This window comes from Ambystoma mexicanum, chromosome 11, assembly GCF_040938575.1.
Source record: "Ambystoma mexicanum isolate Mex_15411 chromosome 11, UKY_AmexF1_1, whole genome shotgun sequence".
NCBI lineage: Eukaryota > Metazoa > Chordata > Amphibia > Caudata > Ambystomatidae > Ambystoma > Ambystoma mexicanum.
The window spans coordinates 24,978,937-25,051,025 of record NC_090934.1 but is presented as its reverse complement, the minus strand read 5'-3'; the positions used below and the strand labels follow the sequence as shown (position 1 = coordinate 25,051,025).

Sequence of the window (72,089 nt, the reverse complement as noted above, 5' to 3'; positions counted from 1 at the left end):
ACGCTCGCAATTATTGAATGTTCTGTGCGTCTTGTAGGCAGTGTTGTTGCATCCTGGAACTGATGATATGTACAAATCTCATACAGGTTTTTCTGTTGGTTCAAACTCTAAACACTTGTTAGAACATGAACTATGGGTTGGCGTATCTCGCTGTCATAAGCGTGGGTGGCGCATGGTTTAGGGGGGGGTACGTGTGCAGATTCAAACACGCACCATTCCACAGAACATTCTCTAGGGCCTCCGCAGACCAGGGGGCTATTATGTTGATTTATGTATGTTTTATGTTCTGCTTTGCCTAAAAGGCCATGAGTTTGTATATTCATCTGGGAGAAATCCCCTGTATATTCCATACTGCCTGCTAATGTTTGTTTCCCCAGTGCAACCTTATGTTTAATACCAAATGTTATGTGTATAAGCAAGGCACACACGGGAGGAGGGTGTTTAGTACATTATCAGATATGGCAGTGTGTTGAAGGAGGTTAGGACTGCAGGTAGGGTCCTATGTGTAGTGTTCAATACATATATGTGCATATTCTTTCCCTATACTTCCCCATACCCATCGAACTATGTTATTACTTCACCGCTTTCCTGTTTCCCTAACTTTCCCCTCTCTAACCACAACCTCTCCCTAATCCCTCTTCCCCCTTGACTGCTAGGCGCCTGTGCCAACCATCAGGTGGGAGGGTCGAATACATTTGGCTTCTGTGGTTGGGGGAAGAGTGTTGATACTCTCTCTGCATCTGGTGTGAAATACACAGTCTACCTGTTGTTGAAAACCAAACAGGCGTATCTTCAACCTGTAGAAAAACCTTCTGCTGGTGCGCGTCTGTGTAGCGGCATATCGCCATACTCGGGTATGATTGATACAGCTTTGTTGATGGCTCTGACAAGTTCCTGTATATTTGGATAATGCCCCTCAGAGAACCCACCAGGCTAGAATTTCGGTGGGTTTGTTCGTTTTATGATAAAAGTGGCTTCCCCTGGTGCTAAACCGTCCCACGATCGGATGTACTGAACTTCAGTACGCACCACCGTCCATTGCCCCTCCAAATGTATGGGTTTGGCCAGCTTCATAGTAAAGTTGGCAGTTTTGTTCTCTGGAAATATCTCGGCTGAAGCATTGTAGGTAAGCATAATGTAAAAAGGTATAGATTCCATGATGTCCCGTTACCCGCCCATGGCCTCTAGGGATCCCAACTGTTGAATTTGTCATGCCACCCCAGCCATTTGACTAGATAGTGCATCTTGGCTCCACAACCTTGACTTTTTTGATTCTAAAACTCGCTGTTGGTCTTTACTCACTTTCTGGATCTCCTTCCTATAGAAAATACTGTGAACAGCCTCCCCCGCATAATCAACTAAACTATATATGAAAAGACCCTCACGCTGAGCCACTCCATCTATAATAAATATCTCGTTGCTGAGTTCTGCTCATTCCCCTTTGTAAAGACGGCCTTGGGTTTGGAGATACGCACACGATCCCCCTTTTTGAGGGGCCAAGTGTCGTCCTTTTTAAAAAGTCTTTAGCTGTACAGTTTTTTCCATACCTCCAGGTAATTCTGTGGCATTACACAAGCTGGGGTGGCTTTAATAGATCTATGATGCGTGTTATACACATTTATAAATGCTGGTAACATCTCCACACATCTACAGTATTTTTAGCAATGAGGAATTGCCAGAGTCGTGTTTTAAAGGGGAGTATAAAATTTTCTACAGTAGAGGCTTTAACTTCAGAGTGTGTTACAAAGTGACACATCTTGTGTTGCTTTAGAAGACCCTGCAACTGTTTATTTAAAAACTCTTTACCAGCAACCATCTCTAGTTTAACGGGGACTCAGCATTTGTTAAATATGCATTTAAAAGCCATTGCTACACGGTGGCCTGTCTTGTTCTTCAAAGCCTTGACATGGGGACATTTTGTAAAACATCAGTGACGGCTAGAATATAGCGAAAACCATTGTTGTCTTCGCAAAAATGGCTCAAATCCATAGTATCTGCCTGCCATTGTTGATCGATGTCAGTTATTACAGTCATTTGCCGTTTAAAATGTTTCAGGGCTGGCTTGTGCAGTGCGTAGGTCTCGTCCCCCAAAAGCCATGCCATGACCACTCTCCGTGACATCTTCTAACCATCGGTTCACAGTTTACGGCACAGGCTGTCAACCACTCCATAACTACCAACACCTCCTTCATCATAATATATTTTCAACAGCTTCAAGCCATTCATGTTTGCCTCATGACTGCTAAACATACATCCACAAACAGATTTCTATTAACATTTAAAACATGCATTTGTATTCAAAATATATTTGCATTAAATAGTTTGGGGTTTGACAGACGCTGCATGTTGATCAGTCCTTGTACAGAATTTGTAATATATGGGATTACTGCAGACACATTGCACATCACTGCCTCAATAAGCAAACATGTCAACATTCCGTTAGCCGTTCAATTAGATATACTTTATCCCCTTTGTGAAAATCGGGATGGTGTTTCACAACAAAGTCCCCAGGATTGGCAATAGTTCTTTTTTGCTTAGGCCCTTTTGTTTTGACAAGACACCACTATGGCTGCGTTATTATTATTTGATGGTCGTAGCTTGCTCCCATCTTTAGATTTAGGGTTGGATAGGTGTTTTTAAAACCCTTTCTGAAGTTCAATAAACCCCCTTGAACTTTGGTCACTTGTGTCTGTCTTACTGTTGATACCATGCCTTCCTTACAGAAAGCAAACCTCAAAAGTGGAACTGTGTATTTAAGACAAGGTGGCTGAAGCCTAAGGAGTGATTGCGCTACCATAAGCTTGAAGCCCACGCCTGAACTGTTGAATTGTACCAGTAAGCCAAAGTGTGCAAGACTGATAGAACTGTGCCATCCACCCATACATTTTAGTAAACTCTCTAGACCCTGTGCTGCTGAACATGAGGAAGGGAGCTGTTATTTAAGCCATTCTGACATTTCTTTTGAGACACTTTTTTCCTTTTGTATTCCCTTAACACATTTGTTATTTTCAGAAGGAGGGCAAGGTTAGTTCTTTTTTAGTGTAGGCTTTTTTAATTTTGACTAGACTGACTTGGACTTGTTTGTTATTTATTTATTTATTTAATGGTCGAGACTAATCCCGTTATAGAGTTAGGGGTAGTTAGGAATTCTACCAACCCAACCAAAATACCAAATTAAGGTTTTCAAAACTTGTATCTATAGTGTCTGTCTATACTATTGATGAAATGCCTTTCTTACACCTCCCATTTGCAAACTGTTTTCTCAACAATGTTTCAAACACCCATCAAACACATGCATCTAAACTGCTTAATTTTCAAAAGAGGGTTACTTGATGATTCTTTAGCCAATAATGTTTTAGGCACGCATTGTTCAGTCCCTACACCAATCCTGATCTCTATCAGCGGCTGCCTCAAGTGCAGCAGATCTACAAGACGTTTAAAGCTCAACATGGAACATATTTTACGTAGTGTATTATCAGTGTAAGTTATCTTCCAACAGTTGTAAGCACCCTGCTGGGTGGTCATCAGTTTCATGTCCATAGCAGCATCTGTAGAAGTGTTGTTTTAAACATGCCCCAGCCATTATGGCTGTAAACCCCTGTCTAGCCCGAATATCAGCGCAAAGGAGAACTGGCATGTCCATATCGGTCTCCATTAGTGAGACGCATTCCTTACACACACTTATCACGATCCCCTGTGTTTTCAATTTGTTTTGAACAGCAAGCACAATAAATATCATTCAGTCCGTTAGCACAGCAAGTAGAGCGCTCGCTTGACATCTGTGCAGGGCCTGCTGAGGCAGGTACAGATCCTGGCAGGGCCAAACTCAGCCTTTCATCCTTCTGAGGTTGATAAATGATCACCCCACACACACCGTGGGTAATAATAAGCAGCACTCAGATGCCTGAGGGTTCGTAGCACTATATAAGTGCTAAATTATTATTGTCTTTAATGCTATTGGTCTCCATTAGCGAAACATAGACCTGACATAGACTATTATCACTAAGCGCCCGGTTTTCAAGTTGATTTGAACAGCAAGCACAGTCAATATTAATAATCTCTGCTACAGCCTGACACTCCTCACTCCTGACACAGGACCCTGTTTTTCATCAAGTCCCCTGGAGAGATGAGCAGTTTTCGACATCATCACTGCATCTGCCTGCAGAGCCATAGATTCAGAGTCCCTAGCTTCGGAGCCCACATTGGCCATAAATAGTTGCTCCAAAACCACATTGTTGTTTTCCCAAAACTCTTCGGGTTCATAATCTGCCATTAAATCCTAGGCATCTTCAAACCAATCATACACCGTAAAACAGTCAGACACAAGGCAGGCGGCAAGAGAGCTCTGCATCAAAGGAATGCTTCCTCTGCCCAGTGGTGTCACAAAAATGACTGACCACAGGCGAGGGTCTGGAACCCGCATCAAGAAGTGACGCATCTCCCTCACCTCAGTACTTGGTGGGAGAGCGAGCCAAGGGAGCCAAGCCCAAGAAGGGGAGAAACAGGGAGCTGGTACCCCCACAGGAAGTAAGATATCTCTGTCGGAACAGTATTTGGCGGGTGAGCCAACAGTGCTGATCCAGGGAGTGAGAGAAGCAGGTGCCTGGACCCAAAGCAGGAAGTGAGGTATCTTCTTCCTGGCCCCACTTGTCAAGAGAGTGAACCAAGTGGCCCATACCAAACAGAAAGAGAAGAAGCCGAGGTGGGGGACCCAAAATCCACAAACAGCATGAGTCATCTTTCTTGTCGCAGTACTTTGTAAAGAGATAGACCAAGTGAGCCCAATCAAAGACGAATGAGTCAAGAACTGTGCATTTCAAACTAAAGTGGAAGAGAGACCATGGGAAGGGAGCAATTCCCCCCACACCCCACGGTGATCTGGAACTGTGCTAACAAGTCAAAAGATACCAGGAGAAGGGAGAAATTATCCTGGTAACCAAAACCAGGGTAAGCAAGTCATTTCCCCTGCTTGTTTTGAACTGCCAAGATACTAGCAGAGGAGAGGCATTCTCGTAGCGAACAAAGTGGTGCGAATCCTAGAGTCAAGATACCAGAAGGGAGTCATTCTACGGGTAACCAAGACCAGGGGAAGGGAGTAATTCCCCCCTGGTTGTGTGGAATGTTGCCTTTTGTGTTGCAACTGGGGAAGAAACCCATTCCTGTTATCTGGCAAGGAGAACTATTTTGAACTTTTCCTTTTCTGCGTGTTTTGCACAGGGGAAGGGAGACATCCCTCTGGCATTGTGAAAACTCTGAGAACAAGATACCAGAGATACCAGGAGAAGAGAGGCATTATCCAGGAATCTAATAGTGAAGCTACTACTATGGGCAATAAGCAATGTTGGTGTTTGAGCTGGAACTTTACTGCTGTTTAGCATTACAACTTGGAACTTTGTTTTGGTGCCTTAAAAAGGGATTGAGACCTGGAGAAGGAGTCATTCCCTCCATTGTTGACCTTTGTTCCTTTGTCCACTGTTGACCAATTATTGTTGCCTGTTTCCTACAGATTCCCTTTTCCCTTCTTCTATTCCTTCCATCTGCTCTTCTCTGTGACATGATCTTCTTCCCTTTGATGCTCCATCTTTTATTGCTGGTGTCTACCAGTCCCCTTCCCTGCTTGCTGTATTCTCTGCACTGATTGCTCCTGTAATCTTCTGTCCTCTGGCTCGAGCATCTTGTTTAGATTCTTGCTGTCCTCCTGGTTCTTTGTTCCATCATGACAGCGCGCACAGAGCTTTGGCTAACTCTGCTTCTTTAGATCACACCTAATAGGTTATATGAAAGAGGCTGCCAGAAAACACAGTAACTTGTTGCTCTTCCTTAACATTAATCTTAATATTTTGGTTTATTTAAATGTTTTATTTTGTTATGGTTAGTGTATTTCAAACTTTTACAAAACTGGCATAATATCCTTACATCCATCACTAAAAAGTCACAATTATGACCAGATAAAGGAGACAAAATCAAAAAGGCACAGAGAGAGGAACCACAAGACTATTCATCCATCACGATTACTTCAGTCTTTGTTTGGGCTTATGACCAACGTTCTTGATATAGTAGACTGTCAAGGTAGTTGCTAACTGCAGACGTTAGCATCTGATTATTACCTGACAGTATACTCAACCACCAATAGTCCATGTTTCCTTTCAGTGGAGCAAATTTCTTCAAAGCCACAGTTCCCATTGAGTTTAATGCTATACATTTGACAACCAAATGTTTCAAGGGTTCCACTTTGTCCTGGCAGAATCTACAGCAGCTATTTCATGGTGTTCTTCTCATGTTTTAACAGCAGCATCCCCTTAGTCGGTAGTTGGTTCAGTCTCAACCAGAGGAACTGATCCCGGTGATATGTTGATGGAAATTTTTGTAGATAACTCGGGTCTTGCTTAACACCACGAGATTCTCCATTAAGATTAAGACTGGATTTCAACTCGGCTCTACGATTAATAGTACTAATCCAGTCGCAGTTCAACAACTTTTTATTTACTGCACACGGCTTGACATGTAGTAGTTCAAGATTTGCCCCAACATACTCTAGGCATCTTAATATTTTACACGACCAATCTTTTATCATCAGACCTCGATAGGGTTTGTCTGGAGTTTCTTTTAAGATCCCATATGGACGGGCTGAATCTATCATCATCATCTTTTGCAACAAGCAGATCGATTTCCACAGGACTATGGAGCTTAGCGATTGTAATCCCGATTCATAATGAATGGCTGTGATGGAAACATTTTTAGACAACCTTAAAACTCTTTGCCAAAACTGGCATTCTAGCTGATTCCACAAAGTGTGATTGATGTTCTATCTAGCTTCACTTGCAAATGTGATTGCGGCCTTTTGACGATAAAATGTAAATACTGGAAGGAGCGTGAATTTACCAAATTTTGCACCTTGAAGTTTCAGATTAGTCATTTTGCGTATTAGCTCTTCAGTCCACTGCCATTCTCTTATTGAGGTGTTAAAAATGATTCTGAGATCTCTTATAGTTTGTGTACACTCCAGTTGTTTTCAGGCTGAATGCCATTTGAAGTTTCTTCCTCTAGTTTATTTCATGCCAAATAACAGTTCCATCAATCACTTGTCAATTGTCAATCTGTTCAATCTTGTTTTTTTCTATTAATCTTCTAGCCCCTCATGCTACTTGTCCAACTTTGAATTGACTGCTCTCTGCTTCCAATTTCTAATTTACTTCTAAAATTGATAATCTATGTTCTGCCCTTTGTTCCACCACTTCTTCCTTTTGGGATACTTTCTCATTCTTCATCTTCTACCCCTCCCTTTCTAAGGCCTTACTTCGACTCCAATTTCCAAGAGCTAATGCTGCTGCTGCTATTGACCACCTGCCTAATTACACTATTCTATTTTTCATGCTGGGCGGGTAATGCAACTGGGATCCTCTCACGGAGTGTCAACGAACAATCGAGAGGTCCGACAAAGCATGACCACCCAAACTCCCAGGCAGCTCTGAACCCGCAAGATGCCCAAGATGCAATGGTGCAATTCCCTATTTTTTTTTTTAAATTGTATTTATTTTGTAAAAAGCAAACTATTTCAAAAGATATCAAATACATACAATTTCAACATAATAAGAAGCTAAACATAAATATTGTGATACGCGTCACATACATTCAAATACATAAATAAAAAGTTGTCTTGATAAAAACATAAGTGACTGATGTTTCATAATTTGAATGACATTTTTGATATTTCTGCAATAGACCAAATTTATAAAAACAACAAAGTATTAATATAAAAGTTGCAAAAACCTCACTTTCCAGAATTGGGTAGATTCATCATAGATACAAGTTTAGAATATGTGTTATAGTCCTAGATGTAAATATTTGAACTATTCATGTCAGTATGACAATTGAAAAAAATTATGAAGTATACATGGACATTTAATGATTAGAAACAACAGCATCAACATTGCATTGCAGGGCAACCAAGAATTTAAGCATGCCTCGATAAACCAGAGCATGCATCAACTTAGCATTATAGTTCATCTTCAGGCATAAAACAAGGGAAGGAATTTTGCATGTTCAATTCACGTTTGATTAATTTCAGCATACAAGTCGGGGCAAGTATTATAACAATTCACGAGAGTTGATACTATCTCGTAAATTAAAGGATCTCAGCATCAACGCTCGACTTGTAGCAAAGTAAGAGCAGTACAAGACTAAATGCTTAAGTGTTTCTGTATACATAGAATTGGAGCAAAAGCGATATGAGTCCACAATATGCACACGCTTATTAGTTTTACAGTTTTTGATTTTTTCTAGAGTATGAAATTGGTTTAATCTAAACCTTAAGTACAGATCTCGTGCAATTTGACAAGTAATAATTAGTAAATATCCCAATCTGGGAAAAGATTATCCTCAAGGATTTAGAGTTCTCTTTGTAACTCTTATAGCTATTGAGTCTATTGTCAGACACCAATCATACTCGTATAATTTGCCCTTAACGTTGGCTGGTTTTAAGCATAGATCTTCACAATTAGTGTCAATCTTAGGCAGGAGCACTCTCATCTGAGTAGAGAACAAGACTATAGATGCTGGATGTTGATCTAATATCATCTTCACAAAATCCTCATACAAGGAGTTGCGTGGTGGCAATAGCATTTTTGAGAAATTTGATAGGAGTCTCCAGGAGCGTTTGTTTGATAAGGAGGTAATCCCTAACTCATGCCTTATGATAGAATTCAGGTTTCGAGTTGGCTGAGGACAGTGTCATTTTCCAGATCTTTCCTTGTAATTTATCGAGTATATCATCTATATTCAAAAGACACATGTCCAGCCCAAATAAGATGATAGCTTCAACCTTCAGTATCTAGTAATAAACTACAGGGAGCATGGAATATTTACATAGATTCCTATATATAACCTTTCTCTGGGCAATAAGAGGGATGATTTTTTTGATTCAAATGTGTTTGCCACATACACTTGGAGGCAGTGTCGACCAGATTATAGCACAGGTATCTTAACATTGTGGTACACTGGACAACAAGTGTACCACAATGTTGATTATCCATTAAAATCTATCTATTTTCCTTTTCTTATTGTTGAAGACCATTATCTTAGATTTGGAAGCATTGGACTGCAGATTAAGATTATATGCATACTGGGCAAAAGTCTGAAGTTTTTTTTGGAGTCTGTATTATGTTTCGTCAAATTAGATAACCTTGTCTGCAAAGGTCATCCATTTGATACTCAATTTACCCAATTTCACAGGAAATCCAATATCATCTTGCCAAATTTCATCGAGATTCGATAGGTAGATATTAAAGAGAGGCAACCAAATTGCAGCCCCGTTTGACCCCTATGAAGGTCTTGATGGGATCAGACAAGGCACCTTGTGATGAAATTCTAATGCAATACGATGCATTTTGGCAATCATATAAATAAGTCACCTGGGAAAGCAAATTTTATACATTTTGTCTCATAGAATCTATTGAATGACACAATAAAAAGGCAGAAGAGAGATCTAATGAGGCCAGATAGACTGCTCCTGTGTTAGCAGATTTATATCTTTTTAGGATATGAGCAAGGATGGTAGCATTCAGTGTAGTTCCCATCCCTTTTCTGAAGCCTATTTGATAGCAGGAAAAGGGGTCATGTTGATCGATGAAGCTGTTCAATTCTCTAAACAGTAACATAGCAAAGATTTTAGCAGACACGTCCATGAGCGCAATTGGATGGTAACTTTCGGGTAGGTTTGGATCGCCCTTTTTTAAAAATAGGAATAATAATAGAGATAAGCCATGATATGTGAATATTGTTGGTTTTGAAGATATCAAACTTCATCTTGAGAATAGGGGCCCAGAGATTAGGATCATGTTTTAGAATGCACGCTGGAATTTCATCTGGGCCATTGGCTTTGGAGTATTTCAAGTTATTTATTGCCCCAAAAATATCCTCAACTGTCCAAGTGCACGGACTACATTCGGAAGAAAAATGATTGACAGCTGCAACATTTTTCATTAAAGCCCAAACTGATCTTTTATTATTAGTACATAAATTATATACCATCATTTAATTTTCACGATTCTATATAGAATGTTTTAACAACCGAATGGATCTTTTGTAGTTCTGCAATATTTGCTTCTTTAGGGAGTAATATCTAGAAGAAGTAGTATTATACGATCTTAGCTGAAAGTTTTTAGACGTTTAATACACACAATTTTAGGGTTGTATGCATGTTAATGTTAAAGGACATTTGTACCGCGCACTATCACCACCGTAGTGGTCCCCTGGCGCTCTGGCGGCTCTGAAAAAGGGGAGGAGAGGGGGTGGGTTAGTGGGAATAAGCTGGAAAAGTGCAAGAGAGCGGTGATGTGCTGTTGGCAGCCTCAGCCCGGTGGGTCCGTTGGCTGGGCTTGGGGTGTTTTACGGTCGGTAGTCGTCGTGGACTGTTGTGCAAATCTATGTGTGGTTTGTTTTGTTGTTGCATTGTTATGAAGTTTGTGCGTATTGCTGCGTTTTATGCTTGTGGTTGTGTTTGGTTAGAGTTTGAGAGGTGTATGCAGAGGGATGAAATTGTTAGTTGGTTGGTTAGTTGGCATTGCTGTCCTTGCAATTATGGGATTCCATCTAGGTGCGGTACATGCTGACATTCACATTTCTATCTAGATGCGATGCAAGCTAAAGTTCAGAATTCTAAGTGTGGCACATGCTAAGAATCACATTTCTATCTAGATGCGACGCAAGCTAAAGTTCAGAATTCTAAGTGTGGCACATGCTAAGAATCACATTTCTATCTAGATGCGACGCAAGCTAAAGTTCAGAATCCTGAGTGTGGCACATGCTAAGAATTACATTTCTATCTAGATGCGGCGCAAGCTAAATCTAAGAATCCCGAGTGTGGCACATGCTAAGAATCACATTTCTATCTAGGTGCGGCGCAAGCTAAATCTAAGAATCCTGAGTGTGGAGAAAACACTTACTGGTTTCAATGTGTCTAGTGGCTAGCATACAGAGAAGATCTTTGATAATCTCACGATTTCTCGCTTCAATAAATTCCAAAACTAAGTTAGCCATTAACTTTGAAGAACCTCCTATAGTGTATTTTGACTAGATCTGTCAGTTCGTTGCACAACTTACGATTCCAGTGAATTGAAATATGGGATTGGTCAAATTCCACCAATTGCAGTTCCTTTGCAACATCTAACTTTGGTGGAATAAGATTTATTGTTGAGTGGATTATTAGATGATCACCAGTGTGCGGGTCAGTGCAAGTCATCAGAGAAACTAATTAAATTATGGTTAATCGAAACCGCAAAGAAATCAATGTAACTTCTTTTTAAACCCCTTCTTCCTCTATTGTAGGTTTCAGAATTGTGGGACGATTTCTTAATTGGAACAGGGCGATAAGTTAAAGTTAACAGCAATTGCTGTCGAAATCTCCACCAATGATAAAGTTATATTCAGGATTTCTGGAGAAAGCATGTATTAAGTTGGAATCTAGTTTCTCCAACATTAACTCAATGGTATTGGCAGCAGGATTCCAATATAGGGAAATCAAGAGGATATTAATAGGGATGTCACATTGAATCACAAGTTCTATGGCAAGAATATCGGGCATACAAGAAGTCAGATTAGATTTTTGAATTGTTATTTATTAGGATTGCAAGACCTCTGTGATGCCTGCCACAAGAGCCAATTTTGGCTGGAGAACAGTAAGTGGCATACCCATTAACTTGGAACTCATATACATACATAGATTCTACACTAAGAATCAAATCAGGGTAGGCAGAGATTGGTTGAGAGTTTAACCAGGTTGCAAGATTTTTAAAACTACACGAGTTCCAAGAGGTAATTTTAAGTGTAATTGAGCTACGGTGGAGTTTTCTCTGCACTGGAAGGAACAAAGATTTTTAAGAGAGGTTCGAGCAAAGACCAATTGTTTATGACTGTAGATAGAGAAGCAAGTTGATTTAATTGAGAAGACGTAATTGCGTTTTCCTGTTTATTTGAAAGGTTAGAATTTCCGCTATTTGTGATTGGAGATTCTTGGTCGTCTACATATTTTGCAGCTTTATCACCAGTTTTAATTAGAGGCGTTTAGAGTCCTACAAATACTAAATCTGCTCTATGTTGCCATATCATTTTAACTATGATATTAGAGTTAAGCTGGCAGGTCATACGATTATTGTTTGTCAAATTGAGGTTGATCCAACCAATGTCTTAGGTTATCAGAGCTCCTAAAGGTGGAATACATTTAAAGGCCTGCAATATGAAGGATCCGTTTAGTCGTTAGGTGAGTTGGTTTCTAATGTCACCACTTCAGGACTCAGAGCAGGAGATTACTTTATTTTATTGGGTAATATCACTACTTCATGATCTGTTGTAGGAGCATCGTTCTTATTCGAGGATGGCTTTTGTTGGTCGGATCCAAGCATCAATGAGGTAGTAGATAAGGAGCCAAGAGCTGAATTAAATTGCCTGGAATATATTCTACGCTTGAAAACCCACTCATCACCTTTTTAATAGCAGTAACAGAGTAAAAAGTAGATGGCTGGGTCTGTTTGTTGAAGCTATGCTCCAACATTGTGGGAGGTGCAGAGATCTTTGTATGTGTTGAAAAACTGGTCTCCGGCTCTATAGCACCAGGGGATACTTTTGCTTGAACCTCTTCAACTTTGGCTTATTGTTCTGAGAATTTTGTAATATCTTGCCAGAAGTATTATTGCATCACATTGTGGTTTTGATTCATCGACTTGGAGAGCAAGTTTGCTCTCTTTGTCGAGTTGTTTGAGACCACAATGACATCATCAATGGACAAATCACAAACATCATTTATATTGCATTGTGACATTTTGAGTTGATGGATTTTGAATTTCTTTAACCATCTTTTTTGGGCTCGCAATTTAAGACTTTTTGCATGCAGCGATAAATGACGAGTAGTTTTTTTAGTGAACCAGTTATGTCATCAACTTCGACTGAGTTTTGCTTGCAGGATGGATGTTCCATTTGTCCTTCTTCGATGATCTTTTTTAGGGCACTGGGGCTATCCAAGTCGTTGCAGACAACATCATTATCGGAGTCAAATGCTTTTGATGTAGCTCTATCAGTGGCTGATTTTTCATTATTAGATAGAAACATCTGTACTTGTTGCTCCATCATATGTATTTTTTCAGTATTACAATTTATTTGATGAGATTATGAGTATGGCTAGGATTAATGGCCACTGTATTGGAACCAGCCACTTGTGCATACGTTACTTTTTTGGATCGTTGCCATGAATCAAATTGTCAGTTTGACTCATGATGGAGACAGTAGTGTAAGTGATGGTTTGTGGGGAACTAGTTCGAAGTGCAGGCTGTTTGAGTTGACTATTTCAATATTGGTCTCTGTTAGCAGAAAGCTTCTATTTTATTCAGCTTGCACAAAATTACATTACTCAAAGACTTCAAATTTCGTAATTCTGAACGAGTCTAGTCATGGCCCTTGTTCAGAAGATTTAGTATGCACAAGATCACTAGGAGGTTTTAATCATCAGAAGTGTTGGGTTGAGGAGTAAACTATCCACCTGGTTAGGTATGATCGTCACATTTTTGGTGATGAGAAGTTAAGTCACTGTTATCAATAGGGAGCTGACCCCTTAGTGTGTTATCACAGTTCTGTGATCAAGACTGATCAACATGTTAGTACTTAAGTGAACTGGCAATGAAGGATGCAGGGATATACGAGGGCTAGATCCCATATTTGATGGGAAAAAATTACTTGCAACATTGAAGTAATATTTACTATGCAAGTGTACCTTCGCCCCACCCAACATGCAGTAACCGGAGTGGATGGACCCAAAGATAATTGTACTCTTGTCCAGTTCCATCATGACTGCAGGAACCCTCATTGAAACATCTGCACGTGGAACAGGGTGATTAGGCACAGGGATAGAAGAAATATTAAAGTTGTCTGCAGTCTCCTTTACATTAACTGAGCCATGGATAAATCAGGATCGTGTAGGTCTTTCAATGCAGATGAACTAGCTGTGAGTGGGTAATAGGTGTATGTATTTGAGCTTGCATATGCGAGAAAGCAACCTCGTGACATAATATTTTGCTGGGGGCAATGCTGGTCAATTTAGTCATGCAGACATTTATGGTTCCTAAAAGCTCTACCTGATCGGGGAAATTATGTAAAATTAGGGGTTTTTCAGCACTTTGTAGTGCTATGTTTTCCCGGTCACTATTAGCAGTAGTTGTTGCTAAATGTGAGCCCAAAACCTCAGACGTGATAATAGAATCTTCCACGTTTTGTTGTGGCATGATTTCAACATCAGTGAAATCAGATGCTGCTTGATCAAAATGAAAATGGCTGCTTCTTAAGCCCCCTGCCATATTGGAAGCCCAAATTAGAGCACGACAGACTGCTTAAAATCCTTCACAGCTGAAAATAAGGCGTCAAATGATTTTGTATAACTAAGCAGTAGTACACAATAATAGACCAGAAGACATACAGAAAAGAGGAATCCACTTATCAGATGCAAATGTTCGGAGTGAGAAAAAGGCAGTGCCACTTTGTAATAAGATTAGCTGTCACATACAAGTATATTGCTACCGGCAAAGTAGCTTTGTGCAATCACAGAAGATGAACTTACTATCATGCAATAAAGCCAAAGCGCGTCCAAAGTTGGCAATAACAAGAATGGAAAAACAAGCACACAATTGAAATAACATCTATGTGGGCCCCTATGCACCCCCAGCCATCCCAAGACAGCCCTTACCAAACAGGGTGCACGCAAAAGCATGTGCACCTTGGGTAATATGGGCTTCTGGGTAGTATGGGAGAGGCTTTGGGCACTTAGAACATTTTTCAGAGATGACACCATTGATGCAGAGTCCCAGCGAGACAACCACAGGCAGCCCTTAACAAACAGGGCACTATCAGTTCTTAGTGTCAGCAATGAAGCAGCCCGGGTCCACGAGGAAGTCCACAAACTACTGAGACAATGGCAGGTCTGGGCCAGATATCAAGATGGCTGCCAATAAAGATTCTGGAAGTAGCACCACCGAGAACAACCCATCCTGGGTTTACAGTTACTAGAGGTCCCCTGCCAGCCACAGATCCCCATGCCTGCGGCAAGGCTCTTCTCCTAGACCCAGCTCTCTGTGTTGCAATGGGTTTATGGAAAACATGCCATGCATTGAGCGCAGACCCGCTCACTGGCCCTCCACAATGGGCACAGCGACGAGGAGTGCAGGTATGAGGCAATAATCCAGGAGAGAGTCCCCACCACAAGCATTACTAGAGGCCCCAAGAATGCTAGGCCTCAAACTTTCTCTACTCCATTGTAAATGCAGCCGAAGTTGCCTCACTCCAGCAGCCCAAGCCACATCCCCATTGAGATGCTGGAAATGCATTGGAGAGACAGGGCCTCCCTGTCCTTGTCCTGTAGTTTTTTTCATGTGTGTTCTGTATGGTTTTCAGCCCAGGAGTCCATGCAGGACTCCTGGCAGTGCTGCTCTTCCTCTTTTTGGTCATGGTGAACAGTCCCTTGGGCTACCCTCATGGCACCCATGGGTGGGTGTACAACCCTTGTACCCCTAGTGTATGTTTTTTGGCATCTGTGTTTAGCCCACAGAACAGGTTATGGGCTGGTGGCTGCTCCATGCTGAATTTGACATGTGCTCAGACTATCCTCCCTTTTTGGATACAGAGGCCTTGCCATTGGAATCAGTTGATTTGTGATAGAATGCAAATGGCCACAAGGGCCATCTTGTCTCCTATTGACCATTACCTTGTTTTTTTCCAAATGTCCTTGGAAGCCCTGACTGTCCCTTCCTCCGACTAACTGTTGGGTAAAACTTCCATATATGATATTGAGGGGAAACCCAGGCCAGACTGGCGACTTCCCAATGACTGTATGTTGTGGGTAAACCCTTGGGGGTGGGATCTGGGTGAATAGAGTGTGTGACCAACATGTTAGGGGCGTCTGGTTTCTGGTATGTAACACAATGAATGAGACAACCCTGCGCAAAACTGGTATGAACGCAGTGTGGAGTGCTGAATAGCTGGGTGCTTGTCCCAATACCCATTCCTTGTTGCGAATGTCTGGAGGGAAGTGAATGCCTGCCTGCCTGCCTGCATGAATGCCCTTCTGAATGCTTGGTTGCCTGAGTGTGACCCAGCAGAGTGAATGAGAGATCAAACCATATATCGTGGGACCTCTCACAGATGGCAATCCTTCAGAAGCTGAAGTTGATGCTTACTCTCGATCCAAGCCTGAAGAAGGTGGTGAACCGGTGTTTCCCTTCAATGCAATCAGAAAGCTGCTGTGCCTTCAAGAAACTGATCCAAGAGAGGACCTGGCTAGGCGACCTCTTCCCAAGCTCCAAGGGATCATCGTCCACCAGCTTACCTTCTCCAAGGTTCCCTGGAAGTCAGTCCTCAAAAGGCTGCCGACCAGAGACATGGACCGCCACAGAATCACAAAGCGAAGTGGCCGGACATTGAAGTCCATCACCGTCGACCACGATCATCCTGCAATGCTCCATTGCCTAAGGACATTTGAAACAAGGACTCCCTTCCTCATCACCGACAACCAGAGAAAGTCAAGTGGAGAATCCACCAGTGGGTTTCTCGCCACCCAAAGACCTCAGAGATGCCAACGAAGATCCAGAAGACAGCTATGGTCACATCCCATTGGCCGACGACCCAACACCCTTGCTGGGCCAAAGTTCTTCATTATCTCTTTGCAGCTACCAACTATTGTCGCCGAGGTGCACTGCACACATCATCACAGGACGTCCACGACCAATCATCACCACCAGGACTGAATCTGCTGCCTCACTGCCTTTGTTCACCCTTTTCTTTGTGGGATCTCGACAATCCATGGCTCCTGCCTTAAAGGGAGTCCACTCAAGAAGGGTCCGTCAGCGACCCGACATCGAACGCTGCTAAACCAGGTACATTGGGATAGTAGAACTTTTGTAGCAGGAGATAAGACTTTAGACAATATATGGACTGGGCTTGTCAATATACTTTATGCCCAGGTTGCGGGGGGATCCTCACATAGAACTGTGTCTAGTTGGTAGGGACCCAGTATATTGCCAATTGTTTAACCACTTGCTTTCCTTCCCAAGTCTACTGTACCTTTTACTAATTGATTTGTATGGCATTTGGAACTGTCAGCAGTTGGTGCATTTTATCAAGGGTCATTGTGGTACCACACATTGAGACTATATATTTACCATTTTAGAATTACCTGAGCACAAAGTGCGTGATTGTGTATATAATTGAAACCTTATTTATATTTTTTTAAAACCGTATCACTAACAGTGTGTGGTCACTCATGGGGACTACACTGTACTTAAGAACCAGCCCACATCACCTCTTGAGAGGTTCAGCCTTGATTGCTCGACCTTCACTACCCTATAGAGAATCTTGGTTGGGTGCTCTGTGCTTCTACTCTGCCATATAAGAGGGCAGGAGTACATATTACCCCTCCAACCCCCGTCTCTCCAGTCTTTAAACACATCACAAGAGGATACCACAGTGAGGCCCCAATTCATCTTGTTCAAACCAGTTCCAAGACTCAAACATTGCCAGATGCTGGCTGAAGAACATACCAAGAGAATGAAATCCAGACCCATCAAAAAATACATTCTAAAGTCATAAGATCTGAACAAGCTAAAGAAAGTAGTTGGACATTTAGTGACATCATGAAGGAGATTGTGCATAGGATGTACAAATTGAACACACTGTTGCCACTTTTGTGCGCTCTGACTGGTTGCAATGGAAGGAGGGTTTCGAGTTTGTTAGTGGGATTGAGAGGGAGAAGAGTAAGAGCTTTGATGTGATGTTGGCAGCTTCAGTTCAGCGGAGAAACGCGTCACTAAGCGTTGGTGCATTTTCAGTTGGTAGCCGTCATGTGGTGTTGAGGTGCGATTGTGCATCATTTGTTTTCATGTCAGGTGTTGTGAGGTGTTTGTGGTGCAGTAGAGGTATGGTTGTGTTTAGTTTAGAGTTTGTGGTGCGTATGCAGAAAGTCAGGTTTTCAGTACAGTTAGTTGTGGCAATACATTTCCTACACCCAACTATCCATCTAAATGAGACATTTGCCACCCGAGCAATCCATACAGGTGAAACATTCCCCATCCCCAACATGCCATCCAGGTGCAGCAGTTTCTGACCCCAAACATCCAAGAGTGCAACACACATTTCACTCCCAGCAGTCCATCCCAGGGCAACAAATCCCACTCCCAAATAACGCATCGCGGCATGATATATTTCCTACCCCCAACAATTTATCAAATAGTAAAGTTAATGTGTTACATTTTTAACACTAACATTTAATCATTTGAAAATTCTTACAACCAATATAAAAGTCACCTGGTGCATAATGGGGAGAAAAAGTAAAACCATGAATGCTCTACAAATACACCCACACCTGGAAATTCAACATCTTCATTTGAGCTTTCGGATGTAATGATAATTATTTTTATCAAACTTATGTTCGCTTCCAAAGTTACTCAACATAAAAGAAAAGCCTCTGCATAAGTTTAGGAGTGAGTTTACCCCTCCCTTCTAGGTCATGAGACCGGTGGAAACCACACCTAGTTACAAGACGAAGGGAGGAGCTGAGATTTTACAATAAATTGCACACAGAACTGAGGGACTAATATGGTACAATATTTCTGGATACAACCAGAAGGAGATTGCTGGCGAGATGGACACAAATCAACCGGGGGCTGGTTTCCTGGCCATTTCAGATAGAGGAGCAGGTCACATCATGGAGACCGATTCTCCAGACAGGCAGCTGAAAAGGATCTTCATAATGCAGCAATTCCAGATTGATGGCCCAAGCTGATTGCCCAGATAAGAAAAGCCAAATTTAAAGTAAGTAGAGCCCTGAGAAACTCATAATTGTCCCTATAGACCAGTGTCCTTCAAACATTTGTATGTTAAGCATGCAAACCCCACAAGCCATAAATTATATTTTCTATTAGATTTTCCACCAGTTGCAGGTCCATACACGGGGGTCATGCAGCAGCCGACCCGATACAGGCAAGTACCCCCCTCCCACCTTGCTTGCTTTTCACATTTGCATGCTTCCTTCTCCCTGCCTTTTCTCCTTCCTCTGCTCCCACCTGCAATGCCTTCTCTGGCCTCTTCTCCCTCCCACCTGCAATGCCTTCTCTGGCCTCTTCTCCCTCCCTGCCACACGCGATTGTCGAATCAAAGCCCTGCTTTGAGCTCGTTTTGTATTCAGGGCGGCATTTCCACCAGCTGCAGGCCTGTGCATGCGGGTCCTGCAGCAGCCATCCCCATCCAGTGGAGTGCCACCCTCCAGCTCGCATGTGTGAATTTGAAGCATTTTTTATAGCGCACACAACAAACTAAATCGTATCCTGGCGCAGATGTAACACTGACTGAATAGAAAATGTCAGCCAGATGAGGTTAGTGCCAGTGAAATTCACTGAGCGGGTCAAATGAGGACGGTACCCATTTAAATAATTAGGTCTTTAAACCGGCTCTAAAGGTCAGTAAAGAATTTGCCCTTCTTAGAGTCAGGGGACGGCTGTTCTACAATCTAGGTCCAGCAACTGAGAAGCTACAATCTCCTCTTGTAACACAATTTGACCTCAGACTAATGAACAGGCGTTGATCCTCTGACCTTAAAGCTTGTGTGGGGTAACAAAGGTTCAGTTTATTCATTAAATAAGTTGGTGCCAATCCATTTAGGTATTTAAACACCAAACACCCACTTTTAAATGTAATGCGGTCTTCCACCGCTAGCCAATGTAGAGAGCAATGGAGACCCGAGGATGGAGTGAAGGTAGAGAGCAACGGAGACCTGAGCATGGAGTGAAGGTAGAGAGCAATGGAGACCTGAGCATGGAGTGAAGGTAGAGAGCAATGGAGACCTGAGCATGGAGTGAAGGTAGAGAGCAATGGAGACCTGAGCATGGAGTGAAGGTAGAGAGCAATGGAGACCCGAGGATGGAGTGAAGGTAGAGAGCAATGGAGACCTGAAGGTAGCGAGCAATGGAGACCCGAGGATGGAGTGAAGGTAGAGAGCAATGGAGACCCGAGGATGGAGTGAAGGTAGAGAGCAATGGAGACCTGAAGGTAGAGAGCAATGGAGACCTGAAGGTAGAGAGCAATGGAGACCCGAGGATGGAGTGAAGGTAGAGAGCAATGGAGACCCGAGGATGGAGTGAAGGTAGAGAGCAATGGAGACCTGAGGATGGAGTGAAGGTAGAGAGCAATGGAGACCTGAGGATGGAGTGAAGGTAGAGAGCAATGGAGACCTGAGGATGGAGTGAAGTAGAGAGCAATGGAGACCTGAGGATGGAGTGAAGGTAGAGAGCAATGGAGACCTGAGGATGGAGTGAAGGTAGAGAGCAATGGAGACCTGAGGATGGAGTGTTTTTAGATGCACCAAACACCAGTCCTACTCAGGCATTTTGCGCTTTGTAGACATTGGATCCGTTTAGCCGGGGCTCTGGCCAAATGTCTATTACAATAGTCTAATTTAGAATTGACCAGAGCTCCCACCACCGAAGCCCGATCAGTGTCAGGTACATATGGTAATGATCGACAGAGAAGGCGTAAGTTATAAAAAAAAAAGAAAGACTGAACTTTGGCTGATACCTGGCCACTACAATCCAAGTCGCTCTGCCAAAGCGATTTTTAACCTTAGTGGCATATTTTAGGCTAGACCCCAAACACCGGTGTGGCAGGGGGACTTTCTATTGAGCTGCTGTTTTGGTCCAAACAGAATAACCTCTTTTTTGGGGGGGGCTAAGTTGCAGCCAATTTTTTTACCAACCAGGATCCTTTTTCCGCCAGGCACTTGGCTACCATAGCCAGGTCGTCCTCTGCATCATCCAACCCGATATACAATTGTGTCACCGGCATACGAATGGAATCTAAGATTTCTCCAAAATGGCCATTAGTGACCGAAGATAAATATTGAATACAAGAGGGGAGACGGCCGATCCCCGTGGTACACCACAACACTGGTGGAGGATTCAGACAAGAAACCTTGCACATGTATGCATGGTTTACGGCCAGTGTGAAATGAGGTAAACCAATCCAAAGCACAGGAATCTGCGTTCAAAGTTCTTTTTATGTGCTTCCTTTTGTTTGCCTATTCCCAGGTCCTTGTGTGGCTACCACCTGCAATCCCTCCCCTAGCCCTGCATGACTGGTGTGGAAGGCACCCTCTTAACAGTGGGAACCCAGGGCAGCCCCTGCCCAGGCAGCGCTCTGCTAAGGGCCAGATGCAAATGGCAGCTCCCTACTGAGCACCTACACTCTGTTTCCCCATGTTCGCCTGACACAGACTACCTACAGCAATGGATAAAGTCAGCACGGTGTGGGTGGGAGTACAGCCATTATTGTACTCCATTGAAACTCCACCACTCTTACTACCTATTATAATATAGCCCATGTAGTTTTAGCCCATTTGTGTTAGCCAGGCATATCTAAGGTAGCCATACCTTGCTTTTAGCCCAAATGTGCAAGGCACATAGACGAAACCCAGGATGTAGAGATTGTTGCTTGTACAGCGTACCCATTTTCCTCCCGCACACTGCACCATCGTAACTTAGTAGAAGGCACAGGCTCACTCCAAACACCCTGCACTCACATATAACAAACACTATTGCACAACACTTCTGCAATAAGAATGAAGCTACCTTTAACAGAAATTCGATAGCAGCTTCCCACATAATTCTGTCTCAAACAAAATCCACCCCTGTTTAATTCATAGTATACCTCTGCTATGCCCATCCACACACCATCCAGACATGGGTGACTAGTAGCAGGGTCTTGGCCACCCTCACAACTTTAATGGCTGAAATGCACACATGCATAATAGCATGGACTTTGCTCCCTCTGAAGGCTTTTAACCAACACCTTGTTGGGCCCATAATTATGGTGAAACGCGCTATACAAATGACTAAATGAATTAAACAGGTCACTGTAACCCAGTTATAAAGTATTGCGCCTCCTCTGGGCATCCTTCCAGTCCTCCACACCCCTCTAATTTGAAGACCACTGCTGTAGAGTATCCATGGTCAAATCTCAGGAATCAAGGAGGTAGATGATAATGTAACAAAGATGCCAGTGCAGTGTTAAACATGGCGATCTAGGTCTCCCCTTTAAAAATTGAGCACCAAGTGAGATGTAATTTCCTTAAAAGCCAATGAATTTTTGTATAGAGGCAAATTCAAATGGACAGTATTTTAAACAAAATTAACGCAGATTAGTTTTGTAGCATTATACCAAATTAAAATGGAGTTCTTGGCTCATGCCAGCATATAATCACTAAATGACTATTAAGTAATGTGATATGCAAGTTTGCACCCAGAGGGGAGCCAAGTCACAAATCAGATGTTCAGACATTAGCATAGAGAATTCTTCCTACTCACAGAAAAACATGCAAAGTGTTCCACTGAACTCCCTTATCTTGAGATTGCATAGGTAGACAGACCTACGAGTAAGGGGTACCTTGTATTGAAGATGGTTATACATCTCCAGCTCAAACTTGTGTAGCTGAAGGTTGATAAATAGGACTAAAATGAAATCCGCACACACAGATACACATGTAACATGCACGAACCCTCTGCGTCACATTTTACGCGGAAAAAGTATTTTGATCTGTAAATGGTGAGCGTCATTGGGGAAAACGAAGACTATTTTGATTCAATGAAATAGTAATATTGTGCAGCATGTTGAAATGATTTTGTGAAGTTAAGGATGCCAAGTAATGGAAGTGTTTGGACCGCCTAGTATCTTTTTACAGTAGGCTATAATTATATAGCATCGATTATGGAAAGGAGTGCTTGTGCAAAGTGATATCTAGATTCTTGTAGGCAGGTAAAACCATGTGTTACTAACAAATGGCTTTTGTGCCTATAACATTGGGGTGATTTTAAGGTTGGAGACCACCTTTGTTCAGATTGACCTGATCTCAATTCTTTTAAAGAAATTTCGTGTTTACAGAAATCACTGTTTTTCTTACCACAATTGTGGGGTGGGGTGGGACTGTATCAGGGACATGAAATTAGTATCCTACACAACACATTTCTACAACTGTTCGCAGAAATCTTTTGTTCTTTTTCTTTCCCTGTTGTAATACCTCAAATCATTTTTTGCAGCGCATGGATGCCGTAAAGGTCACCCGAAAGAGAGAAGCAGAAGTGCTGCTCATTAGTTTTACAATTTAACAATGCATGATAAGTTATTCCAACAATTGTACCTTTGCAAATTTCTCAAACATTTCATTCTGCCATTCTTTTTGCTCAATTAATTTCTTTGAGCTACATCCTACTGCCCGTTTCACTCCCAGCATCTGACTCAAAGGTTTTGCCCCATCTCAGTAGTCCAGATGACCTACCTAGGTTACCACAATCTAAAGAGTTATTCTTTTGTAAGATGGTGTACAACAAAGCAGGGATGGGGAGCTCAGAACCCAGAATCAGCTGGGTTCCTCATTGATGCATAACATGTTAAGCAGAGCCAAAGGCTGCTTGCAAGAATAAATGAAGACTCACGTCCTTCTCAAAAACCAATGACAATGAGGTTGATGGATAACCCGCAGGCTGTTTATTCCTTCAGACTAAACAAGGCATCACAGTGATTGAAAGAAGGCACCTCTGGTAATAAGACAACACACAGCCCCAAATAACCCTTTTAGGATCATTCACCATCATGTAAACACAAACGCTTCATGGTCCCACAAGAGCAGACACACACACACTACAAAGAAAGCACTACATGAAATCCATCAGCTGACCATTGATCTCAGAAATGGTTCAGTATCTACGGTTTGGTTGACAGCGGCAGGAATTGCACACCAGTTAAACGTTGGGATGATACAGGCAGAGAAAACCACTGCCTGGTCGGTGATTCAACTAGACTTAGGCCTGATTCTAAAGCAGGCCGCTCCACCCACCCACCCTCTGCAGAAAAGAGGGGAGCCAGCAGCGTACACATTCCACATCTTTGGTATTTGCAGCGGTCAGGAGAGGTAGACAGGTCTTTAGCATCACAGTTCCAATGATTACGTTTGAGGTGTAGGCAAATTTGGGGGCTCTTGTGAGACAATGCATTTAATGCAAGTCCACTTAGCAAACTGATCCACGTAACGTCAATAGTTTAAGACATCGTGAGAAAATAACTAAAGTGTACTTCATCCCTGAAAGAGGCAATCATTTTACAAAATGGGCAGACGCGTCTAGCTGCAAAAGTCACTCACACCGAAGGCACAGGATTTTCACGGGAACTGCAGCTCACAGCACTACTCAAACACTCAATTTAAAAACAGACACGCATAATCCCCCCAAAGGATGAAAATACAGAGAAAAGCTAGCCAGCCTCCCCAGAGGCCTTCCGCCAGCAGCCAGGAGAGGTTCGGGCCTTGGTATCTCCTGGGAGAACAGCAGTGGTTCCAAGTTGCAGCACTCAGGTTGCTGAAATTACATTTTCAAAAAGAAATAAAAAAAGATGACTTTACATAAAAGCATTAATGGCAAAGCATATAATCAGCAAATGTTGGAAGAACAGGATAGAAGCAAACGTGCACAGCAGCAAAAACGCATGAAGTACAGCTCCAAGCAGGCGTGGCAGAGAGGGGATGGGAAGTCAAATCAACGAGTCCCAACAACGATAAGAAAATACAGAAGAAGATGAATAGCCAAGACCGCAGACTGACATGACAGATCAAACCAGACGGCCATCGAACAAGGTTCAGCATTGCAGGCAGAACAGAACCCTCTCCGTCCATCGGAGCCAGTGCACCAGACACCACAGGGAACAGTGCTGGTCTCTGCCACGCGAACACAGGCACAACTGGCCATCTTGGAATGTGCAATGGATGGACATTACTAGAGGCACTCCTGTTTTACACAATAATAACTTGGACATCATTGCAATCCTCATGGTAACTAATCGACGTTGATCAGTGGAAATTGTAAATTGCTTGGCAGGTTGCAGTCTCATGCAATGTGTCTGGGACAGGCCCTTTTTTCAAAATAAAAGTAAAACTCTGCAAGGGGAGGTGGTTCACACTGCAGAATATGGTACCAACTGAGCAGCAAGGAACACAAAGTAAATTTGGAAATAATTCAGCATTTTATACAAATGACCAAGAAAATGATGCAGCAACCTGGCATATCCCCCACTGATCGATGGGATGCAGCAACCTGGCATATCCCCCACTGATCGATGGGCCTAGATACGATTCCCAATCCTCTCCCGAATTCCAGAAGCTTCTCAATGACCATCACCACTGTGCCATACGGGATGTCAAGGTTCAGTCGAGTTGACCTTACATGCACCATAAGTTTCTAGAGTGCTGTCAGAGGGTACTGCATAATGAGTGGCATGCTAAACAATTACACCCAGCCCAATCCAACCCCCCACCACCCCTCTGCATTAAAACATCTATATATTTACTTACGGCCAATGGCAGGACAATGATCATTTACCAGTCTCAGAATGAGACGATCAGAGCCCCTCCTACTCAATCCAGTTGCAGATTCAACAAGCTCAGCTTACACTCCACAAACACTCACAGTTCCAAAAATCTGCAGGATTACAGATCAGATACTTTCAGAGAACACCCTCCTTGCCCCTCCACCCCCCTAACATACAATCAATCGCAGGGCACTTGTGGAGCACCTCTTTGCAGTTCCCTTAGACACTGTCCAGCAAATGGTTGCATCCCAAGTTCTGTACACCAACTGATTGCATAGATGTTTCAAAGCTCCCACATATACAGTATTCACATGCTGGTGTCACTCCGGTCTGAGCCCTTCTCCTTGTACAGGTATCCCTCCGATGTCGCCTCCACTGCACGTTTCCTTGTACAGCTCACAGGTCCCACATGTTCCTCCCACGAGTAGAGGGCCTGCACTATGACCTTCCAGACCTTTATATTCCATACACCGCTCCTCCTCACAGCGACACCCTGCAAAGCGCAATTCCTCACAGATCCATACACACCCAATGCAAAGTTTCTCTCAATAGGTTTTTAATATAGTCAAAGTGCCGAGTACCCCTTCCTTCACCACCAGTACCACCTCCCTTTGCAGGCTACAGGTTTGATTCCCCCAGTCTCGATCCCTCACCCCAGAAAGGAAAGCGCACGCTAGATAAACAGGACCAGGTCTTTACATTTGACTTTGGAGAAGGCTGCCAGGATGCTGGCAAACACTACATCCGGGGCCTGGGAGGCATCCACAGCAGTGTGGATGCCGTGTCTGCTGTAGTACTCCACCAGCGGCGTGGTCATCGTGTGGTAGGCGTTGAGGCGCGACTTCAAAGTCATCTCGTTATCATCTGAACGGCGAATTAAGGGCTCCCCGGTGACCTGCAGAATGGGAGGTAAAGAGTGCAGCATTAGCAAAAGATCTGCACCCGTAATACTGCACGAGTGTAGAGTTCCAGAAAGACACCGCTCCAACCTAAACAGCTCCTACCTACAGCCTCCACTGTACTACAACCTGTAACAGCTACAACTCAGACGAGATTCTACAACCTCGCCAATGGAGCCTTAGAAAAAAACCTCACCTACAAAACTCAGTCTTGGGCCAAGGACCGATGTAGGCAGATTACGAGCAAGTGCACAGAGCACACAGGGGTGGTAGGAAGAGACTGGTTTAACATACAGGTTTCCATGACTTGACTGCCAGTCTTCAGTCCACTGTTTATTGGGAAGTTTGTTCCTGTAGTAACCTGCATAATTTAGTGAGATGAGCTTTCACTTTCCACAGTGGGAAAGGCAGATGCAAAAGCTATGGTGTTGATGGGTGCAGGCTGAAGTACCTCTAAGTGCCAATCAGCTTTCTATGGGTTTGGCAGAGAAACGCAAAAGTATGTTATTCACAGGGACGAGCCCAAGAGCTGATGGACAACGAGCCTGGGGTCTGGTTAGCCAGTGATGTGAGAGCAAAACAGGGCTCAAAGAGCTTAGTCGTGGAGTGCTAATGGCTAGGCCTGTGTTCTCCGTCTGTTGGGGGAGTTGTGTGTACACTGTAAGGCGAAAGGAAGATCTTCGAGGGGAGACATTCAGGAGAATGCGGAAGTAGGCTTTACAAGGAAAGATCTCACACACAAGTCATCTCCCATGCGCAACAAAACAAGATGTCGCCGACCATGTACTAAGCCACAATTCCCTTCAAACAAACATTTGACTGCAGCTTCTTCTCCCCCCCCACTATCCCAGATTACCATCGTCTCCAAAAAGCAAAGTTCAATACAGTACTGAAAGAGCCCCATATGCAATATATGCACAATGAAGAAGTAGCACTTCAGGCAAGCTCATTCACCAGCACGGAATCATTTGGATATTGGGAGCACAATAGACTGCAGGGCAGTAGAAATACCATAAACCCATCTGACAAGACAGACCAGAGGTTTGCCCAACTGGACCATCACACCAGATACTACATCAGGGCAATAATACGCACATACTGCCAGGTGGCAGCTCTGAAATCCTACACTGCCCAAAACATGGTCAAGGTGGTCTCCGCGAATAATCACAGCCCATGAAAGGCAATCTTGTATAGGTCTGGTAAGGGAACTGGTGCAAGTATTATCTGCCTATACCTTCTGTGGTAGCCGTTCAAGCCCAACAAGATGGCATTGTCCAGTTCTGCCAGGATCAACAGAGTGCAACATTCACTGCCCAGGTGAGAAAGCAGATGCATCAACTGTCTCATGCTAAATCCTATACAGCAGTACACATTTCATCAATTTCATAAAGCCTGGACTTTACTAAAAAAATTCAAAAGTGGTACCCTAGCATATCAAACAGCTATCAATACAGGAACCCCAAAATACCAAACATCACAATACTGGTTCACGAGCATATCAATGGTATTTTTGTATACCAATTCATAAATGGTACCCCAACATAACATCGAGCATAATACTAGAACCCAAACATATCAATGCTATTCTCTGATACCAATTCCCAGATGGTACCCGTGCATAGCAACCACCTATCACAATACTAGCACTAGACCCCCCCCCCCCCCCCCATCACCACCAAATTTGCCAACTTCTTCCTCCTGAACAGCTTAGTATCCTCAAACATAAAATCTGCCTTGTCACACCATTGTTAAAACATTTTTAAACAAATCCCTCGACCCTGCCATGCCCACAAACTACCGTGCCACCACAACAGTACTTTCGTCTCAAAATATTGGACCACAATATATTGGACCACCTAGCCTACTCCCAAGTCCACCAACACCTAGAACAAAACCACCTGCTAGGCAAAAGGCAGGCCGGCTTCCTACCAAAGCATAGTACAGAAACTGCTCTGTGGACAAACTCATGACTGTTTCCGCGACTCGGGAAAGCTAGCCATCCTCCTCCTGCTAGATATCTCTGTAGCATTCAACCTAGTAGACCATTACATGCTGTGCCTCCACCGCAGCCAACATTTCCACTTCACTCCCCAAAGCCACTGCTTGGATTAAATCCTTCCTGAGCGATCTCACCACACAAATATTCCCTTGAGGACTATTCAACCGACCCAGTCCAAGCACCCGAGGGCGTTTCTTAGGGATCCTGCCTTTCCCCCACACTGTACAATACATACACTAAATTACTCTTGGATCTGCTGGATTATAGGGAAATCATGTACACCAATTTTGCAGACAACCAAATTCTCATTCCTATCTCAGCTGACACCACTGACACAACCACTATCAACTCTGTCTACAGCACGATCCAAAAAATTGGATAGCCACCCACAACCTGTGTCCAATGATGCGAAAACTGAGCTCCTCATCATTGGCTTCCCACACCAACTCAAACATCTCCTCCATCTTTATTGATGGCTCCTCCAAACCAGTCCTCAACCAAATAAAAACCTTAAGGGTCCACCTCAAAGCCGACCTAACAATGACCAGGCAGATTAAATCTCTAGCTGCCTACACTGCAAGGCTCATCTCGCCAAGTAGACAATTCCTTTCCCCTTCCAACTACTTCAATCTGGAACGTGTCCTGATCCTTTCCAAGCTTGATTACTTCAATGCCCTCCTCAACCACGAACATGTCCAAACTGCAACTTCTCCAAAACAAAGCCCTCCGTGCAGCCCTTGGACTGAAACACTTGACCACATTACAGCCATTAGACTTGAATCCCACTGGCTCCCCATCAAAGCAAGTGTGGATTTCAAAACATTGTCCATCGCTCACTGATGCATCCACCAAGTATCCCCCCCCCTTATAACAATCGATGCATCTCCATTAAGGTTCCAGTGCGTTTGCTCAGATCTAGCGTGTGCACTCTGCTCACCACCCCATGCTTTAAGAGCAGAACAGTAGGCGCGTCAGCTTCTGCATCACAGCCCCTGTGCTCTGGAACTCTCTCCCTGCACACATCAGAATTGAACACTCCAACAAGTTCAAGAAACAGATCAAGACCTGGTTATCTGACAAGTATGAATAACGTTGGTCTCGTGTCTGCAGTGTATCTCTTCCTGCCCATGTACTAAATGCCATGATACCCTTGGATATGGGTGTTCCAAAAAAATACTGGTACCACAGCATATTAATGGTATACTTGGGGACCAATTCTTAAAATGGTACCTGGCATAGGAGTGTCAATGAGGCCTGCATATCTGAAACAATGCACCCTCCATATGATAAAACGTCAGAGAAAGCATAATCAGTGGCCCATGGGTGCATTCCCCCATCACTGCCCAGAAGAGATGTTCCAGCTTAACAGAGATCAGTTTGGGGGTCATCATTAGAATTACACTACTTCCTCAAACCAACTGGAAACCCATTATAAGAAGGCAGACACAGTGGCTTACAAGCCGTAATGCAATGACATTTATTTTTGGGCGTTTCCATTTTCTAGGGCAACCCTCAATGAAACAGTGGTAAGCACAACCGTCTTAAGGCGTTCTCCCTACTCATGTCACAAGAATGCAACAAATACACCTTTAACTCTGCTCGAAGATTAATGCACAGCTTGAGGAATCTCAGCAAGAGACTGCACAAACTACATGAACAGGTGTCTTTCTGCTGCCTGACTCTCAAAGTCACTCAGCTACTACGTCATGACAACAAAAATAATGCACCTTGTAGCAGAGGTAAAAATCCTAGATTTACTAGGTCTTGAATAAAGTCTGACAACTGTATCAAGAATGGACATCACCTCAGGAACTAATCAGATGGCTCAAAACTGAGCAATCACTTCCAGGACACTCAGAAAGATAAAGGTTCCTTTCATACACTTCTCCCAGAAGCTCAATGTCTCTAGAGCGCTGGTTCTCTCTAGGCTAGACTACTGCAATAGCCTCTTCCTTAATCTGCCCTCTTCCCCGCTACATCTAATCCAGAATAGGGCTGAGAGGGTTATTCTTGGCCTCAAGCCCAGTGACCGCATCGCTCTCCTGCCCTAAAATCTCTCCACTGGCTCCCGGTTGCTGCAAGGATCAAATTGAAATCCCTCTGCATGATCGATATGGCTGTCTGGGGCCAGGACCACGCCATCTACAACTGGCTGTTACTCCTCTCCCTCCAGACCTTTACTTTCCTCTGGCACAAACACTCTGCGTGTCTAGCGTTCGCTAAACAGCGAGCAGGAGACCAATCTTTTTCCTCAGCTGCCCCCTCTTATGGAACATTCTCCCCCCTTCGTCTTGAGCTAGACCTCCTCAAATTTCAGAAGCTCCTCAAGACTTTCCTTTTCACCTCCTCCTCCTTCCCACTCCCTCCTTTGCTAATCCCCACAGTCCGAGATTGGTGACCAGGGACCTTATGCCCACTTGGGCCCTGGCCTCCCATCCCCAATCGCCTTCAGTTTCCGCCAAATTCCAGCATTTGCCTTGGCGTCCACTGGCCTATGCCATCACAAGTCAGCACTTTATTGGCAGCGGACCACTCTTAACAAGTGATCTCTACCAATCACTAAAAGGTGCACGCAACTTACTCCCTAGCACTTCGCTCTGTGGTAATCCTAGCACTTAACTGCTCTCTGCCCCCCATCCCTTCTCGCTGCACTTGCACGTTCTAAATGCTTACAAGGCCTAGTAGGACCGCCTCTCTCTTTCACTGTTATATTTGCCTTTTATTCCCATGATCCCTCCCCCGTTGCCCTGTGGACGCTTTGAAACACAAATTACTTGATGTATAAGTGCCTTACAAATGCACAATAAAATAAAATACAAAGGCTTATATGTGGGGTGACATCAGGGTTAAGGGGCACCTGACCAATCAGAGGGGCTACAAAGCAAATATTACATTTCTTCCTAAATTTATGAAGTGCTTACTTCCAGAAGAATTAAAAAAAAGAGAATAAAAGTACCACCGAGTAGGTACAGAAAACAAACATTACAATCGCGCGTGTATGAGCACGATACAAACAATCATATCATACAAGGGGATTGGCATTTAGCACAACTTTGTGTAACACTTCATCCCTTGACTTGTGTAAATGTACATTGCCCTGGTGAGAGATTTGGGTGATGCCCTGACGCAGAAGTAAGGGATGTATACAATTTGGCCGCAAAGCCAATTTTTGTGCAGCCAAACTTTAAACCCCCACAGCCCCCAATACATGCCCCCCACCCACCTTTTGACAGCCGGTTTTCTTTTGACCCTGCAACGTCAGTTCCGTCCCTCCTATGTGAGTCAGATCCGACACTGCAGGATCTCCATTCCCCACCCGCCCACCTCCAAATGCGGGGGATACCCCCACAACCCCTAAAGGCCATCACTACCAAACATTTGATCATTTTAAATCGATCTGGTACTGGCCAAAATCGGACAGATGTACCATATGATCAATTCAAAACAATCAAATCGTGGAGTACCGAAGTATGCCTTTGTGTGGAAGGTGCTAGTGTCAGCTTCCCTTTTGGGACACTTATTTTTAGGGGCACGGAGGTGAAGCCTGCTACACATTAAGGGCAACAAAAAGAGGGTTTTGGGTGCGGTAAGTCAACTCCACACTCTGCAACAAGGTGAGGGGCAAGCGAGCAGACAACCAACTCTGTGGTGACAGGGAGAAGCCTCTGCAAGGAGCTAGTGATGGGAGCACCATCCCGGGGGGAGGGCTTGAGAGATGACTGGACTCAGAACTGGAGGAGTACAACATGCAGGTGTGGGAGAAACAATTGCTGTGGTTATGAGTTTACGGCATGACTCGGACATGGACATACATCATCCTTCATTGGCTCCCGCGGAGGGTTGAACTCTTCATGGTAAGATCGCCCGCTTGGGCTGTGAATGAGCCTACAGAGAGAAAAGGAACATTAGAATATAGGTAACAGGCCATACAAAGAAAGTGTTGGAGTGAGGACAAAGCCTAGCTGCAGGAAAAGAAGGGTGGTGGGACACAAAGCAAAGCATGCTTAGTAAGCAGTGAACTGCTTCAGGCTGCAAGATGCTAGGGAGGTTCCATTTTTGGAGGGTGCCATACCTACCTCTGGTGGACTGAAGCTATATTTCTAAAAGTGAGCATAAAAACGGCAGGACTCCAAGAAGATGTGCCCTGCATAAGTGGTCAACCCGGATCCATGGTGGGGGTGGGAGCCATGCAGCTACCTTGCTCAAAGTACACTCTTACCGTCCACAGATACGCCGGACAAGAAGAGAGTCTTCCACTTTGAACTCAATCACAGAATCCAGCTTCTCTTTCCTCTTCTCCAAGAGTTCGTCCAACTGCAGGATGTATAGGAGAAAGAAAGAGAATGAAAATGCACAAGAGAAAAAGCAGAAATAATGAGACTGCAAATCTTCAAGTGGTGAAGTAGAGATATGGGCACCTCACTATGAAACTGCACCTCAAAGACCATTCCTCTTATAGTGCTAAAAGCCATGCAATGTGCTTCAGATCCAAATTCAAAATCTATTCCATAAGCCCTTCACAGAAGGGCCACAGATTACATCACCAGGAATCCCCAAGTGAAGCACACCACAGAATACATTTCAAAGGCCTTAAAGCCTTACTTGGTGTTCCCAAGTGAGGCACACCAGCTCCCTCACCCCAATACGCATGCTAGCAAACAGATGCCTAGCGATGCAAAGATTTTAACCATACTCTGCAGACTGAAACCCACCTGCATCCAAGCCTGGGTCCAGTGACTGGTGCGCAAATCCTACTGCATCTAAGATTTGGGTTGAGAGAGACACAAACGCCACCTCTCCTCCTCCACCACCACCACTAGGTCAATCAGTTTATCTTGGTTGCGATCATCTGTTGACTGGCAATTTTAATGTTATGAATTGCTAATGACGGATTAGCTTGAGAAATTATTTGCGCTTAGCCTGTGCCACACAAACCAAACCAGGTGTCATACTCAAAAAACACTGCTCCCCAAGGCAAAAGGACAACTCACCTACATCTGGGCGATCCTACTCCCAAAACATCTTCCAGAAGGCAGACAGCTGAACTGCAAGATAGCAGTGGCTTCCATTGAAACCTTCAGTAAAGCATTTAACCCTTGCAGATCTGAGCTTAATGCAATGCCACCCAATTGCTGCAAATCCTTCTTCCAATACCATAACTTTATGAAACCAACTCTTCATTGAGGCCTACGTTTATCCCCATCCTTGGATCACCTACTATCATAAGGACCGGACAAGCATATTCTCCAGTACTTCTACAGCACAGAGATGGATTAGGGCATTTTCTACATAATACAAAGAGCCCAAGGCCAGAAACTAGATAATTAGACAAAAAACCAAAGGGCAGAGGGAGCTCTACCTCAGAACGGAGATCCTTGCAATCTGTTTTAGATAGATATCGTGACACAAATGAACACAAGATTAGAAAGTGGACCCTACAACCACTCAACAGTGGAGGCCAAATGCCTCTCCCTCAGAAACTCAACACCTTGTGAATAGGACATGATTAAGCAGGCAAAAAGACAGGGCGCACGCACCATCTCAGCCTGCTTGACTGTGCGCGGGAAGCCATCCAGCAAAAAGCCTTTGCTACAAGGAGGCGTGTCCAGATTATTCTCAATCAGCTCCACCACCATCGCGTCGCTCACCTGACAAGGGAAAAAAAATCTGTTAAATGAAATTGTCTGCCATGAGGGAAGCATCTACCCGCCACTGCAGACATGCATGAACATCCCAAACAGAACCCATTTTTCTACTGTTAAGCCAATATATACAGGTTAGGAGAGTCAAGCTCAGCCCACCAAAAGTAGTCCTGGTTTAAATGCAGGCAGTAGACTTACTACATGGATTATAAATTAGACGCTTGCTTGAAGAATCCCATTGTGCTACCATTGCAAGAGCCATTATTGACTCCAAATTGGAGTATTGCAAAGCTCCAGGACCCTCCCCCCTCAGTACCCCTCCCCCCACACCCAAAGTACGCAATCAAAATGCTGAAGGTTTTGCAAAACACTGCAATAGGAATAGTTACCAATACCCCTCGCCACCATTATATTGGCCAAGTGCGCAAAGAGGCTCCATTGGTTACCGGTAGAGGCCAGGATTCCATTTAAGCTTCCAACCATAACTCAAAGCATTCTATGACAGATGCCCTTGTTACATTAGAAATCGTAACCAAGTATAAACCTGCTCGTACCCCAAGATAAAGTACCACTCATCGTCCATGTGCCATCACCTCTCCAAGTGTGCCCAGTTTCCACCCTTCACCTCCCACAATAAGAGCCTGCCTCCACATGCCATGCATAGGTTTCCACCCTGCACCCAACACAATAAAAGCATGCCTCAGATGCCATGCCTGGGTGCGACCCTTCACACCCCCAATAAAAGCCCCGCCCCACCCAGATGTCATGCCAAGGGTCCCCTGCCCTTCACCTCACACAGTAAAAGCCCTCCCTCTGATGCCAAACTAGGGTTCACATGCTTCTGCCCCCTCCCACCCCCCCAATGGGTGTCCACCTCTAGATGACATGCCCAGGTACCCACCCTGCAACTCCTGCCCCACATTAAGAGCCTGTCTCCAAAAGCCATGCCCAGGTACCCACCCTGCAACTCAAATAAGAGCCTGCCTCCAGATGCCATGTTTGGGTCTTCACCCTTCTTGCCCACACAATGGATGCCCACTTCCAGATGCCATGCCCAGGCTCCTGCCGTTCCTAGAGAACAGTTTCACCTAACAGATTATGCCCCAAGAGGCTGAAACACACCTGGAGTAACTGGTGTTCGCGTAAAAGGGATATGGCCTCGCCTGAATTGCATATGGTCCTTACTCTTAAGGGCTCGGCATGCTGAAAAGACAATGGTCTTGAGGGTTGCTTAGACCTATGCCAGCAGTTCAAATCTATTAAAAGCCTCCCAGCAATCACCCTTTAGTGTTCTATAAGCAAAGGTTCCCACCGGCCTTGCACAATAATTGAGAGGGGGTTGGGACACGGGTACATGTTCCTGCCCAGTGCCTGCAAAGCGTCAGAAGCCACATGCTTCCACCCAACCTCCCATCTCACCAGGTTCCCAGCATCCATGGTGGCCTTTAATCTCTGCCCGAGCTCAGAGCCAGTGGCCACCATGGCCCTGAGCATATCTCCAGTGGCTAGATGGCAAACACAGTACTTCTCTGCAAGCTTCGGAGCCTGTGGGAAAGGAAGAAAGGTTACATCGGCCAGAAGATCATAAACAGAAGATTACAAAATGCATGCACTGGGTGATTAACACTGGGGTAGAGTCTGCATTACTGGCAAACAAACCTCATTAAAAGTGGGGTTTAAGAAGCGTCATCTGCTTTCATTGTAGGATGAAAGGTGGTGCCTTACATTTAGCAATTTGAACAAGACTCGCAGGCCACACACATCCACTCCTCCTCAAATGGCCAACTTTGTTTTAGTTTTGTTAAGCTAAGAGATACATTTATTTTGACTCTTGTTAATTAAGCGCACCAAACCCAGAGGCATCTGGGCGCTGGTTACATAAGAGTGATGGTTGCAGTGGTTCCATATTACCTTAGTTTGTCATTGCATATTACATTAGGTTACATCAAATGACAGGTTATGTTATAGATTACAGGATATGTGGTGGATTACATGAAGCCACAGGGTGTGGATCACAAAGACAGAGGATACGGTTGCATCATATGATATATGGCATTTATAACATGCCTATACACAAGTGTTTCAAGGCGCAACGAGTCAAGGGAGGGGAAAAACAGTGGAAGACAGACAACGATCCTACTAGGCCAGGTGTCATTCAGATCGCGCAAGTGCGAGGGTAGGGGGAAAGGGAAGAGTGCAAGGGGAAGGGAAGTGCAGTACATGGGAAAGAAGAATAAATACGATAAATAAAAAAGCCTGATGGTGGCAAGTGCAAGGTAAGAGCATACATAAGTGCTGGTAAGGGGACTGAAGGGATTTCAGAACCAGTCCCCAAGTGCAGGGGGGTTGCTAGAGAGGCAGGGCAGGTGAGCAAAAGGCAGGACCTGGCCCCAGGATAAGAAAGGGTGGCCAGGTAACCAGTGCAGAATCGGCAGGGAATTTCAGCAGGGGAAGAAAGGCAGAGAAAGCGGAAGCAAAGAGGAAAGTTTTGAGGTGTTTCTGGAACTGGAGATGGTTCTCCTCGAGTTTCAGGGAGGCAGGAAGGCTGTTCCAGAGGGAGGCCCCAGCCGAGGAAAGAGATCAACCACCAACTTGTTGCTTGGAGAAGCGGCTAACCCGGAGGGAGTTGGAGCTAGAAGAGCGAAGAGCCCGGGAAGGAAGGTATTTAGGAAAAGAGAGTTGAAGGTAATGAGGTACCAGGCCCCAGATGGCATTGTGGATAATGCAGATGGTTTTGAACTTAATCCTTGCAGCCACTGGGAGCCAGGGCAGAGATTTCAGTCCTGAGAGATACGATCCCTGGGCTTGAGGCCAAGGACAAGTCTCGCAGTCCTTTTTTGGATAAGTTGCAAAGGGCGGAGAGTAGAGGCAGGCAGATTTAGATAGAGGCTGTTGCAATAGTCCAACTTGGAGAGAACCAGGGTTCTGGAGACGGTGAACTTCTGGGGGAAGGAGAGGAGGGGAAGAATACCTCTGAGGAGGTTCAGCTGGTAGTGTGACTTCTTAGAGACGGAGATGTGAGGAGTGAAGGAGTGTGTGGAGTTGAAGAGGACCCGGAGGTTTTTAGCCTTGCAGGTGGGAGCAGGAAGCCGGCCAATTATGAAACATTATAGAATTTGAGCTTCTAGTTGTCTTGGCAGAAGAGCCCTGAGGCCTTTGCAAAAGGACCAGATGGATGGATCTGATCTTAGTGCTGAAGGCATGGAGTTCCATTGTTTGGCCGCAATCACCGGGAAGGTACAACCACCTGCTTTTTGGTGTCTGTAGCGAGGGATATCGAGGCAGAAGCAAGCAGCTCGGGTGGGTCCGTTAGACTGCTTTGGATATTTGACTAGTTCGATAAATTGGGGCACTCCGAGAAGTGTTAGAGATAGCGTTTTGAATGTTATACGCTCACACACCGGGAGCCAATGGATCTTGCGTCTAGCTGTTAAAGAGTTGCTCTTACAGCACTGTTCTTGATAATTTGGAGTTTGTTAATGTTCCGGGAACCTGCAAAGAGGGAGTTACAGTAGTCAATCCATGACAGAATAAGTGCTCTAGCCAGGGTGATGCAGTTGTCAGTGGTCAGGAAGGGTCTACTGGCAGTTATCAGTTTGATGGGATAGGCCGCTGCAATTGAGTCAACGTGTCTTGTCAGGGATGAATCAAGGTAAACTCAGGGTTTTAACCTCTTTTGTAGTGGTGATTGTTGCCGTCAATGGTGAATGATTTATAGTCGTTGGAGAGGGTTTTAAAACGAGATTGACTGCCAATGACCGGTGTCCGGTCAAAGGGTCGAATGGTCAAAGGATCACATTTTTTTTTTAAATCACGTTTTTTGGGGGGTTTTCGTTTAGGGAAAAAAAGTGGTTTTTACCCCCAAAAAATGGGGGTTGGGACCCCCCCAAATAAAAAATGGTTAAAAAAAATATAATTCAATCCTTTTGTTTTCGGTCCTTTGGTGTCGACCCTCTGACCATTCGATCCTTTAGTTGTCGATCCTTTGACCTATAACCCCAATGACCTAGTTCCGTTTTCTTGTCATTGAGGCAGAGCTTGTTTTTTGCGCCATCCAGGCTTGAATAGATAGGTAGATTTGTTCAAGACATTGGAGCCTGTGTAATGGTTGCCGGTGATGGAGGAGTATTTCCGTCATCCACCCAAATACTCCTCCAGTTGGTAGTTGGTGTATGTGATCCCCAGTTTGTCTAAGAGGTCAAACATTGGCTTGGTGAAGACGTTGTACACAACTTCATAATTTTACTAGCAACTGCCTTACTAAACATTTTCTGTTTCAGCTTATCATAGAGAGTTAACATGAGCCGACCACCAAATCCATTCGATGTAGCATGGCCATGTGGCACATATCTGCTGTTTCCATAAAAGGCACAATAGCTATGACTATACAAGTTATTAAGCATATCCCCCATTTCATTTCCCACCTGCTCACCAACTCTCACATTTGGAACATGTTCAGATTAGTCAGAAACCTAGTCTAACTGGCCATTACAGTTCCCAGAATCTCAGGTAGATGCATATTATATCCCCAAAATTGCCTAGAAATTACATTTAAAAAAGTACAAAAATGAAATCAATCCACATAATGGCAGCTGCGAAAAAGGCCTAAATGAGAATAGACAAACATAAGGGATGCCTGGTACTGTGTCTATGGTCCTCCAGGTGAGACCAACTAGACCAAAGATGACATTACTATTTCTTAACTCATTGCATCATATTTATTTGTAAAAATACGAAAGCAGTTTCACAAAAAAGTAATAAGTGAGGCTCAATGTACAAAAAACATCCCTCCACAATCTATTCATTTGTAACTCACACAGACATTCATCATACTCGCATACATTAGGAAAATAAGGTAACCTGTTACCATCTCAAATACGAATCAAACAAATGTCACTTTAACACTCTAGTATTCTCTGATGTGACCCTCTGTATTTTCAGGGATAGGGAAAACTATCGTCGACACGTGTTTCAGTTGAGCTCTCAAACAAGGGTAAAGTCCTCTTGCCCAGTTATTTTGTTCAACCTTCCTCAGGGCGCAGTGCAATCGCCGGTTTCGCGTTGCCTCTTCATAGCAAAAAAAAAAGGTAGAGGGTGTGTAACAAGAGCCTCAATTCTCCTATGGACTACCATGGGCCGGTTAATCTATCTATTGTCTTGCATGTTATTGTGTGAACTCATGTCCGGCTCAGCGTGGTTATAACGCTCACCTGGTATCCACGGGGACGTCACTCAGCCTGTTCTGACCTCTTACGACCTCAAACCCTTCCCAGGAGTCTACTTGACTGGAGGCTGGGCCTTGTTTTCTTGGAAAGTGTGCTCTGTCCTGCATTCAGCGCAGGGGCGCGTTGATTGATGCAGGCTCGGTGATGCCTAGTTAATTCACTGGCAAGAGTCCGACAGGTAAGTATAATGAGTCTTTTGAACAGTTCTCTAACTTCGTTCCTTTCCTTCGATGATGGCCGGCGTCCGGGGATGGCGACGTGCTGTTGAGACGAGTAGCGCTGAAATTCGGTATGCGGCGCCTCTAGATGTTTCCACGATAACCTGGAGTGTCTTTTCCCTCTTGCAGACGGATGAGAAGTTCCGGAGACAGAGTTCCCTCAGAGTGGCTGGGATTCAGGTAAGCGTTTGAAGCTCGTACAGTCTTTAAAAATAAGCGAAGATTTTCTGAATGCTTACTAATGCCTTTTTTCTGTTCTTTTCCCTTAGGAAGCGGCGTGCCGGGATGGGAATGACACCGCCGAAGATGCCCGCAGAACAGAAGAAGCGATAAATGATGGGCAGAAGCGCGCAAGGCTAGGCTGTTCCTAACGGTGTTCTTGCTCTTGCAGGAGCCGAGCGCAGAAGAAAGATGCAGGCCTACTGGAGACCGATCCGAACACGTCGAGGGTCACGATGCAGGTGCAGAAAATACAAAGCATGTTTCTCAACCTGGGCGTGGCTTAAATAGTCTCTGGGTATCCAAGGTGTCTCTGGGCTGAACCACACCCAAAAGACTAGACTGCACATGCAGTTCTGGGAACCGAAATATGTGGGGGGCCTCCATCTTGTCCCCATCAATGCACTACAAGTCCAATCCCCAATGTTATCCTACAGGGTTGAGGGAGTCTGGTGCCACAAGCGCCAAGTCTGTCTCCAAGTGAGTCTTTGGAGGGATGGAGAGGCCCTTGAGGGCCATGTAGGTGATCGCGGCCTGACTCCAGCCTGACATCTTGGAGGGCTGGGGACATGAGGGGCAGGAATCATGACAGCACCCCCCACCCCAAAGGCCCCTCTCAAGGTGGCTCTTCTGTCTGGTCCTGGTTTGTTTGGTTTTGATGAAATCGTCTAAGCAAGCAAGGTGCATCGATGTACTCACAATGCTCCCATGTCCTGTCTTGTGGACCATACCCCTTCCAGTCTACTAAGTAGTATAATTGGGATCTGACTTACAGCGACTACTACTGGCTGCGGTGGCGTTGCTACCCAGGTTGAACAGGTTTAAGGAGAGACGTGGAACACAGGATGAATCTGCATGTTTGACGGCAAAGCTAGTCTGACCGCCACAGGATTTATCACGCAGGTGACGGTGAATGGACCCAGGTATCTTGGATCGAAAGTTCGGGTTCCTTATGGACACGTGTTTAGACGCCAGCCAGACTGTCTCCCACTTGGTAGTTGGGGGCCTTTGCTCGGTGTTGATCAGCAAACTTCTTTTGGCGATTCTTAGCTCGAAGTAGGTGTTCAGCTGCCCTTTTAAAGGTTTGAGAAATGGTCGTGTGCAAGGTTTTGACTTCTGGCATTTCCAGGGTTGTAGGAACGTCCCCACTCAAAGTACGAGGGTGCCTACCATACATGGTATAAACGGGTGTCTGCCCAGTTCTGGTGTGTAGGGAATTATAAGCATATTCAGCTATCCATAATAGGTCGGACCAGCTTCCTTCAGCTTGGTGTAACATGCAATGCAGATACTGCTCGAGCATCCGATATATCCTCTCAGTTTGACCATCCGTTTGGGGGTGGTGACTGGTGGATAGCCGGATGTCGATCTGGGCCATAGAACAGCATTTTCTCCAGAAGCGAGATACGAATTGAGTACCTCGGTCTGAGACTAAAACTGAAGGAAACCCATGGAGCCGTACAATGCTTTCAAGAAATACCTTTGCCAGAGTGGAAGCATTTGGGAGCCCCTTAAGAGGAATGAAATGTGCCATTTTTAAAATTAGGTCCACCACAAGAATAGGGTTAAACCCTTGACTGGGTGGTAAGTCAGTAATAAAATCAAGGGACAACGTGTGCCAGGGTGCTGGTGGGATTTCCAATGTTTGTAATAGCCCAGCCGGTTTCGCTTGGATGACTCGTTTTGAGTACACACTCCACAAGATAGGAAGAATTGGAGAATGTCTTTACGCCACGTGGGCCGCCAATAATTTCGTTTAACCTTGGCTAGGGTTTTAGCGATTCCGGGATGGCCCTCGATCAAGGAATCATGATAACCGGACACGACTTGTTCTCGTGGTTCTTGGTTTGGTAAGAATAAACAATTCCTGAAGTAGGGCAACTGATCTTTTATCATGTAATGTTCTCCTTGTGCACTTCATGCTTGTAATTGCATCAGGTTTTGGATTTCTTCGTGTAATTCTTTCTGAGTTATGGTTGCTGTGCTTCCTAGGAGCTTGTCACTCGGGATGATTGCTATTGGGGTCAAGGGTCTGATACCCTTGCTCTTCCACCCCCATACGGGAAAGGGCATCGGCCTACCCGTTTTTCATCCCTGGTCGAAATGTAATCACTTAGTCATATTCAGCAAAAAAAAAATTAAAAATAAACAAGCCCAACGTAGTTGTCGAGGATTGGGCCTTTGCCGTTTTTAGGTAGTGGAGGTTCCGGTGGTCAGTTATTACGGTGATTGTGTGTCTGGCCCCCAAGAGGTAGTGCCGCCATGCCTTAAAGGCTGACTTAATCTTAATGGCCATGAGTTCTTGGTCTGTGATAGCGTAATCGAGTTCAGGGGGTGTGAATTTAGGCGACCAGAAGGCAACAGGGTGTAACTGGCCCGTTTCGGGGTCCTTTTGTGAGGACGGCTCCCATAGCCCTGCTTGAGGCGTCAGTTTCCACCAGGTATGGAAGATCAGGGCGAGAGTGGCGTAAGATTGAGGCAGATGTGAATCTTGCTTTGAGTTCCTGGAAAGCTTACTCGGCTTCTGTTGTCCACTGGAACTTTTTGTTGCTTTTCCTTAGCAATGACGTGATGGGATGCACAATTTGTGAAAATCCTGGGATGAACCGGCGGTAGAAGTTTGCAAAACCCAGCATACTTTGAACCCCCTTGAATGAATTTGGGGATGGCCAGTTCAGGACAGCATCTACCTTGTGTGCATCCATTTGGATTCCATTCGGGCTGAGAATAAAGCCCAGGAATTCCACCTCGGAGACATGGAATGAGCACTTTGAGCTTGGCGTAGAGCAGAGTTTCTCCAATACGGATGGGACATGTTTAACGTGGTCCTGCTTTGATGCGGAATATACTAGAATATTGTCGATATACACTAGAGCACAGACATCAATCAATTCCCGTAAGACATTGTTCATGAAGTATTGAAATGCTGCAGGCGCGTTGCAAAGGGCATTACTTGATATTCGTACAAGCCGTATTTGGTGCGGAAAGCTGTTTTCCATTCATCCCCCTGTTTTACGCGAACAAGGCGATATGCCCCCCTCAGGTCTAGTTGTGTAGATTTGGGCATCTTTGACTTGATCAAGCAATTCATGGATCAGTGGCAGGGGGTAGCGGTATTTACAGTAATCTGGTTCAGTGCGTGATAATCGATGCACGTTCTCAAGTCGTCAAAGAATAGAGGACTGGCTGCTGGAGACTTCGAGGGACGGATGAACCTGTTGGCCAGGTATTGGTCAAGATAGGCCTTCAGGTGCTGGTTTTCTGGTTCCGTGAGTGCGTAAATTCGCCCACAAGGGATTTGTGCGCCGGTTATCAGGTTGATTTGGCAATCGTATGGTCTATGCGGTGGCGGGGTATTAGCCTGTTCTTTCTGAAAGACATCTTGAAAGTCCCGGTATTTACTTGGTAGGTTGCCAATTGGCACAGTCGCAAGCATGGAGGTTCTGGTGTCTATTGGTTGTTTCTCTTGGCGATAACGTGTGGGCGCAAGTCTCGGGAAAGGCCAATTCTTTTGCTCGCCAATCGAGGATTGCGAGCTACCAACCATGGCATTCCCAAAATCAACCGGAACTGTGGTGCCTTAATGAGGTCGAAAATAAGATTCTTGGTGTCCATCTTGGCACAGAAGGGTTAAAGCTGCAGTGCATTGGGATACTGGACCAGAAGCTATTTTCGTGCCGCCGACAGTGGTAACAGTGTCGGTGGTTGATTTAGGGCGTAACGGAAGCCCCATCTTTGCCGCAAGATCCTGGTCGATGTAATTCCTAATGGCTCCACTGTCAATGTACGCTCTTACTGCGTGCATCCGAGATGGTTGTTGGTGATTGATCAAGACCACAGATAGTGCAAAATGGGAGGTCTGTAGTTCACTTTCTTCGCTCGACAAGTGGACCCCCCTTACACTTGCCGGACTGGGGAGTTTTCCGATTCCTTGATGGTATCTTCCTTGTCCGTGGCCCCTACCGTCCTCCTCGGTGGCTTCACAGGGCACTCTAAGGAAATTACCTGACCTTCCACAGTACAGACATAACGGCTGCTGTCTCCTTTTATCCCTTTCCGCTTTAGTCAAGGGGGATCTGACCCCCTCCCCCCCGATTTGCATTGGTTCTCCCGAACCTTCCGTTGTGCGGGCAATATTGTCCTTTGAATGCACATACATAGGGCGAGGGTCTGGTCTGGTCTGATCTTCGGTCCTGCAACCTATGATCCAGTTGAACAACAAGGCCAATGAATTCTGAGCAGTCTTTCAGGTGGGGGGGGGGGCGAGGAGAGGGCGGGGGTTTTTCACTACTTGTGCGAGAACATCCTTTAGCTCCCCCCGCAACCCCTGATGAAATAACGTGATTCTCTTCTCTACTGGCCATTCTGCTTCAACTACGAGTCTATTGAACGTGGCCATGTATGTTAATAGTTCTTGATTCCCTTGGCGTAGGGACAGAAGTTCGTTGTCTAATGCCTGCCCATGAGTACGACGGGCGAACAGCTTTTCCATCTCCTGCTGAAAGCCCCTGAAGTCATGCAGCAAAGGATCGTCTTGGGCCACAAAGGGTACAGACCAGTCCGCGGCGCTGCCACTCAGGTACGATAGCACAAAAGCGACCAGCGATTGGTCATTCGGAAAGGCCCCTGGTCTACAAAGGAAGTGCAGCCGGCACTGGTTCATGAACGCTGCAAACCTCTTGGGATCCCCTGTAAATTGTTCGGGCGGGGCCAAGGGAACGGCCCCAGGAAGGGTTATCTGAACGGGATTGGCTGATGGTGCTGGCATCGAGAGGGCACACTTCTCGGCAATGGTGCATGCCCTGCTTGTGATTGGAGAAGTTGCCGGCTTAAATCAGTGCGTTCTTTGGTTACCATCAGCTCTCTCCTCAGGGTGTTGGTCTCCTGCCTGGCTGCATGTACTTCGGAACGTAGCTGCCCCAACATGTGGGCTAACTGGTCGGTTTCTGAGGTTTCCATGATGCCCAGGTGGATTTTGATGTGAGGCTTTGTGTTCTGTAACGCTCACCTGGTATCCACGGGACGTCACTCAGCCTGTTCTGACCTCTTACAACCTCAAACCCTTCACTGGAGTCCACTCGATTGGAGACTGGGCCTGGTTTTCTTGGAAAGTGTGATCAGTCCTGCTTCCAGCGCAGGGGCGAGTTGATTGATGCAGGCTCGTTGCTGCCTGGTTACTTCACTGGCAAGAGTCCGACAGGTAAGTATAATGAGTCTTTTGAACAGTTCTCTAACTTTGTTCCTTTCCTTCCTTAGATGATGGACGGCGTCCGGGGATGGCGGCGTGCTGCTGAGATTCATAGCGCTGAGGGTGAGAGCGCAATGCAACCCTCGTATTTATATTGAACCGAGTTCTTTTTCTGTGTCTTTTAGGTGCCGCAACGTTTTCAGCGTGGATGCTGGTTATGAAGAAGAAATGCAGTGAGTAAGCACGGTTTGCAGCGCCTCTAGATGTTTCCACGCTAACATGGAGTGCCTTTTCCCTCTTGCAGATGTATGAGAAGTTCGAGACAGAGTTCCCTCAGAGCAGCTGGGATTCAGGTAAGCGTTTGAAGCTCGTACAGTCTTTAAAAATAAGCCAAGATTTGCTGAATGCTTACTAATGCCCTTTTTCTGTTCTTTTCCTTAGGAAGCAGCGTGCCGGGATGGGAATGACACCACGAAGATGCCCGCAGAACAGAAGAAGCGATGGATGGGCAGAAGCGCCGCAAGGTAAGGCTGTTCCCAACAGTGTTCTTGTAGAAGCTGAGCGCAGAAGATAGATGGAGACCTACTGGAGACTGATCCGAACACGGCGAGTGTCACGCTGCAGGTGTAGAAAACACAAAGCATGTTTCTCAGCCTGGGCGTGGCCTATAGTCTCTCGATATCCCATGTGTCTCTGGGCTGAACCACACCCAAAAGACTAGACAGATGCAGTTCTGGCAACCGAAATATGTGGGGGCATCCATCTTGTCCCCATCAATGCACTACAAGTCCAATCCCCAATGTTATCCTATGGGAGTGAATGAGTCTGGTGCCACAAGCACCAAGACTCCAAGTGGGTCTTTGGAGGGATGGAGGAGCCCTTGAGGGCCATGTAGGGGATCGTGTCCTGGCTCCAGCCCGATATCTTGGAGGGCTGGGGACATGATGGGGAGGAATCATGACAGTAGTAAATGGCAGATTAAGGCGGGCGCCAGAAATGTGGACCACCCTGTGTTGGTTCATAGACGATGCGCTTCCGATGACTGCTAACTGGCTCAATGGTCACTGTTTGGAGAGCCTGGGTGCATGTTATCAGTCTGTGTAGCTTCCAACAACTGGAAATGGAAAAATGACCGATGCTGCAGGCTACAGGTGTGGATTACTGCCGCTGGCGTCCAACATTTTTCCATGCCCATGCTCTCCAAACAGCTACCGTTGAGCCAGTTAACAGTCATCTGAAGCGCCTTGCCTATGAACCAGGGTTGGTCCACATTTCTGACCTGGCGTCCGCCTTACACTCTGCCATATACTACGCTGAGCCGGACACGAGTTCACACAATAACATGCAAGACAATAGAGAGACATTAAATTGACGTGGAGCCCCATTTGTGGTAGCACACATGCCAGAATTTGCTCCAATTACCGATTCACCGGCCCCTGGTAGTCCAGAGGAGAATTGAGGCTCTTGTTACACACCCCCTACCTTTTTTTTGCTATGAAGAGGCAACGTGAAACCGGCGATTGCACCCAGTCCTGAGAAAGGATGAACAAAATTGGGCAAGGGGACTTTACCCTTGTTTGAGAACTCAACCGAAACATATGTCGACGATAGTTTTCACTTCACCTGAAGATACACCGAGGGTCACATCAGATAATACTACAATTTTAAAGTAACATTTGTTTGATCAGTATTTGAGATGGTAACATGTTACCTTATTGTCCTAACGTATGCAAGTATGATGAATGAATGTGTGGGTTACGAATGAATAGACTGGAGGGATGTTTTTTGTACATTGAGCCTAACATTTTTTGTGAAACTGCTTTCGTATTTTTACAAATAAATAGGATGCTATTATGAGTTAAGAAATAGTAATCTGTCATCTTTCGTCTACTTGGTCCACCCCACTCCTTTCATACTAAATGAGAATAGTCCTTTTAAATTGATTGTGAATGTTCATGTGGGATTAATGGCAGTTTCGGCCTTCCGGCCATTTGTTTTCACTGGGTCAGCCAGTACCTTCATCAGTCTTCTTTGTGTTAGAAGCTTGCTCTTTGAAGTGGGTTCCCCCATTTTCAGAAATATTAGTCGTGCTCCAGCCAAGGGTGAATTTCCTTGAAGTCCCTGCTTTCTGAGCCAGCAGGTCTGGAGAACATTGAACTTTGACGCCTTCAGCAGCACATTTTCATTGCGGGTGGTCATTACATGGGAGATGACACATCCAGGCTGGAAGTGGGAGTTAGTTTTGCCCACAGCCAGAAACAGGGCTTGGGGTGGGCTGAATTTTCCATGAAGACAAATGGCTCTTCAAATGTCACTGGGTTTTGGTAGGTGAAACATAATATATATTGCTTTTGTCAACCCACACGTTTTGTTCTCCTGACGTTCTGTGAGCAGTGATATTTTTTTCACTTTTGAAACAAGTTTATTTGCACACACGTGCAGGCTGTTTGTTTTTAAATGTGACAGGGATCTTCAATGCCTTCTTTGGTAAATTAAAATGCTGCTCGTCTATTGGTAATGACAGGTAGGACCCTTTCCACTTGGCTCTTTAGCTTTACTTGCAAAACAAAAACCAGGCCATTTTTTTGTGTTGAAAATCTTGCTATTTACGTTAAAGGGACTTCTGTTTGGGGCCTTTAAATGCACCCCCACATCTTCATAATGGCAGCTCACTTGACCCCCTTTATTCTTGTTAAGATTGCTCATATTTAAGGTGCTCTGCTAGTTACCATCACTTCCACTAGGGAGGTAAGTGAGATTCAGACTTATACAGTGAAGAATTCCTACTTGATATTCTCCAAGGAGAGAGAATGACTCCTAGTATGTCTGAACCTACTCAAGATTGTGTCGGATTTCAATCTTTCTCAGAAGATTTATTTTCTGGTTTTCTATCCTCCACCTCACCCATCCATGAATGAATGCATGATGGAGGAGCGGTTCCATCAGCTGAATCCCAAGCAGGTTCTCGCCAAAGTCTCTCGGGTGGGGCTTCAGAAAGGATGATTAGATATTTATTGGTTATGCTGGTGCAGGCAGAGTCATTGCCAAGCAAACTTGTCTAAGTAGATCATGATCTGTCTGAGAAGCACATAACTAAGGGTGTCGGGGCTCACTCCATCAGATGTCTGTCAGCCACTTCGGCCCTGCAGAGAGGTATCCCAGTTTTATAAATCTGCCAGGCAAATAGTTGGGCTTCCTTGGGCACATTTGCCACCACTTATGTCTTGATTGCTTATCTGATCAGGATGCCCTTTTGTTCCAGAGTTTTCTGGTCTAGATGGCAGAACTTGTCCTCCATTCTCCAGGGTTCTGTACTACTACGGAAGTCTATCCAAGATGAGAAATCTGTGGAAGGAAGCCATTGGAAAAACAAATTACTTTACTCTCAGTAATGTTCTTTCTCCCAACCCAACCCTCTTGTTTGATAAGCTTGTTCACCTACTGCTGTTTTATTGTCCCAGCTGCTGACTGTTGGGAAAAAGGAGGAACCAATGTCAGAGCTCCAGATATACCATGCCTGATGCAACGTCCAGCACCATGGGCTTGCATTGGAGTCATGCTCCCCTGCAGCTGGCTATGAAAGGTATATTTCAATGGATTACCTTTCTCACGCACATTCCTCATCAGATCCTTTCCAGTGTCAAGCTGCTCAGAAAACCTCAACTTGGGAGACACAGGAGCCTTGGGAGATAGGTGACTTGGGCGCGAGGGGCCACGGCGGTGGTTGAGAATACTCATGGTGCAGTTAGATAGGAAGGATTCAATCCACTTTATGACGTTGGCTGTGAAGTGGGCAGCTGTGGCAAGGTGTTTGCAGAGTATATTATGGTCTACCAAGTCAAAGGCCGCTGAGAGGTCAAGTAAAAGGAGTATGGCAATGTTGCCCTCATCTTTAGTCTCATCCATTTGGATTTGAAGGTCCAGGAGGGTAGTTTCCGCTCCCTGACCAGGGCGAATGCCTGATTGGCGCAGGCCAAGGAGGTTATGGGTGTCCAAGTATTTGTGTATTTGCACATATGCTACCCTGTCCAGTATTTTCAGAAGGGAAGAGTACCGTGGTGATAGGGTGATAGTTGGTGGGGATGTTGGGGTCCAGAGTGGGTTTTTTGAGAAGTGGGTGTACCTATGCTTCGAGATTTTCGGGGACACTGATGGAAGAGAATGAGTTGTTGATTAGGGCTGTGATGAAGGGTGCAAGCACTTCAGCACAGTCTTTAATGAGGGAGGATGGGCAGAGGTCTCCTTGACATGTGGACGGTTTCAGGCCATGAATGATTTTGGTAGTTTGTGATAGTTACAGGGGTGAATTCGAATCGAGGCATAGGATTGAACAGTGTGGGATGCGGTCACTGGTCTGGGCAGCTGAAGCTATTTTGGTGTTTTTGCGTTTGGAGTGATGCGATTTTATCAAGGAGGGCTTTTTGAATGTTTTTGCATCAGGGTATATCTTTGTTACAATGGTCTAATGCGAAGGCAGGGGATTCTAGTTCCCGCAGAATCGATAAGAGCTCTATTGTTTAGAGTTTGCTTGTGTGATACTTCCATTAGGAGTTGCCTTTGGATTGGAGGATGGCTTGTTTATATTCCGTAGTCAGGTTGTTGAAATGTTTCTCGGGCGACAGTTTTTTCCAGCACTTTCCGCAATTCTTTTTACGTACGTAGGGCTTTGAGGTTGGGGTGTAGCATGAATTTAGATGCTAGTTGGTTTTGGCTTGCGGTTGCCCAGAGGGGCCATTTTATTTATGGCACAAGAAGGGTTTGGTTATAGGGTGCTACCATGTCCGAGGGGTCGGAGTAGGTATGAGGGGGTATGTGGTTAGTGGTAGGGGGAAGTATACTGTCAGGGGTGATGTTGCAATAGTTTCTCAATGGTGTCGCCAGGGTGAGTTGGGGCGGGATGGGCAGCTGGGTTGTGTTGGAGAAAAGGATGCGGTTGTGGTCAGACCATGGGCAGGGGTTGTTGGCTAGAATATTTGTGTGCCAGTTGCAGTCTGCAAGCCAATCGAGAACGAGGCCCATGTCATGGTTTGGGTAGGCTATTCAATGAAAAATAGCCTTGCGCTTCCAGAGAGTTAGCAATGGCCAGTGCGTCCGCTGGGTTGTTGAGACCTAGGCTGAAGTCCCCCAGAATGATGATTTTTGAGGGGGGCTTAGTATTGGTAGAGAGGAATTGTGCGATTATCTTCCTCGAATGATCGCAGAGGGCCTGGTGGTCTGTATGTAAGGTGGATGTAGCAGATAGTGAATTAATCGCACTTAAAATCTCACTGAGGGGGATCGCTGAGGACTGGGAGGTGGTTTTTGGCAATGACGGCTGCTCCTCCTTTGGAAATCTGTCTTAGTGTATCCCTCAGGGATGGCTAGGGAGAGTGCAGGACCGGCAGCTGGGTGTAGCCATGTTTCAGTGACAGCTAGGAAGTCTAGGTTGTTGAATATGATGGTCTGCAATGTCAAGTGCATGAGCTATGAGGGATCTGGCATTAATTAGGGCTGCCAGCAGGTGCGTATTGGTTATCCGGTGATGTCGGCTTCTGGGGGAGTTCTTTTTCCAGCGTAGGTTTTGGGGTGGCAATTGGTTACCATTGGTAACCGAGTACTTTTATGATGTCTGTAGTCCCGAGGGTACTTATGTGATCATGTAGACTGAGTGGTGAGCTTAATCTCTTCGGGAGGTGTTCTCTTATCGACTTTGAGGAGGTTTTGATTCGCGAGTTTTGATGTTAATTTCTCCATATAGTTGGTAGGTGTTGTTGGTCGGGGTTAGGCGACACTAGGCGTTTGTTCCTGTCTTGAGCAAACAATTTCATGCGGTATGAGGGAACCACAGGTCGCTTGGATGGCTGTTATGTGGTGGTATGCTGAGACCGTGCCATCAGCTGGGGTTGGGGTAGACGGGTTGCTATGCGTTTATTCCTGTGCTCCAGGGAGCAAGGATTCTTAGTGTTGAGGAGGGTATTTTGACCAGAGGTTTGGGGGGGGGGGGGCAGTTGGGAGTGCGAAGAGGAAGGTTGGCTATGCAAGGAACGAAGTTGGTGGGATGTCCCTCGAGTTTGGGAGCACGAGTGCCATCTTCAGGGAGAGTATATGTGTCGACTTAGAGAGGTCATATAGACTGAGTTATTGGGAGCTTCTGGTTGGGTCTGTAGCTAGGTGCTTCAGATCCGCAATGGGGCTGGTCATTGTGAGAGGTCTGTCGGTCGCATGAAGGCTGTTAGGTGCCAGTCGCTAGTGCTGGCTGACCAAATGGGGGCAGTATTCGCTTTGGGTGCCTTCAGGGCCTGAAGAGGTAGCCACAGTTCACTTAAGTTAGATTGAGGTCAGGGGGCATACTGAGCAAGATTGATTTGAGTAGGCAGCGAGGGGCCTCTATGCGGAGTAAAGCACTGCTGGGTTTGAGTAGGCAATGGGGCCTGTTGAGACCTGGTAAAAACACACCTATTTCTAAGAGGAGTCTGAAGGTCCACTAAACATGTGCCATAATAAGACAACGGGAATTGAGTGAGGCTGAAGGGCATTCTAGGCATAATAAGAAATGACCTTAGTTTGAGTATGGCCAAGCGGCCTGCTACGAAAGCAAACCTCGTAACATATATTGTAAGAGCAAACCCAAATTGCACATTGTGGGGTGTGTGGCAACGAGTGTGCCAATTGTCAGGCTATGGTTGGTAGGGCATTAAAGAGCCAGGGTGATAACGAGAACAGATTGGAATGCTTGCGGGAAGTTATACCTTACTTGGTACTGAGGAGACTGGTCCATGCTTGCTTGGTACCTGGCTTGTGCGTTCCACAGAGAGGGAGCAGCTGTGGTGCTCCTCCACGCTCCGACAGGAGCCTTAGAAAAAGGTTGTTCTGGGTTACGGAGACCGAAAAACTTGAAATTAGGCGCTGGACAGTGGTTCCTTAGTATCCAATGAGTCAATTTCCACACACGTTAGGCGTTTGCAACATTGGTTGAATTATTTTTCCTTCAGTAATTCACATATTGGTTGTCTATATACTTTTATTCCATTAGTGCCGACACGTGTTCCAACCTTTGAGGTCTTTCTCAAGGCAAATGTAGGGTTAGCGTGTTCCCGGATGGTTGAAATTGAAATTCTTATGTTCAGCAATGGTAGAGGGTGACACCTCTTACTCTTGGGTGAGCGTTTGTGTAGTCTCCTGGTCTCATGGTGACCTGCTTCAGTGAGGAAGTGTCCGCACCAATGGAATAAAAGTATATCACATACTCTGTACCACATATGAAGTTTTAGCAAAGAATATGCTGGTCACTAGAGTGACACCCAATGTGTGAATTACTGAAGGAAAAATAAAAAAAAAAAATCAACAAATGTTGCAAACACCTAACGCGTGTGGAAATTGATACTCATTGGATACTCACTAAGGAACCACTGTCCAGTGCCCAATTTCAAGTTTTTTGATCTCAGTAACCCAGAACAACCCTTGCAAACATTGGGACCTTAGGAGTTTGGACCCTTCGAGATCCACCTGACAGGCGGCAGGCAATGTAAAGAAGATAGCAACGCACACAGTAGCGCAAGATCCACAGTCCTAACAAGCTCTCAAACCACTTTAGAAAAAGGGCTTTGGAATGATGGACCGGCTTCTGCCTGCCGGTCGTGTGATTGATTGCAATAAGACGTGAGGAGTCAATCACTGCAGGACGCTGGAGAGTGGGTGGCTGCTCGACGAAATGCAATTATGGAGGCCATCTTGTCAGTGATTCGAATCTTCAGATAACAGAGTAACACAAGGGTTACTAGGCAACAATGGTTTATAGTCATAATTTTGAAACCAATAATGTCGAGTCATTTTTCTGAAAAAAAAAGTCGAATTTTTTTAATGCATTTTTTTTCGAAATGGGGTTCCCCCAACCCCCCCTTTTTTTACCCATTTTTTTATCCCGAACCCCAAAATATATAATTTTAAAAAAACGAATTCCACAATTTTTTTCCGAAAAAATGACCGACCACCGGCAACAATAGCTTGCTGTTGCTTTGGCCTCATCAGTGTGGCAAGCATATGTACAATGCAAAATGAAATGGGTTGTAGTACTTCTCATAAGAAAAAAATGTCATAACGGCTTTTCTTTCGGCTGCGTGTCGGGACACTTACCTTTTCTTTAAAGATGCCGCTATGCTTCTCCTGCAGCCGGCGAATGGAGCTCATGCTTTATGCTGCTATATAAGCTGGGTGAAGCAGAATGTGGAGGAGTACTCCACTTTCTACCGGATACTGCCAGAGCCCAGTACAACCCATTGTCCCCAACATACGCTGGCAAAATACTCACGAGGCCATCAGGCAAGGACCCGGATGGTCCCTCCTTAGACAGCCCACAGCCCTATACGCACAAGCTCCTAGAAGCGGGCCTGGACCCCACTCCATGGACAGATTCCCCATCAACCCTAAATCAAATGAACTTCAGACTAATCAATGTGTGGCAGAAGCATTCCACCTTCGCACTAAAGTAGCCAAAAGCCAACACGTAGCACTTGAGAAAACACAAATAAATGGAACTCTTAAGTGCTTCCGTAAACTAGGGTAAACCTGCCGGGCATCTTTGCCGCAGCAAATTAGCAAAAGAATACAGAAAATAGCACAAACATCTGGCATTTACCAAGTATGTGCTTGGACAGGGGGCAAACACTTGCCTAGTTCTAGCTGGGGCCTTCCTTCGAAACCAGCTTACAAGCTAACCCCATGCAGCTTCACACATTAAGATTTTCCAACAGCTCTGATCCCAGAGGCCCAGTCAGTGACGTGGGTCTCAAGCACAGAAGGCTCATAAATACATGTAAAAGGCAGGGAGTGGCACACAGTGACAACCATGGCATAAAGCTGGCAGGTGCCCAGGACTTGGAGCCAGTGTACATGCCTGCGAAGGAGGGATTTAGAAGCCTGCCAACTCCCTTCTGGTTACTTGGGAGGGGTAAATAGTGCGTTTCCTCGTTACAACCAATTTTTAGAAGACATGTACTAACCCGTGTGAAAACTGGAAGCAGCATCAGGATTCACCAGAAGGAAGAGCAACAGTTAGCGAGAGCCTGATTATCTTTCATGGGGTGTGAGCCCCAGCAAGGGGACCATGCAATATATTCAATGTCAGAGACCACACAAGTCCTTTCCTGAGCCTAGGCCCTCCCTTGTGTGTGGGATGGCCTTGTTACAATCGGATGTGCTGGTCCCAGCCCTCTACAGTGCCACATAAGGGGGCCTTTTCAGAACCTACACCCTGCCCTGGGTCCAGGATGGCCTTATTACAATCCTATTTGCTGTCCAAACCTGGTACAATACCACATAGTGGGTCCATGTACATTTCAAATAGGAAAATGGCTGCCTTTAGCCAAGAGACACTGTTACATGGTTAGTACTGCAAGTGGCTACTGGCGACACACGTTCACCCTGCGGCCACTCAATTTCATACATGACAATAGAAAGCCACATTAACATGCTACAAAATAAACGGTGCCATAGCAGAAGCTGCACAAGATACAAGGGATTGTAAATAGGCCAGGTCTCAGAAAGGAGGCGGGTACCACATAAGGTGTCTTGTGGTAAATTCAAGGTACAAAAGGACAAGGGAAAATCTATGGGGGCAGGATACACAGTCGGGGCTATCCTGTGCACCATTGGTCTCATTTTGAAACTGCCATGAAGTAACTTTATTCATGCCACAAGAGCCAATTGTACTCCAGGCATGCACGCTTGCAGAAAGGCATGGTTACTCTTGAACATAGGCAGAGATGAACGGATTGCAAGTTAATTAATCGCATGTAGCATAACTAGGTAGTGGAATGAGTCCCTTCCTCTGAGCATCAAATTCCAGGCGGTGTTTGCACCCATGCAGGCTTATTTAATGTATAGAGCATGCAACAACTCGCAGGCATCGCAGCGCTGTTACTATGAAACACTTACTTGCAGATACATGGGAAAAGAAAAAAACAGAAGAACAAGCAGTTTAATAGGTAGGGCTTGCAGTCCGAATGGGCATGGGGAGTTGCGGGGAGGGCAGGGTTGTCCAAGGGAGGTGGAAAATATCAGGCAATTGTAAGCCCTCGATTGCCTCTGTATCACATGTCCATGATCATGCAATTGGTGTGCTATAAAATGGGGAATCACTCAAGATACCTCAATTTGGGGATGGGTACAACCCCGAGAAGTCTAATTTAAAATCAATTACCAACAGCCAGGCACTGATTGCACGAGTGAGATACAGGTGTCCATAGGTGGGCATGACTACAGCCTGCCTCAGGAACAGAGGTCTACAACAGAGCTTTCATGAGTGGTGTTTGGGAATCCATCTTGGATTGTCATACAACCGTAGCATTGTGACAGTTTGTAGACCAGGGTTCGAAATTGAGGCGAGTCATTTAGCTCCTGCTTGTAGCCTACCGACCATGGTTAACTTGAAACCAACACTACCCGGAGCTACTTTTGGCTCCCCATGCCAACCGATGCCGGACAAACATCTATGTGATTTTAACTCTGCATTTGGGACCATTTGCACATTAGTACACATTATACAACGTCTAAAGCATAAGGGGTCATAAATAATGCTCAAAATTTTATATTTGCATCTTATGAGGAAGTTAGATTGGTGCAAGGTTTTGCACTGGCTTCTCGTTCCCCATTGGAAGCTCCTGGTCACTGGTTAATACTGGATTCCCACGACCAGCTTTCAGCTCCTGCATTTGCAATATAAATGTTGACCCCTTCAGACAATATTACGCCCAGGAGAAACACCACAACACTCCCCCTACCACCCAGGTTGCTCCTCCACTGCCATTACACACTGCACTCCCCTCTCCATAATCATTTGATCATTGCAATTTAACATTAAGGATTTAAAATTAGTCTACCGCAATATTACAAAAAGGAAGGTATGTCATTAACTAATGTTTATATGAATTGTCTAAATGATAGGCACTTGCCGTTGCAAAGATTCTATTGCTTCTATGTAATTTATTTTTCCCAAAACTTCGCTCTTGCTTGAAATTGTAGCTTTTTTACGTAACCAAAAACCGAACAATGGTAACTTGGAGATGCAATTGTAACACTAAGCAAATCGTGAGGGTACATGCGCGTGTGAATTCAATATCTACAGTAGCAACAAGGTAAACAGTTTCACTAAACACAATCCTAACTGTTGCCAATGTTAATGCTGGTTTTCTATCATTACAGATAACTTTTTTTTTATATAACAACGCACATAATTGCTCCTGTACACCGCATTAAGTAATTAAAATCAACTCAAGCGCATTCCCCCCTCAGCATTCACACCATCCATTTTTATAACTCCCGGCCCCTTTGCTAAAGTGCAGCAGCAAACATTATGGGGTTATATGGTAAAGCTTATTTGGGTACGACATCCTTTTTTGCAGGGTTTTTTACAGCAGATCTTTTTCACGAAAAAAAACGTACATTTTGAGTGGGGGGGGGGGTTTAGAAAACTATATGAGGTGCGTGTTCGAGAATAGCAAAAAAATTAAGGGGATGGGAACCCCCCCAAAAATAATAAATCAAATTTGTTTTCCTCATTAAAAAATCTGCAGTAAAACACCAGCAAACAAAAAATCCTGCAATGAAATGACATGGAACAGTTTATTTGTATGGCGCCTATACACAAGCATGTGTTTAAAAGCGCTCAAGGAAGGAGGGGGACAAGGGGAAAAAGGGTTCAGAGCTCTTGAAATTCTGAAATGATACAGGTGCATATCGAGATAACAGCAATACGGTCCAACGACGATTCTGCAGTTTGTCAAGTGCACAAGGCGCCACCATGCAGGGAGGGAAAGACGAGGGGAAAACAATCTTCAGGCATAGTACAGATCAGATTGCGCAAGTGCACAGACTGTTACGGGGGAGGTGACGGGGACAAGTGCAGGGGGGAGTCCAAGTGTGCTCAGTTGGTGAAGGCTGGGGTAAGTGCAGAGAGATGACCTCTCTTGGGCCGTTGACCAAGTGCAGTGGTGTTGAGGCTAGTACAAGGCCCGAAGGCAAGTGCGAGAGGACTGTTTGAGGGTTCCAGTGGGCACAAAAGTGATGGGTGGAAGGTTTTGAATGAATCTGAACCACTGGCATTGCTCTTGGCAACCTTCCACACCACCGTTTTTTAGCCCGTCTGCGCCATTGCAAAAGGGGTCCAGCCATATGCAAATCAGTCAGGTACTGCCACCAATGGTAGCAGCCCAGCCCGAACTGCTAGGCCAGGTCCCCTCTGCACAGACACACAAGCAACCCCAGACATGTTTCGGCCTTGTTGGGCCTCCTCAGTGAGGTGCAGCTGGGTTCCATATGGCTCTGCGATCAAGGGACCCACGCCTGGGCATACCCTCTCTCCCAGAGCAATTCCAGTGGTTAAAATGTATTCTAAACCTTCCAGCCATCACCTCTTTGTTTTTGCTTTGTCACCCTGAGTGGGACGGGTATGCCCAGACGTTGGTCCCGTGCCTGCTGGGCCTAGGGACCCAAACTACTCCTCACTGATGAGGCCCAAAACGCTGAAACATGTCTGGGGATGCTTGTGGTCTCGTGCAGAAGGGATGATACCTAGCAGTTCGGGTTGGACTGCCCCTTTTGGGGTGGGACTAAGCCTGATTTGCATATGGTCTTTCCCCTTCTGTAATGGCAGGCGAAGAACGATGGTCTGGAGGGTTGCCCAGAGCAATGCCAGTGGTTAAGATTAATTCTAAACCTTCCAGCCATCACCACTTTGTTTTTGAGGGTTCCAGTGACCTGCGAGACTGAGATAACACTAGGCAGCCAGTCAGCAAGCTGTACGGAAAAGGAGGGAGAGAGTGATCGTGGAGAGAAAGGTTAGCACGGTAGAGGGAGAGAGGAGAAGAGGAAGGCCTTAAGGAGTTTGCAGAACTTAAGGAGATTGGGCTCAAGACAGAGGGAGGCCCCTGCTGAGGATAAAGATCTGCCTCCAAATCTCTGCTTGGAGAAGCTGCTCACTCTTAGATGGTTTGAGGTAGAGGAGGGGAGGGTTCGGGAAGGACAGCATTTAGGAAGGCACTGTTGCAGATAGGTAGGTCCCAGGCCACAGAAAGCCCTATGGACAATGCAGAGGATTTTGAACTTGACCCTTGCAGCCACAGGGAACCAGTGGAGGGATTTCAGCACTGGAGAGATGCGGTCCCTAAGCTTGAAGCCAAGGATAAGTCTTGCGGTTCTGTTCTGGATGAGTTTCAGAGGGCACAGAGCAGAGGCAGGGAGGTTAAGGAAGAGGCTGTTGCAGTAGTCCAGCCTTGAAAGAACCAGGGCTCTGGTGATAGTGAGCTGCTAGGGGAAGGTGAGAAAAGGAAGAGTACCTCTGAGGAGGTGCAGCTGGTAGTTTGACTTCTTAGAGATGTCCAAAATGTAAGGAGATGTCCAAAATGTAAGGAGAGAGTGGAGTTGAAGATGACCAAGGTTTTTTGCCTCACAGGTGGGTGCGGGCGCAGGGCCAAGAGAGGCCAGCCAGAGAGTGCAGGAGTCCCAATGTGAGTGATCTCAGTCTTACTGGCGTTGAGGCAGAGGTCATTTGCGGTACACCATGACTGAATTGCGGACAGGCAGATATGAGCGAGGTAGACGAGGTGGTTAAGGGTAGCCTGAAAGACGCGTGTCATCCGCATAACATTGGAAGTTAGAGATGAAAGTGGCAGTCACACGTGGCAAGACAGCCATGTAGACATTCAAGAACCAGGGGGACAGGCTAGAGCCCTGGGGAACGCGGAGGTTGAATGGTAGAGAGAAAGGACCCTAGTTCCATCTGGGATGGGTGGTCGGAAAAGGGAGGTTAACCACGTTAGAGCCTGCGATTCCCAGGGTGTCATGGAGACTTGCGATCAGGGTGTTGTGGTTTACTGTATCAAAGGCAGAGGAGAGGTCTAGAAGAATGACGAGTGAGGGAGAATTAGTGTCGAGATTTGAGAGCAGATCTTCACGGGTGTTCAGAGCAGTTTCCGTGCCTCTGGCTGCTCTAAACCCAGACTGAGTGTCGTGGAGGCAACCAGCAGATTAAGTATGGAGGGTGAGCCGAGAGATGGCCAACTTCTCCACAAGTTTATTTATTTATATTTGTATAGCGCACTTGGAGCCCAGGGGCATCAATGAGCTGTTACAAGTAGATGTAGAATTTTTTATTCAATTTGCCCAGGAATGGGGTGATAGAGGGCAGAAGTTTGCCGGAATGGAGGGGTCGGCGGAGGGTTTCTTAAGCAGAGGGTGCATAAGGGAGTGCTTAAGAAAATTTGAAAAACTCCAGTGGCAAAAGAGGTTGCAGACATCAGCCAAGGCTGGAACGAGAGAGTCAATGCCCTTAATGGTTTTGGAGGGGAAGAGGTCCACCTGTTTAGATGACGCCATCATAGACTGGATTTTTCTGGCAACCTCATCAGGTGTGACAGAGTGAGAGCGGAAAGGAGACGTGGTGGAGGTGCCAAGGGAGGCTCCAGGGGTGTGGGTGTTAGATGTGGTGTGGAAGTGAGAGAGGAAAGGATGCTTTGGGTTTTTGCAGTGAAGTGTAAGGCCAGGGCTGTGCACAGGTCCTGGGTGGGCGTGACAGCGGAGGAGGCTGCTGCAGGATTGACCAGTTCCTTACAGACTTTGAAATGTGCCGCTGTGTAGTTTGATGCAGCGGAGACATGGGCTTGAATAAACATTTTCTTGGTGTGGATACAGAGTCGATATTGCCTTTGAAGGAGGCGCCAGGCCAGTTTGTCAGAGGGTACGCCTGATGAATTTCATTTCTGCTCAGCTGCCCTACACTCGTTTAAGGGCAGCCAGATCAGAGTCGTACCAGGAGTTGCACTTTTTGGAAGGCTTCAGTCAGACCCGCATGACAGGGACAAGAGTATCAAGGGTGTTTGTGATAAAGAGATAGAAGTTAGCGAGGGCTGTGTCAGGTTGGGAGTCAGCTGCAGGAGTAGGAAGGGAGGAGTAGGCGGAGGCTAAAAAGGTAGCCACTGTCACTTTTCATGGTCTGGTGACTATGAAACCGAGTGGTTGCACTGAGTGTGCCAGTGCAAGAGGAGAGCTTCAAGTGAGAAGGGAGTGGTCTGTCCAAGAGAGAGGGATGTCAGATGAGGGCATCCAAAGTGTGGCCCGCTATGTGCGTAGGGCTACAGGATAAGAGAGACGGAGAGAGAGAGTCAGGCGAGTCCAGAGGGATGTGCCAGGTCAGCTCATTCTGAGTGGAAGAGCATGGACTGTCCCGGTGGTCAGAGAGAATTTAGGAGAGAGGCAGAGCCTGCAGACTAGGCATTTGAAGGAGGGAGGGGTGGTATTGTACAATCGAAAAAAAATAGTTCAAACCTTTGGTGGCAGCATTGCAGATAAGTAAAAAAAAAATAAAAAAAATAATGCACACCCGCGAAAAAACAAAAGGGGGTTGTGGGGTTTCCCCTGCAACACCCAGCTCACTATACTTCACAGTAAAACCCCTGCAGCCCCCGTAGTATGCAAGTGCATTTGCAAACCTTTGCTAGTTTGCACCTTTCTCATGCAAACTTTCCGGCCGCGGCAAAATCAGCAGCGGTCGGACCACTTAGAACCATGGGGATGATGGACACAGGTACACAGTCTGGGAAGATCAACACCTCACCCCCCCCCCACACATCTTCCCCAATCCCTTGGGACTGGGCACAGAGGCTCTTGTATCCTTCAGATAGTAGTATGTCATAGCTTGTGACAGAGCTGTCCCTGAACCATGTCTCCGTGATGGCGAGCACATTAAGATCCATGCATTCAAGGTGGTTGCAGATGTCAGACGAGTGTGACAGCGGAGCAAGAGTTTAGCGCGGCAATATGGAGCAGATTGCCATCTTTGAAGGGCTTCTGCAGGGGGAGGGAGGGGAAGGGTGCAGGGGACAGTGGCAGGAGAGCCAGGGGGATAGTGGCAGTTCGCAGAGGTACCAGGCAAGGCAAGGGCACCTGTGCAGAGGAGGGAGGCACAGTGGGCACGGGAGCCTATGCCGAGGAGGGAGGCACAGGAGCCTGTGCTGATGAGGAAGTAGGTGCAGTAGGCAAGAGAGACTGCAGAGGAGGAGGGAGGTACAGTGGGTACGGGAACCTGTACCAAGGATGAAATAGGTGCAGTAGGCAAGGGGGTCTGCAGAGGAGGGAGGCCCAGTGTGCAAGGGAGCCTGGCCAGAGGGAGAGGTAACGTTAGAGAGGCGAGGGAGGAGCCCATCAGAGAGAAGGTGGTTGGGTTGAGGACCCTGAACCATGATGGTTCCATTGCAATAGACATCAATGAGGACTCTGGAAATGGCAAAGAGGTCAAGGAGAACCTCCCAGCGAGTGCCACCATTAATGGAAGAGGCGATAGGGGAGAGAAAGCTGACCATGTAGCGAGCACATAGATCAGGCGAGTTTTGTCCCAGGTCGGCTGAATTGCAAAATCATACCCACATTGGCTCCAGAGCTTGAGTGCGGCTCAACCATTTGCACATGTGCTCCAGCGCTGGTAGAGTGCCTCAATCATTTGCACACACTCTAGTGCCTCCTTAAGTTGCCCTGGGTTGTGGCTATTCCCTAGCGCTTCTGAACTTAACATCCAATATGCCCTGTCCCAGATGAGAGTGGGGACTGATGGGAGCTACCATGCGACAAGTAGCCTGTACGATCCTGGTATAGCACTCACACGGACTGCAAGTGGAAGCTGGGTACACAGGCATTTTTTCACCTCACCGCAAGCACAGATCAAAATAAGAATTTGATTAGCAGGAGCAAAAAGCAGCTCCTGTGTATCTGACGGTCCATTTCGATTTTTGCAGATCACCTAACAAAAAAATATTTATTTTTTTCAGCCGATTTTAGTCAACCTACAAAATTGACATTTGTTGTCCCCCCCCCCACTTCACAGATTTACTCCAAATCAGGGGGTTTCACCCCTGAACCTCACACTCAGCCCCCGCCACCTCCCTCCCAAGACTCCCATGCCCATCAAAAAACACGAACACCCAAAACACACATCAATGTAGCCGTTCTCCGTTGAGGCCGTTTCTGGGTGTTAGCGTGCCCGTCAGCCCCTGCACGCACTGGTGTGCGTCACAGGGGCTGACAGTTCGATTTAGAAAGACAGATCTGTGCGCCTACAGAGCGTTCTTTCTAAACCCTCTTGACCGAATACCTATCTGACATCAGCCAGTAAGCAGGCGCTTTTGTATAGCATATCCAAAATTAACCTCTCACATGAGATGCAAACTATAACTTTAAAGGAATTTTTTTTTAAAGCAGTGTCGCATAGCAATTTGGAATGCAATTCTATATGTTTGCTAATAAAATTGACACTTGTGTAGGAAACCCATCTAGAAAGTAACCCTGTTCAATGAAAGCACAGCTCACCCCAAATGCCTCTCTGGCTCCCTTTTTTATTTGTTCAGACAAGTTCAAATGGGCTAATGGAGAGAGTGCAGCAGTAGTCATCTCTTTCACTCTTATCTCCTTTAGTGCGGAGGACGAATAGGATTGTCCTGGATGCATGGGAATGTTCATTGTGTCCACATTCATTAGCAGTTAAGTGGTTAAGTGACAAAGGCCTGTGGGAGTGCTAGGGAAGGTTGGTCTCCGTTTTAAACAATTAAAATCCAGAAGTAATCTGGATTAATCTTTTATTAAGTTAACTATATCCTGTTTGGCAATACCAATGTGAACTTTTATCAACAGTCAAGCAATTCCATTCCTAAAAATATATCTAAAACCACAGTGTAAACTTCATTTTGTTGGGAAAAATGCATCACATGAGTGAACACTTATGAAAATGTGCATGATCATACGGCCAAATGCTTTTGATGGCAGACCTAGTTCTGTGATCTGCTCTGGTTGCATACATATGTGCAATTGGTGCTCAACCCATGAGTCGTTTCATACCTTATGCCCTGAATGTGAGGTACCTGTAAACTACAATATTGCGCCGAGTTCTCTGCCTGCTATGTCAGACTCTGCTTAGCCTCTTACATCATGCATACACAAGTAGAATTAGATGTTATGCGAAGTAGTGATCAATAGTTCCATTCAGTATTTAGATCTACAGCAATACCATACACTGTTAAGTCTCCACAGCTCACTATGATTGCATTATATAATAGCACCTGCAGGCGAGAGTTAGCCAAATCTTTTCAGAGCCTTTTTATCATATCCATTTAATCCACTCATTCAGTCAACCTATTTTACAGACATTCATCCAGGGCTCACAAACTCCTGTATGGGAAGACAGGTCTTTAGGACCTCCCTCCCCAACATTCCCCACCTCCGTGAGGTGCGTGAGCGCCCCCCCCCCATGCACCTGGCCCGGGAGGCAGGATGGCTGCTGATCGACACAAGGCCTCACGACCCGTACCATAGACACCATTTTGAAAATGCCAAGACTCCATTTTAGATGTACAAACCAAACCCCAAGTGACAGCCTACATGCGAAAGCTGTAGCTGTGCCTCTGCTCACAGGGAGCCATGCACTTAGACCCGCTCCTCCACCCCATGGCAGATCCGCTGAAGGCCCGCTCTCACGAGCCACCAGACACGAACAAGTATCAGAACAAACACTATCATTTACCTTCTGCAGTAGATCACTGTCCTAGAAGTGACCTGACTTGCTGCTCAAGTCTGGAAAACAACAAGAACCATCCCAAACAAACAAGTCTTGACCCTGCATCTAACCCCAAATATTTAATATATATGGTGTCAATAACCTTCCTCCATGAACTCCTGCCCACTGCAAAATACCATGTGCCTTGAAGGTTTAATGAAAGGGCTTGATAGATTCAGCCTTATGCCAACTAATGATTGCTGCTATTGTACAAAGGATAAAGCGAAAAGCGTTACAGAGAATACTGGTGTGTAATGTAGTGAAATACGGTTTAAAAAGTAACAGCCGTCAAGGGCATTGAGCCGGTTTTTGCTATGAACAAGAATGTAAACATATTGCTTCTCTGATCCTGCATATACAATCCAACCTGACGCTACCTCACATTATTTGTTTGCATGTCCTATGAATTATCAACATGTGTTCAACTAACGTTATGTAATACATGTGTCGCTGCCCGTCCCCCATTGTTACGTATGAAGCAGTAAACGAATTTGTAAAGGATAGAAACATGTAATCATCTTAATGCTACGAACTGTAGTAACCGTCTCCCCTTATGGTATATTGTGTAGTCCAGGCACAGAATCGCTTAGAGCTACAAGGCCATCTCCCCCTCCTCCCGCCAAGGCCCACCAGGGCTTGCTTGTGTTCGAACAGCACAGCCCCACCTCCCCACTGGACCCGCTTTAAGTATTTGCCTCGCCCATGTCAGAGGCCGCCGTAGTTTGGCCAATGAATTATGTACAACCTGGTCCTAAATCCCACACCTTGAGGGGCCAGAGATGTGCCCTTAATAATCCAATAGTACTCCAGTTCACCCCAAATTAATGGGCCATAGAGACAGTTATTCACCCCTGTACTAACATATCGTACAGTAATCTCTCACCACATCAACAGAATAGAATGACAAGGCAGCTCACCCCATGCCCTCTGACGAGACACCTGGATTTATGGCACCTGGTCATTGGGTCAAGAGTAATTGTACATTGATGTATTGTGAAGCTTCATATTGCATGCCGTCTCCGTCTGTCTTGTGATCTTAGCTTTACCTATTGTAGAATTTGCAGGACAACCAGAGTCGTATAAGGTGATGTGTGTGTGGCCACAAGGGCAAAGTACAGCCGCCAATCATCGACAGACCACATCCGGCCTGGCAGCTCCACCCCGACGAGCCCAGCTGACCTGTCCGCCCCACGTTGGCACCATGCAGATGTCCACCAATCCTGGAGCAGCTCATCGATACACCACCTATAGCTTAGTCAACTCCACCCAATCCCCGAGACTTTTGTGCCCCCTATAGTTTACAGAATTTATGACGTAGTTTTGTAATAAATACAACTGTTTTTGCTATTGTCAGACATAGCGCTCTCTGAGCTTGCAGTCCTTTGCATGCCCTATATTGTTTATATAGGGTTTATTAATTATATAAAAACCCTTTTTACACCACCCGCACTTGGTCCTAGTCTCATTCCCTCCTGGGGTGTGTCCTTTATTGCCCCTCATTGTGGGGAGGTTACTGCCTTATGGAGGACGCTTGCTTTCACTACTTGCCCACTCGCAGTTTTTTTTACAAAGGTAGAGTACAATTTGCAGTGGATGTTTGAAACCTTTATCATGGTTTGAAATGGAGTGGAGTTGTGAACTATGTTGTGAGCTCCCGCTTCTTGCATAGTAGAGCCTGGTTAGCTTTAATCCAACAGCTATCGGGAGCTATTTTTAGCTCTTAGGGCCAATTGTAAATGTGACATTAACTTTGAGAATTTTAATAAAGAAGAATGAGAACACATCTAATATACCTTTGAACACAATGATTCATACAAATGGAGAAGTTAAAGGAGCATCTCTGGTAACTTCTGGTTCCTCTGTGATCGCTCCTGCATACAGGGCGATGCCCGACACCAGGAGCTGGTTTTAGCTCCTGCTCATCGAATCTCAATTTCAAACCCCGTTTATGTAATCTTTAACTTTGTTTCTAGTAAACGTCACATAAAAGTTTGTGTTCATGGCTGGCATAAGGACGGCAGCAGTGTGACAAGCAAAGTGAGTTTGTGGTGACATGCACCATTTTACAGACACATTTACATTTTTTGTCACCCGATGCTATGGATCAAGTGTATTTCTCTTAGGTCGAGTAGGTAAACTAAGTTACTTGACCTGCAGGGTTAGTGGGATATTAAACAATTGGCAAGGCCCAATTTCTCACTAATGTCTTTCTTCAGCAGGACACAAACATGCTGTATTGTTGCTCCTTTTATGTTTTGTGTCCAAATAACTTCTGGCCACAATAAAAATATGATTACAACATTGCTATGAAGACATTTCTAATTAAACTCTGCAAATCAATTTTTCGAAGCTCATTTTTGCCTTCAACATTTTGTCAATTACATAGGACTCATTTTGATTTAAAATGTCTTCTGGGTGGGGCGGGGGTCTTCATTCTCATTTACGCAAACTCCCAAATGCACAGGGTTCATATCATTTAGATATATTTGTATGGCACCAGTTGGGCCTTTAAACCAAATGTAGCTCCTGGTAGTTGGTGTCAAGCCACCTAGGCTCTCCTGGCCCATAGGCAGTATGTAAATAGCCCCCAGTAATTTTGAACCCTGCACATGTACACAACACATGAAAATCTCAGTCACGAATGCCAAATGGAAATTTTGCAGGCAAATATTTTCTCATAGTTCAGTATGGGCCTTGCTTTACTAACAGTAATGCTAGTCTAGTCTACCTTGCTGCCTGCTCCACCCCCAGAGCTAGTATGTTTGCCAAGATTTGGGAAGACAACCTTAAAAAAGTGCAGCTTTCTTCAGAAGGGAAGGTCGTCACACACCGCCTAACAGGTGCACGCCATAGATAGCTCTAGGCTCAAGGGCAGGCATCCATCCAAGGGAAGCCACGCCTGCTCGAGTTCTCTGCATGGCTGCAGGGAATCCAGCAGCAGTCTGTATGCTTCTAGAATCTATTTCAGAGACAAGACATCAATTACTGCAATTGGCCACGTGACGGCAGCAAGAGCTGTTTGCTTGGCGCTCCCTGACATACTTTCCCCTTAAAGACGGCAAGTGTATGCATGCCCCCTCCCACACAAACATGTGCTTCAGTTAGAAACTGCTAAAGAGACTGGCTCGGCGTGTGGGTGTTGCATGCACACATCAGCCCCCAGGCTCAAGGACGCATTGGATAGGTTGACCAGACCATCCTGGCTTTGCCGGCACTGTCGCAGATGTGGGGCCCCATTTTAATTTTTTCTAAAGCCAGGGTGGCTATTGGCAGAATCACAGGTGCGACTGTAAAAGTCCATTAGCGACAGCCTCGAACTCACAACCTTTTGGTTAGCAGTAACGTGCATTGATGATCATGCCACAGAGACTGAATATGTAAGGGCTTTGTTGTTATTAGCATGCTTACAGTCACAATCAAGTCTTTACAGTTTATACGAAACCCCCACTTCCTCAGCCCCCTCATTAGCTCACTACTGTTGGGTATTCAAGTTAGTGTCTTTCAAAGTGAAGTCATTTTTTTGTAGATATCCAGTCCAGGTTTTTTATTTTTTTAAGTCTGGTTACCCTAACATTGGAGGCTTGAGTTATCACAACAAACATTGAATTGATTATTTCTATCGTGCTCGTATACAAGTGAGCGCAACAGGGCAAGGGAGGGGAGGGGAAAAGGGGAGACAAAACAACGACCTCACTAGGCCCAGGGGCATTGAGAACGCCCAAGTGCATGGACGAGGGGAAAAGTCCATGGAAGTTGTGGGGAGAGTGGGTACTCTCGCATAAAACAGTTGAAATAAAATAGGTAATAAAGATTGGAGCTAACATGCTGAGCTACTGGAAGAGGTGGCCATGGCACGGTTTAGTACATGCCATCGCACAAAGGAAGGCAGACATGAACCCGGGGAGAACCCCAAAAGCACCACTTCCCAGAAAGACTACGTTGGGAATTGGAGGAGAGGGGGTGCCCAGAAGAGAGAACCTGTGAATGAAGGGGTGAGCAGCAGCAGGGAGGACATGGTGGGGTGGAACAGGAACACAGAGCGCAAAGGGGCGGCCAGCAGAGAGAAACGGTGATGGGAACCCCCAGCAGAGGCCACAAACAACGGTGCTACTTTGCAGATACTTCCATGTGGCAGCATGCTTCACATTCAAGGGAGCCACTGCTTATTTATGAGTAATCATCCGCCCCACAAGAAGGGTATCGCAGACGAAGCATATACAAGAATGTTGGAATGCAGAAATGCAACCACCCCAAAATCCCAGTTATACGATAGAAGTTAAAAGTCAAACCGGGTTCAACATTCAAAGAGGTCATTAAAGCGCCACATGATGGTCAGCAGACAGGTTGCCTGGTGTACCCCTCCCAACCTTCGAACAGGGGCCAACTTTTCCCCACTGCCCCCTCCTCCAGAGACCGGGTTCAAAAAAACCCTATCCCCCTTGTCTTCACAGAGACAGAGGCTAACACTTCCCCCGTTCCCTCAGAGACATGGGCGCAACCCGCCCTGCGCCCAGAATCATGGGCACACACCCGCTCCAGACAACCCCCCTTGCTGTGCCAGAGAACGGGGTTAACACTTCCCCCAAGCTCCTCAGAGCCTGGGGTTAGCACTGCCACCCAGATCCTGGGGTTAAATCTCCACCCACCTGCTCCCCAGCGCCACGGGTTAATCTCCCCAACCTTCTCCCTAGCGCAAGGTTAAACCACCCCCGTCTGCTCCTCAAAGCCTGGGGTTAGCACTTTTCCAAAATCTCCCCCGCCTGCTCCCCAGAGCCATGGCTCAACCGCCCCCTCCTTTCCCCAGAGACAGGGTTTAAACCTCCCCATCATCTGCTCACCAGAGATTGTGGGTAAATATCTGCCTGCTCCGCAGAGCCAGGGGCCACATCTACCCCACCTTCCCCCCAGAGAGGGGGATTAAACCCCCCTTGCTCCCCAGAGACTGGGGTTAAATCGCCCCTCACTTGCTCCCCAGTGCCAGGGGTCAAATCTCCCCCGCCTGGTGTAGGGATTAAATCTGCCTCGCCTGCTCCCCAGTGTCAAGCGTTACATCCCCCCCGCTTTATCTCCCCAGAACGAGGGGGTTACATGTCCCCCACCTGCTCCCCAATGTCAGGGGTTACATCTCCACTCCCCTCCCCAATGTCAGGGGTTCCACCCCCCCCCCCTTACTCCCCAGTGTCAGGTGAATACATCTCCACCAGCTGCTCCCCAGTGTCAGGGGGCTAAATCCCCCCCCAGCTGCTCCCCAGTGTCAGGGGGGTAAATCTCCACCACCTGCTCCCCAGTGTCAGGGGGTTTAAATCTCCCCCAGCTGCCCCTGTGTGTCAGGTGGGTTAAATCTCCCCCAGCTGCTTCCCAGAGTCAGGGGGGTTAAATCTCCCCCAGCTGCTCCCCAGTGTCGGGGGGGGGGGTTAAATCTCCCCCAGCTGCTCCCCAGTGTCAGGGGGGGGGTTAAATCTCCCCCACCTGCTCCCCAGAGCCAGGGGGGTTAAATCTCCCCCAGCTGCATCCCAGAGTCAGGGGGGTTAAATCTCCCCCAGCTGCTCCCCAGTGTCAGGGGGGTTAAATCTCCCCCAGCTGCTCCCCAGTGTCAGGGGGGTTAAATCTCCCCCAGCTGCTCCCCAGTGTCAGGGGGGTTAAATCTCCCCCAGCTGCTCCCCAGTGTCAGGGGGTGAACCTCACCCACCTGCTCTCCAGCATCAGGGGTTAAATCTCTCCCCCCCAGTTCAAGGGGTTAAATCTCAGCCTCCCATTCTCCCCAGTATCAGGGGTTACATCTCCCCCTCCCCCGCCCGCTCCCCAGTGCCGGGGTGAAATCTCCCCGCAGTGTCCGCTGTCACCGGTAGAGGTCACCGCGGCCCCGTGCACGCCGGCCCGCAGGTCGCTTTCCTGCGCCCCGCTCCATTACCTGAGTCCCCTTGCCTGCGCCGGGCGGCCCCAGCAGGATGGCCCTAATGCCCTCCCGCACCGAGTCCTGGAGCCGCTCCGAAGGGGTCGCGTTGGGGGCCATGGCGGAGCGAGAGGCGTGGAGGCTGCGGGGAGGCAGCGAGGGCAGACGCACGGCACGCACGCACGTACGTACGTACGCACTGTACGTACGCACGCAGGCGCACAGGCACGCGGCACCCACGCACGCACGCAGGCGCACAGGCACGCGGCCTGACTCCGACGCCATCTTGAAGTGGGCGACAGGCAGGGATTCCTTACTTCATAATACAAGGCTGCCCTGCCTGTGCATGAAGCTTGCTTTGGCAATCGCAGGGGGAATTATCACGCTGCATAACCATAAAAGAAGCTTAGTCAAGACCAGGGCTTTCACACCTAGTTCAGGAGTAACATAGGCGCTTTCACAATATGAGCGCTTTCCTACATACATGCCAACCCTCCCAATTCTGGTGGGAGACTCACGATTTTTCAGTGAAAAATAATGCTATTGTTCACGTTCTCCCGCCTCAAGTAATTCTAGCCCCAGTTCATTCCTAAGAGAAAATGTACATCTCCCTTTTTCTCGGACGAAATCTCCCATCTCCCGATTTCTCTGTCAACATCTCACTGGAATGTTGCCATGTATCATAGCTCTCAACTATTTGTGTCGAAAAGGCGGGTGAAATCACCCGATTTTGTTTTTGGCGGGTGAGACGCCCATTGAAATGAATGGGCGTGCAGGAGGCTTGGCGGGTGAGTCAGCTGTTTACAAGGCGGGTGACACCCGCCAAAAGCGTGTGAGTTGAGAGCTATGCATGTATGTTCCTCTAGGACCGAGTCATAGAGCAAGACACTGCTGGTATGCAAATTAACCGAAAAGCTTACACTTGTCTCTATATGAGATGATTGTGGTGTTGTGAACTGTGGTGTGTTAACTGAGAGGCTATTCTTACTTTTACATTGAATCGATTATTTTGCTGTATTAAAACAAAAAAACACCATAATATTGATCATACCTCTCAACCTTTTCTCTTTCCAAGGTGGGTGAAAAAAGAAGATTTCCCATTTGGTGGTGAGAGCCCATTGAATAGTATGAGCAGATTAAGGGCCGGTAAATGAACGGATTCCATGGCGGGTGACACCCGCCAAAAGCATGTGAGTTGAGAGCTACGTATTGATGGTTTGTGGTAAAGGGATGTCATAGGACAGCTGAATTTGCAAACAAGCAGAGTGGAACAAAACAAGACCATTAATGGAAATGCTCCTACAAAGCTGTCAAATGTTCTGTTTTCAAACAAGTTTATTGGCACACTTCTCAGACAAAGAAAAGCCTGAATGAGGGTCAAGTTGCAGCTGCATATAAAACATAGTGCAAAGAAGACAGGGTGTAAAGAACAGCAGCTCGTATTGCAGCCAGAAACAGAGAAAGCCCCCAAAAAGTATTAAAGTGAAACAGAGAAGAAATTCAACATTGTGAGTAAAATAGGGGACATTGTAGTGTGCCTTTTTAAGTGCTGGTTTTACACATGTGGTCATGTGTTTGCTCATCCAATAAAGGTGGGCCCCTGCTGCGCATGCGTCAGTTGGAGTAGGGGACCCATTATGACTACACCAGTGTCTGTGTCGTCCTTCATTGCTCTGGGCCTGACCTGGACCATGCCCTTCATTACATTGGCTACAAGGCGGGTGATCCTGTGTGTGTCGGCAGTTTGTTCCTGCCCGCGGCAGGTATCTGGTTTGCCGTCCCGCTCCTGCAGCCTTGTGCCTCCTCCCCCACCTCCTCTGCATCGTGGCCTGGGCCGCTAGCAGTACCAGACGCCGGAGGTACCTAGGGGAGGGGCACATCACCCTGCTCCAGTCCCCGGAGCAAGGATTTAAAAATAAATTATTGAAACAAGAAAACCACAGGGAGGAAAGAGACATATACAGGTCCCTAGGCCCTCTCCAACATATGTTCTGTGGTGCGCGCATCAAGCGGCACCCAACTTCATTCTGAGGGATAGCTCTGCAACCAGCACCACGTGCTGACAGCGTTCTTCTGAGGGGCGGCCCCTCCAACAGCACCATGTGCCACAGGCAGCTTGCTGGGGACAGTATCTCCTTCGGCACCACGTGCTAATACCACAGTGTGGGTTGCAGCTCCTAAAGGAGCGCTTGTGCACCCAAGCTGACTGCCACCACCCTGGAAGGTGGCAGTGGACAGGGTCTCACATGGTTGCAGCTGCTGAGGTGCGTGTCTATGTGCCCTTGGCCCCACATTTGATTTTTCCCAGTGCATCTCTCGCCCAAGGAACCCCTGGGCCAACTCCAGCCAGGGACCACCACAGCAGTGCATCATGGTGAAGGAACACGAGGCACCTGCGGCTCCCACAATACTGCAGTCATCAGCGCATCTCGCCCCATTGCAAGAATTTGACATTACGGGGGCCCATCGTCGAAGGGTCCCAGATGGATTGCGTGGGTGAAGAGACTGGACATGTTCTTCAAGGCCACAGGTGAGGACGACGATGAGACAATGACATCCATGATGCTTTACTCAGCTGGCCCGGGTGTCCAGAACATCTTTGAGACTCTGCGGCCCGCGGATCACTCATTTAACACTGCCAAAGCGGCTCTGTTGGAGTACTTTGCGCCCATGACGAACATGGGCTAAGAGAAGACCCTCATGAGGACTGCTGTTTAAAGGGAGGGGGAATCTCTTGAGACTTTTTACAGCAGTCTACGGTGGATGTCAGTGGCATGTGCTTGGCCTGACATGGAGCATGAGGT

At 46.1% G+C, this 72,089-nt stretch overlaps 1 protein-coding gene across 2 annotated transcripts; it reads right to left on the bottom strand.

Moving 5' to 3' along the window:
• Positions 1-23,536: 23,536 nt before the first annotated feature.
• On the bottom strand, positions 23,537-69,481 carry AK2 (adenylate kinase 2). Of its 2 annotated transcripts, XM_069622448.1 has the most exons (7): positions 69,304-69,481; positions 35,391-35,516; positions 33,867-33,977; positions 32,549-32,643; positions 32,142-32,214; positions 26,131-26,326; positions 23,537-24,425 (listed from the first exon to the last, which is right to left on the bottom strand). In XM_069622448.1, exons 1-7 carry the CDS (start codon positions 69,403-69,405, stop codon positions 24,418-24,420), a joined length of 711 nt encoding a protein of 236 aa, XP_069478549.1. In that variant the 5' UTR covers positions 69,406-69,481; the 3' UTR covers positions 23,537-24,417. The 2 variants fall into 2 exon arrangements, with proteins under 2 accessions (XP_069478549.1, XP_069478548.1); XM_069622447.1 differs by lacking the exon at positions 23,537-24,425 and having other exon boundaries at positions 25,971-26,326; positions 69,304-69,474.
• Positions 69,482-72,089: the final 2,608 nt, after the last annotated feature.

What these genes read in the sequence shown, in the direction of transcription:
- AK2 (XM_069622447.1), bottom strand. Translation starts at nt 69,405, where the DNA reads ATGGCCCCCAACGCGACCCCTTCGGAGCGGCTCCAGGACTCGGTGCGG. An exon ending in GCGCAGGCAAGGGGACTCAG is followed by an intron (nt 35,517 to 69,303) that starts GTAATGGAGCGG and finishes CCTTTCCCACAG; the next exon opens with GCTCCGAAGCTTGCAGAGAA. An exon ending in GGGAGCCAATGAAGGATGAT is followed by an intron (nt 26,327 to 32,141) that starts GTATGTCCATGT and finishes CCCATTCTGCAG; the next exon opens with GTCACCGGGGAGCCCTTAAT.